The sequence below is a fragment of the Scleropages formosus genome, chromosome 12 (assembly GCF_900964775.1).
Source record: "Scleropages formosus chromosome 12, fSclFor1.1, whole genome shotgun sequence".
NCBI classification, from domain to species: Eukaryota; Metazoa; Chordata; class Actinopteri; order Osteoglossiformes; family Osteoglossidae; genus Scleropages; species Scleropages formosus.
Window position 1 is genome coordinate 7,371,274 of NC_041817.1, and position 72,089 is coordinate 7,443,362.

A 72,089-nucleotide genomic window follows, 5' to 3' on the forward strand; every position below is an offset into this window, starting at 1 on the left:
TCTCCTTTGTGAATTTCTCAGTTCTTCTCCTTCATATGTGACCGTCCTCTTTGAACAAATGTGTCTGCCTTTCGCTTGTATTCACTTCGCTCTGCTGCCTCACTGGCAGGACTAAAATACACAGCACACAAAATAAAATGATCAAATAGCAAATGTCACTTATAAAGGACAATAAAAATGACAACATGATAAAAAAAAAAGTACGGCGTTAATGAAATAACTCTACACGCGCACCTCTCCGTCTTTCTCCCCGCTTTCTCCTTCTGCACGGATCAGTCTATTAAAATCTATTCTGGACTCTTGCCACCGACACATCATTTATTTAAACTGAGACCAAGAGGAATTATTGTTGTGTAAATCTTAAAGCCTTTTAGAAGATCAAAGTTGCCAGACATAAATCACAGTTCCTTGCAAATCCCAAACACTCTCTCGCTCTCTTTTTCCTCCTCCTCTCTCACACACACACACACACAGAAGAAAGCACACACAATCTCTCCCGCGTGTAGAACCCAAGCAAGCCCAAGGATGGGAGCCCAGCTCCATTCGCCTTTTCTTCTCTCCGTACCTCACACCTCCTGCCCTTCGGCCTGCCCTCAGTCACCACAACAAAGTACCAAGTTCCCTCGCTCGCTCATTTTGTGTTTTTACCCTCCTCCGGCTCTTTTTATGGCTTTCATATTTTCCTGTCACATTTTTTTTCCACTCGTTCTGCCTCTTCTGGGCTCTTCGGTCCCTTTGTGTGTCTGGTTTTCCTTTGTCCCTGACTTCTTCAGCAAGTATGTGCCGTGCGCGTGCGCGCGCGCGTGATCCGAGGCAGCCTGCCGCTCACGTGAACGGGGAACCGTGCGAACGAGACCTCGGCGACCCGACTAGATCTGTTCTCGAACCGCTCCTTGAAGACGTGTGCATTTCACTTGGAGCTGGTAGGATTCATGCAAATGTGAGCTTTTTAAATTGCCCTCATTCCATTAGAAGCAATAAGTGTGACAGTAATGGAGAAGGCTATTATGATAAAGTCCTTGCCTTTTCTTTCTAAGTCATATTACTGTAAAGTGTGGCACGTTTAATTAAAAATAGAAAGGGAAGCCGAGGTTACTCTTTATTCCGATAGGGTGGGAAAATAATACACGCGGAAGATTATGCAGGATCAAACCTTTCGTTTTTTTCTTGGGAGAAATGGTCGAGGTGAAAAACGAGAGGGCGCGATAATGAAGGAACGGAGGAGAGGAAAGGAGGAGAGGAGCAATTACGCGTTAGTTAACGGGAAAACGGGAGTCACTTTGTGCCGCGCACAACGAGATCTGCTGACCGGCTCCATTCTGCAGAACGCTGGCTTTGAGTCAGGCCTCGGCGACCTCCGACCCTTCTAGGATACACCTTAGACTTAGTGTTTAGTCAGCGAGAATGCGTTTCCCCAGCACACCATTTATGTCAGCGCTCATGTTTTGTTGTGTTTTGACAGGTCACTGGGACGTGGGAGATCAGTCTTGGGGTGAGGCATTCTGCCAGGTTTTCTGACTTTAACAGATCCGCCAGGCAGGATGTAGGAATATGACAGAGACGGGTATCCTTTGTTGTATCTCCATTCCCGGGGAAGTGTTCGGGATCTGAGGCAGCTTCTCAGTGGCTTCCTCTGGCTCACTAAGTGACTGATGGTGACTGACGGAGTGGGAGACGGCCGATGAGCATGATGGAGAAAGAGAGGAGACTGCACCCATTAGTAAACAAATGAGTGTACAGCACTCACACACACACACACACTGTAAGACCTGCTGAGATTAGTAAATAAGCAAACTGACTGACATCTGAAAGCGGATTAACCCATACAGGGCGCTGGCTGACTCTCGTAACTAAGGCGCCCAACAAGGAAAGATCAGGGGGTCTCACTGTGTGTAGAAGAGAGGTCTGCAGGGCAGAGAGCTTTAGTCAGACCCCGATGCTTTCGTTCTCACTGAAAGACTGAGAGAAAGAAGTAGTGGAGAAAAGCCCTTCAGCTCTCCCATCATCACCAGTAATCCTGTACTCTGAATACAGAGCATTGTGTGGCCTCGCTTTTGTAAAGTCAGACTGTTTGTTTTGTAGTGAGTCACTATGGAAACATTAAAACATCGGTGTTTCTAAATAGAAATGCATCCACCTGTCTGTCTACCCCCGGGAAAACGTCATAACCTCAGTTCTGATCCACGTGTTCCGACAATCGGTCGGCTTCGTTAAAATTGTCGCATAAACCCACCTTGCACTTCCGCTGTAGCATAATGTGTGAAAAAGCTGTAAGTGATTTATTTATGAGGCCAGCAATTACTTGTACTTTTTGGTAAAAGAAGCCAAGCTGTTAATATGCATACAACTCATTATGGATGACAGAGGACCACTGAGACCTGTATTACAAACGCGCTTGTTTGCTTTGAAGGATATATGTATATTTTCTACTGCTATGTATGTGTATATGCTACTGGCTTCTGTAACTCACCAACAGCTACACTATGACACATAAGGACAGGAATATTTTCAAGAAGTTCCTCCTGCTGTGCTCTCCTATACTCACATACATCGTTATTCAATGTGCACTTTTATCATCATTATAACCTGTGATGTTGAGCAACACAAATCGATGGCTTGCAAGTAACACGTTCATATGTACCATCATTTAGAGCAGCAGAAACATACTGAGATCAATAGAATCCTTCTGGCATAATTATTGTCCGTCCGTCCGTCCATCCATCCATCCATTTTCTTTCCCGCTTGTCCTTCTAGGGTCGTGGAGGCAATGGGAAGAGCACAGCAGCCCAGACGCCCCAGTCCCTCGCAACTTCCTTCAGCTCAACCCGGGGGATCCCCAGCCGGTCCCAGGTCAACTGTGAGATATAATCCCTCCGGCGGGTCCTGGGCTGACCCTGGGGCCTCATCCCAGTTGGCCATGCCTGGTATACCTCCAAAGGGAGGCGCCCAGGGTGTATCCTTACCAGATGCCCGAACCACCTCAACTGGCTCCTTTCAATGTGGAAGAGTAGCGGCTCTACTCTGAGTTCCTCCCGGATGTCCGAACTCCTCACCCTGTCACGGAGAGTGAGTCTCACCACCCTGTAGAGAAAACTCATTTCAGCCCCTTGTATCCGCGATCTTATTCTTTCGGTCATTACCCAGAGTTCATGACCATAGGTGAGGGTAGGAACGGTTCCTCCTTACGGCTCAGCTTCCCCTTCACCACTACAGTCCGGTACAGCGACCGCATTACTGCTTCCGCTGCTCCCAGTCTGCAGCCGATAATCATTATAATCATTATATATATATTTCTATATATTTATTTGTTTACTGGTCATTTTTCCATGATCCACACATCCAGTCTGCTGTAATAGTAGACAATTACACAAGCAGTTGTTTTCTAAGGTACGGGAATCGTCTTCTTTTAGAAGCTCAACCCACAGCCTTCTTCCCACAAATCTAGTTTGCATGTCATGTTACACTGTTATTTTTAAGAGCAAGTTTGTTCGTGTTATGTGCTAAAAGGGCAATTTAGGGGACAGCCAATGACAAACCTGTATGTCTGGTTTTCGTCAGCTCTTCCTTCTTTCTGTTAGCCGAGCAGCTTCGCGTTCCGTATGGGTTGTTCTGCAAGTATCAGATTCGTGGATGGCTGCATTCAGCACGTGAATTCTATTAAACATGCACGCTTGGTGTTTTTTGAGTCACGGTTCTTGATGTGTAAAAGAAGGTTAAAATGGGAAGAAGCTTTTGGCTGTGTCAGTAGTGCCATAAACAGCTTTTTAAAAAGTTTAAAAGAATCAAAGAAAGTTTGGAATGACAGTCGTGCGTGTACCACACAGAGGGGTGTTATTGTGACATCCCCGTGCCCCGCAGGGGGAGCACGGCTTTTTGATGTGTGATCCACCAAGTCCTGCGTTGGCTGGCAGATACCATCAGCAAACAACACTGGAGAATGTGGAGGAGACTCAATAAAAGGGGGGTTAGTGATAAAAATGTGAAGGATTATCTTCTGTTCACGGGCCCTGTGATGTTGTATCAAAAAGGATTTGATGGAAATGATTTGACAGGAAGGAAGATGACAAAGGGGGGTCGGGAGGGGGGGTGTTCAAGCAGGAGGATTTTGTTTTGTGTCATTTAATTTCTCGTCTTTCTCTCGGTGAACTCCTCTCCTGAGTGTTTTCTTGTACACAGACTGCAACTCGCCCAGGATGGGTTCTGGGATAATGGCGGCCGTCGCCCATGGCGATCCACTGTGCGAGCCGGCCGGGGGGCGGGATGTCCTTCTGCTCGCCGGGGATCATTTGGCATGAGCCATCTACGGCATCGCAGGCGATAACACCAAGGTGAGAAGATGACGGTGGTGGACTCCGTAGGTCTCCCTGCATGGGGGCTGGAGAAACCAGCATCTGGAGAATAATGTATGAACTCTGACCTTGATGTGTCAGTCACCTGCTCCCTCGCTGTGATTTTAAATTGGGTCGCTCAACTTCACAAGCACAAGCACGTGGTGATTTGGTACGGTTCCCTGGGGGTCATTGCAGAAGCTTTTTTAAAAATATATTCTCGGCAGAGGTGAGCGGCGATGTGGGTTGGGATTTCCACTCCCAGACGACACTCGGATGGGTTCACAAAAGAGAAACCAGTTTGAGGCAGTTTGGACAAGTCTTCCCTCTCGATTCTCCTTGTCATATTGAATATTACGCATGTTCGAGAACGAACGTGGAAATGTGCGCGTGTCACTCTGAAGCCTGCTCGCCGCCTGCCAATCCCTGCCACGAAGTCACCTTCTCCTTATGCAATTGTCACTGTTTTCAACTGGCAAACTGTTACTTAGAGTGACACAGGCTCAAACAGCTCTTTACTGTGCCGTTGCAAACCGGCAGTGATTTACGTCTAATATCAGCAGGAGTAGTGATATTGACAATAGCAAGCTGCTACGGTTTGGCGAGACGGGTTCTTTCATGTCTTTGTTACCGAGTGTGTTTGCATGTGTTTCTCAGCCCCGCCCCCCGCTCTCCGTGCCAAGTTAATGAATGGCCTTTGTTCGCTCGGCCTAAAACTTTTCTCACATCAAGGGAGCCCATCCAGATAGCAGCATCCTGGCTGCGCGTTTTCACGCGATGTGCTCAACTCCGGCCTTCCGCCGCCTCCTCTCTTTGTGTGATGGGAAGTTCTCTTCTTCCTCACTGGGGCCACGTAGGATGTGAGGACAAGAAGAACCTCAAAGCCCAGCGAAGTTCCCTGAGGCTGTAAAGTGGACACGGCTGTTGAAGAGCAGGGGATCCCAGTGGTGCCCCCCCCCCAAGCCCTGAAATATTTCTCTAGGCCCATGAGCACATGCGTACGTGTCGCTGAAGCATGCATGACCACCTTGTTACCTTTCTGGAATCCCACGGCAGTTCAGCAACATCCACCAAAGCCAAACTCTCATTCCGCACTGTTGAACTTACCACCCGGTTGCCAAGTTAATATCCTCATTCCTTTGAGTCCTGTAAGAGTTTCCCGCAGTTGAACGGAAGGTGTGATTTAAAGCACCTCTGTCGACTACGGTCAGCACTCCCTGTACTGACAAAGGTGGGACTTTTAACACTTGAGGACAGCGAGCACCTGTGGGGTTTCTTTATTGTTTCCAGCTGGGAAGTGACACTTCGGGCTGAAAGAGGAGCCCACGTGCGCTCCCACGGCCCCCTTTGCTACGCCCCGGGGTTTCTGCGTTTTTCCATCGCGAGCCCATTTCCGTCTAATTCTTATCCACATCAAAGTAAATATACGGATATTTAAACTTCAGCTGTAAACTCTGAAGTCTGACAGTAAATTTGGTACAAAGGAAGAACCTGACCTCATGGGGACTGTGCATTTGCATGCAGTGATATGCAAATTAAAAAAATATATAAGTTGTATGGGGGGGTGCGGTGGCGCAGTGGGTTGGACCAGGTCCTGCTCTCCGGTGGGTCTGGGGTTCGAGTCCCGCTGGGGGTGCCTTGTGATGGACTGGCGTCCTGTCCTGGGTGTGTCCCCTACGCCCTGAGCTGCCAGGTTAGGCTCCAGCTCCCCGCGACCCCCGTATGGGACAAGCGGTTCACATAGTATGTGTGTGTGTGTGTGTGTGTGTGTGTGTGTATAAGTTATATGCAGTTATATGTTTTTATATAACATAAAAATAATTAAAAAATATATGTAAAATATAAAGAATATTTTAAAATGTATATGTGTATTTAAGCGATAAATATATATATTTATCACCCATATACATATATTAAGTTTTTAAATCACCTCTATGTGTAGGTGATGTGTTATGTGAGTGTCTGGCTTAGCTGCCGTTCTGTCACCTGGGGAGGGAACAGCGGGACTGGGCCGATTTCAATGCAGAAATAGCATTAGCCTGTGTTTGCCCCACCTGCCGACAGTCTTTTTCGCTGCCAAAGCGCTGAAAAGCTCTGTTACACCTTCTCCCGTCACTCAGCCATCGGAGAAGACAGAGCCCCAGAGATGCGGGGCGGGAGAAGTACAATTAATGTGCACTCCCCCCACCGGTCCTTACCCTCCGGGTAGGCTTCGCTCCCATTTTCTTCCTCTGCCGCCTAATTGAAATGATACCTTTCCCCTCGCCTGTCTGTCATCCCTGTCTCTTTGTGTGAACCCGAGGCTTAGTGAGGGAGTCGCGGCGTGTTGTGGCTGCGGCAGCCGCACAGATCCTCGAGTTTCGCTCTCGCCAGCCAGCCTCCTCGGGGCGGCCCGAGGCGACAGGGAGGTGTCAGCAGCGGCTCAGGGACAGCGTCACAGCCTGTCACTCAGCACGGCCCTGCCTGAGAAACCCCCTGACACATACACAGACACACACACACACACACACACACACACACACACACACACCTCGTGTTTTTAATGTCCGGCTGTTGTTCAGACAGAGACTCCGACTGATCGTCGTAAATAAGTAATAACGTTTTTTGTGTTGTTATGTATGTGCGGGAACTTTCAGCCTGAGGGTGTGTGTGTGTGTCTGTGTGTGTGTCTGAGATCGAGCCAGACTGCGCAATTTCCACGGCAGGGCAGTGGCTCTTACTTCAATTATCGCCTTCCGTCTTCCTCCTCACATGTCCTTCCTGGCAGCCGCCTGCCACGGTCGACAGGTCTTGCGAAGGAGGAGAGGAGAGGAGAAGGAGAGGAGAGGGGGAGAAGGAGGAGGAGGAGAGGAGAGGAGAGGAGGAGAAGGAGGAGGAGGAAAAGGAGGAGCAGGAGGAACAGGAGGAGAGGAGAGGAGAGGAGGAGAAGGAGGAGGAGGAGAGGACAGGAGAGGAGAGGAGAGGAGAAGGGAGATGAAAAGTTTAGAGGATGAAAATAAAGTAAAGAAGGGAACCTGACAGCACCTTGAAAGGAGGTATTGTGCGCCAGGGGAAGTGCGCCTGCGAAGGGACCCTTTGATCTCCAGAGCACGGAGACGGGAAGCGCTTGAGGACCTTGCGTTCCTGCCTGGCGGGTGAACGGAGGGTAGAGCAGAGCAAAGGAAAGGAGAGGACACCAAAGTTTGGGGGAAAACACTAGAGCCTCCAGTGTCATTTCAGAAGGGAGGTGCAACGTGTATTTATCTCTTCCCGAAGATCCTGGGGAGACGGAGGGATTTTTTTCACCTCCACTCGTTTTAACAGACGTACTGTCATAGATGGACAGACAGATAGATAGACAGAGTGTGACAGTGATTGCTCAGTCTACCCCCCATGTTCCTGTGGAAGGGAGTGTCGCCCTGCAGCACCACAATACAGCGGCAGCACTTTGATAAACAAATCAGGGAGCACAATGGGCCTGAATGGGAACTTCATGCTGGCTGGATCTGAGAAGAGTGTTTATGGAGGACCTTGTCTGATGTTGGTATGGGGCTGTTCCTGCACGCATGGAAGCAGCAAGGGGCAACCTGGCTTTGATGTGTGTGTGTGTGTGCGTGTGTGTGTGTGTGTGTGTGTGTGGTGTCTCTCCAGTGGGAGTCGAGAGAGCGAGACAGAGGGATGTGCTCTTCGCCATGCTCTTGCCACACTGCCAGGCGGCGTGGAATCGGACCGCGTTGTTGCAACACACCAAAACATCAACAAACATCTACTGCATGTCTGACTAGAGGCAAGGATCACCAGGGTCAGGATGAGAGTTTTGGCTGCCGCACTGTTTGCGCTCACACGTCTGCTGTTTGAGGCATGGCAAGTGCGAGCACCACACACACACACACACACACTGGAGCTACTGAGAAGTGACTCCTTTCAAACTCATTTTTCTTACCATTTTAACAATGAGGACATCATGACTAACATAATAAGCAACTTTGATGCCCAAGTGTTCTGATCTAAAAAAAGCAAGCTCATCACTTACATTTTACTCCATCTGCCTCCGAACATGAACAAATACACACATTTTCAGAACCGCTTGTCCCATACGGGGTCACGGAGAACCGGAGCTTACCCGGCAACACAGGGCGTAAGGCCGGAGGGGGAGGGGACACACCCAGGACGGGACGCCAGTCCGTCACAAGGCACCCCAAGCGGGACTCGAACCCCAGACCCACCAGAGAGCAGGACCGTGGTTCAACCCACTGCGCCACCACACCCCCATATTTGAAAATATTTAAACATTAAAACAAAAGACTATAGGTGTAATTTCTGCCACTATTACATATACAGTATTTAGCTGATGGTTTCCTCCAAAGCAGCTTACAGTGATGGACTCATTCATACAGCAGGGTAATTTTTACCGTGTCAGTTCAGGGTAAGTACCTTGATCAGGCCAAATACAGCAGGAGGTGGGATTCACACCCCGTTTCTTCGACGCCAAAGGAAGCTCCTGTACCCATTGTGACGCAGGTTGCCCCATATAGATAGATGATGTGAAACTTTTTCTTGCGTGGGAAAAAGGAGTATTTACAAGACATTTGGAACCATAAACAAGCCGTTTTGCACCGAAATGGTCTTCCCAGGTTCCTTAGCAGAAAACCTGCAGGTTGTGCACATATGGAAATAGTGACCCATGTCAGTTTGCATTTCTCACCCATGTATTTACATGTCATTTATTCTCCTCTTTCTTCAGTTTGACAGATATTCCCTTAGTTTTACCCAAACAAGAGAAACAGATTTTTCCCATCATTGCTGCTAATACCGGGGAGCTGTTGAGACTTGGAAATTTGTGTTTTCATTCTGCGAGAAAGAAGAGGGTCAAAAGAGTGGGAAGGAGCGTGTACATTTGAAACTTTTAAAGAAGTTTTAAGCATGAGCACGTGTGCGTTTGCGAGGAAGGTGGGGAAGGAGGGGAGAAGTTGGGTCCGCACTGACAGGGGGTCAAACAGGGCCTGTCAACAACGTGGCAACTTTAATTTGACACATTAATGCGACCTGCCAGTGCCAATAACTCACCACGAGGAGGCAGGGGCTTCAGCACATGTGCAAATTTTTAAAATCGCTAACTCCAGCCCCCTCATAAAAAATTAAATTCCCACTTTGCTTGGAACTGTGGAGTCTGTTAATAAACCATTGGATTAACTCCTCCTGCGCTTATTGTTGGAAGGGTGCATTTGATGAGCGGACCACCTAAAATTGTTCCTGCGGAAAGAAGCCAAGCTTTTCTTAATGTAGAAACATGTTGCATTAAACTGATTTTCAGCCATAGTCTTCCAGCTCTCTTTCCTCCTATTTACCTGTAATATATTTAATTCAACGGATTTTCAGACGATGCACATGCCGTATTTATGTTCTATGGTCAAAAGAGCATTATGCAAGCCTTTTTCAGTAGAATCCCATGCTTTGACCATATATTACCTGCTCTAGCGTTCCTGTCGCAGTTTCCGTGCTTAAGAGACTGGAAGCTTTAAATTGTCATTGTTTTAAAAACAGCCGAGGGTTTGGATGTGGCTTCGAATACATCTTTTCACTAAAGCTCGTATGTTCTCGCTACGTTCACATCTGTGAGATGTTCCACTTTCCTCCCACAACCCAAAGATACATGTGTCAGGTGAACTGGTGGTTCTAAATTGTCCATGGTGTCCATAGACACCTTGTTCTTTCCTTGAGAGTTTGGTAACAGGAGCCTGAAAATTTCATATCCAGCAACATCTTCAGCCTTGCCAGCAGACTTGAGTGCACACGTCCTTTCAAAACCTGTGCCCAACGCAAACAAGCCAGGGGGCTGTAAGCTTCTCTTATCAAACAATTAAGGTCAGAAGCACAGCAGTGATATAAGAGGGACAAGTTTTGCTGTTTCATTTTCAAAACCCTCCAGAAAATCTACTTTGAACTTTTCAACATAAACCCATCCCAACCCCATTGAAATAGCTTAGACTAACCCCAACCAAACCGGTCTCATCAAAAACCTAATTAACTGACAGTATGTGTTCCGTGGCTGAGAAATATCAGCGTAAACACTGCCAAATTTCTATCGCTAACAGTGTGGGTGGTGGTACCATCAGATGTTCCAGTACCTGCTCCAGCCCTTTATTACCGCCATTGGCAGTCATGCTTTCATACGTGGTTGATCGACTGGTTTTTCACAAGGTGTTTCATCATTAGACAAACAAAACATGCCCTTAAACACACAAAATGGATGTTGAGCAGACCGGCGCTCACTTGATAAGTGTGATGCAGCACATTTTTTCTCCTTCGAAATGGAAGAAAAGCCTTCCTTTGATTAAACCTCTTTTTCTCCCTCTGGGTATGAAACAACCTATGACCTCCTACAGCACAATGGATGAGCTGTAATAAAAATTGAATCAAATTATGGTTCCCAATATATATCAGCTTTTATTCTGTTTCCTTACATTGGCCACTAGCTGCATCAGCGTTCTTCGTTTGGCCGACGTCTCTGTTTTCTCTCCCCACTTGGAGGAATGTCAGCCGAGAAGCTAATGGACAAACTCGGGGGTTGTGTGAGGACGACCAAGTGCTAGCACTGCTGCTGCACCCTGGCCCTGTTTTCATTGCTGTCTCTAACCTGGAGCAACTCCAAGTCCCTCAAGCCCATCCTCATCTGCCAGCCACATTCATGCAGCTCGGCTGTGCTTGAAGAGATGGGATCCCCAACCTGCAGGTGTCCTTCATTCCAACACATCACAGGTTCGTCCCAGGGGTGGAAGGGCCTAACCCAGAAAGACGTGGTTATTTTGTTGGACTGAAGACATGAGTTCCAGCTAAAAGGTAAAAGCAATGTGCTTGCTTTTAATCTAAGGGACTTGTGTCCTACTTTCATGAGTTTTCTTACCACCTGTCCCTAAGCGCCCCTATGGCGTTGCCTCCCCTACAGACTGGTGACGCTGGGAGTCTGGAGCTCTTGACGGGAAGGCCCCTCTCAACACCTTTAACTCTAGAGAAGTCACAGAATAGCAAAGGTCACGCAAGGGACCGGAGCTGCTCTGTAGTCAGCGCAGTCTGGAAGAAATGTTAGGAAAGACAGACCCAAAGAGAAAAAGCTTTCCACTGCCCTAATAACCTTGTTGACATGCTGGGGGAAATGTGAAACATACCTCCGGTCTCGCCACAAGACAGGCCCCTGGCAGTGACAACTGTTCAGCATTTACAGCTTAAATGAGATTTAGATAAAAAACCATGAAAAATGACAGAAATCCACACACACATTTCCTGCTGGAAATATCCTGAAGTTTTTTTTTTTTTCTCTCTCCCCAGGCTGCTCTCTCACGCCAGAGCTGTGAGCACTAAAACAACAGTCTGGTTTCGGACTGCAGGCTCCCCTCCCCTGCTTGTGCTCTTATTTCTCTCCTTGATGTGCCAAGCATTCATGAGAGGCCCTTGTTAATGGGCAGGAGGCCCCAATGGGCCACGTCACTATAATTTGGGGAGTCCCCAGAAGGGGTTTTATTCTTGCAGGCTGAGGGATGTCATAACCTCTGTGTTCCATTACAGGGACCAGGCCGGCGTATAGCAAGAGAAAGAGATTTAAAAAAAGAAAAGTTAAAAATCCCATGGAGATGCTCCTTGTTTTTTTTTTTTTTCCTTTCCTTTTCTGTTCCCTCTTTTCTCAACTCTCCCTCTCTCTGTGCTCCTGGGAACTTATGGGCCATAAAGAACTCATGTGGAAGACAGGACAAGTTAATAATGTTAAGAAATGAGTAATGGTAATAGTCCTTGTGTTCACCGAAGCTGAAATAATTATCATTATCGTATTACTGGGGTGAATGAAATTTTTGCAAATTATGAATGCTTCTTTGTAATTGTTTTATTAGTCTTCATTAATTTGTCAGCTTTCTCTGGCCTTTGTCTGCAGCAAACTGGATTGAGAATATAAAAAAGTAGTTCTCCTTCTATGTTTAGCAGTAAAGAGCAGAATCACAATGATGGCACTATTACACACGGAATAGTGGGATCCTGCTGTGTCGTTCCCGTGACACCTGTGTGAACCAGCGCATGAACGCCCAGCAACAAGAGTGACGTTACGCAGAGTGCCAGTAAAAGAAGCAAGCGCCCAAAAATCTCCTTTGCGCGTTTTCCCTCCAACCACAAAAGGCGTGACAGATTGGTGGAGGAACACATGACAGGAGTTTAGATGGCGGACAAGGAAAAGATCAGCCATGTGACGCAATACCGAGGTCATAAGGTTTGCCCCTCTGCTCCCCCAACCGTAGAATGCTAATTTTAAACATATGATCCATTCATCGAAAACCACACTTTCACATACAAGTGCTCATGCTAAGTTTCTATCTTACTTCAATCATAACAGAAAAGAAAAATGATTATATATCAAAGAGGAGAAGCTCAAATTAGAAGTGAAGGCTTGACATGTGCTATAATACCCATAATGTGATTAGGTCAGAGTGGTGCTCTTTTCCTAATGCTTGTAGAACTTAAAGGAAAAGTAATATCTGCCAACTCCCAAACAATCAAACTCAAACCCCAGCGGACGGAGAGAAGAAGAAAAAATTTCCATCTCTTTTCTCCATCTTTTGCTTTAGCCTTAGATGTTTTCTGGTTTAACGAGAGTTGCGATAATACCGCAGTTGAATTATAGCTCCTGGCGTGGAATTGCAAACACATGCATGGGGAAAAAAATAAAGTTTCCTGGTCATTGCCCGTGTGGGCTAAGAGCAGGGAGAGAAGCTGCTGTGGGAGAAGGATTAGGCCGACACAATCGGCACTTGTGTTTCCACATCACCGTGAGGAAAGGCGGCCGTTCGGCGATGTGCCAGCAAAGACCGCCACGGAGCACCGGGATCGTACACACTAATCATAATGCAAGAACAGGTTTCACGATAATGCTAAAACACATCCTGGCATGTTCCGATGCTATCGTAAACAACTGAGTCAGAGGGTGTCTGACAACGGGGAAGATAACGTGTTCCATTATAAATGGCCGTGCGGAGAGAGAGCGCTTGTCTTCGTGAAGGCATTTCCCTAGCCGGCTCTAGCCCGGGCTCAGTGCTGAGTATAATCTCCTGTCTTCTTATGAGCTGCGGCTTTGTTGTCGAGAGGTGAGGCGAGGAAAATGGGAAGATATGAGGAAAAGTGAAACAAAGGAAAGGGACAGGATGAGAGAGAGGGACGGGTGAAAATCAATAAAACTAAGGAGGGAGCAGATAAGTACGCAGGAGAAGAAAGGAAGCAGAAAAGATGGAATGACTCACGTCCAAGACTTGTGCGAATGAGGGGGGTGGGGGGGGAGGCAATTGGAAAGGGGTAAAAAATGCCCTTGCAGCTTAGTCCAGCAGGAAATTCAATAAAAATTCTTCAAAAGGCTAGGGCTGACATTGAAAAATAGCGAAATTATAAAACGGAGCAGGCTAAAGAAAGAGAAGAGTTATTATATTTGGCACGAGAACGGGGAGCAAGAGCCCAGGGCCGCGTTTTCAAATGAGCCGTCACCGATTGAGAGAGCTGAGCCTCCTGTTGATTAAATATGGAGCCAGAGCCTGCCATGTGCAAGACACCCGGACGGGGGGAAGGGGAACTTCAACATCACTTCTGCCTGCTGTGGAGCAGTGTGAGGAACACAGCGAATCTGAGGACAGGCCCAGGGACGGAGGGAAAGTGCAGAGCCGGAAGTGGACAGAGTGCCAGAGATGAGAAGAGGCTGACGGAGGAAGGAAGAGCAGGCCTCGGTGTTTCGCTTTTCTCCCGACTGGGCTTGCGGAACAAGGAACGTGAAATGTCTGACGATTAGAGGCGGTACAGAAAGTAGGCCTCCTTTACACCTCCCCCACTTCTGTGTCTCTGCTCTTCTTCGTGTCTTTCACCTGGCCTCAAAGTCAGCACCCCTTGGCCGGCTGGTGGGCCAGCGTGTAAATTCAGAGCCCATGTGGGTTTCCTTCACAAAAATAGTCAACGACTTGGGTGCGACAAAGGCACGGGCGACTATCATGGCCTCCTGGCCAGACACCCTCCTGACTCAGCCTGTCAAAGAGTTGATAAGAGTTGAGTCAAAGGCTTTGGTAACTTTATCACTGTATTTCTGACACCACCTGCTGAATGCTTGGCACACGAAATAAAATTGTTATTGATAACCAGTTGTCTCTAACTGGACAATTAGGGCTCTTGTGAAACAGGTTCTGATCAGCGTTGCTGTTTTATTACTGTGTCGTGTTTTCAGTTGGGTGGCATGGTGGCATAGTGAGTAGCGCTGCTGACTCACAGTGCCCGTGTGGTGCGAGAGGATGTGGGTTTGATCCCTGCTCAGTCTGTGTGGAGTTTGCATGTTCTCCCTGTGCCTGTGTGGGTTTGCTCTGGGTGCTCTGGTTTCCTCCCACAGTCCGAAGACATGCTGTTCAGATTCACCCATAGTGTGTGTGTGTTCCACTGATATATGGATTAGTGATCCATTATAAGTAGTGTATCTAGCAGTGTAAGTCATCATTGTGAATAAGGTGTGTGGGTTCATAACACTACACAGAGTTCATTAGAAGTTGCTTTGGAGAAAAGCATCTGCTACGCAAATGTAAAAGAGAGGATGTGCAATGTTCTGAAAGGAAAATGATCACTCGGTATGGGAGCATGAAAAGACAGCACTTATTCTGCCATTTGATGCAGGGAGAGGGCTGAGGGCACTCATTGGACCCCATCACGCTCTTACTGTTTAGGTCCATGGCTTTGGGTGGCGGAATGAGCTCCCTCTCCCTCTCAGAACTGCTGAATCCTTCTTCACATTCAAGAAGGGTCTCAAAATACAAGTTTCTAAGCAACTTCTTTCCCGATCTCCTAACAGCTCCATAAACTTGCATTATTTCACCTGTCACAATCACCTTTGTATTGCCATTCAGTTCGACAGGCAGTTACTAATGTAATCTGTAGCTCTTCATCTGTTAGCGAAATCCAGTTTTGTTTACTCTGAGTTGCATGTTGCTTTGGAGAAAAGCACTGGCGAAATGAATAAATGCAAATGTGAAACAGACCCAAGAATAAAGCATAAGCAATCAAAAAAAAAAAGAGAAATGCAGTTTGAACCAGGCTATGTACAGGGGAACGTGCAAACCAGTTAATGAGTTTAATAATGTCAAGGGCTTAACAGCTCTCGAACACTCTGGCAGTGCTGTCACATCAATGATGACGCATGGCACTCTGCTCTGAGACACCAGAGAGACAACCCAGCGGAACGTAATGAAGGCTGTTTGAGAACCAGTTCTGTCCTGCTCTGCCTCCGTCCTGTCGTAGAGTTGCTAGTCAAGGTGTACTCTAGCGTAAAATGGGAGCTGACTGTTTTATTCCAGCGTTTGCAAAGGTGTCTCCTTTGCGACGGCAATCTGGGTGACCTCATGCCATTCTTGGAAGCACATGTTAACCATCCCTGAGCCCGGAGGGCACTGCGGTGCTCGCAAGCTAGGAGGGGCAGCCGAGCCAGGGCACCCGCGCTCTCCGCTGAGCCCACGAGAGAAGCCCAAGAGACTCTGTGACTCTGCCCCAAGACACGATCACACTGAGAGCGAATGCAAACACACGCAGATACACAGGCTGCCCTTGCCCCCATCCCCGGCCCCAGCGTGGGGCTTCGGGGCAGCGTGTGACCTGGTCGATGGCGGTGCTCCAAGGCCGCTCGCTGGCCAAAGCTGGAATCTGTGACCTGCTTTCTCTGTCATGTCAGAAGTCTTTGTCAGGGTGAGTCACATCCCACTGTGGGACAGAAGGACCTGACACAAAACAACTAGCATTGTGGTTTCACGTTAAATACACATCAGTGAAAGCAGCCTTTGATTCACCAGCAACTATACCAGTAGACTGCGTTTAGTAATAAACTGACACAGTGTATATTTCACTGTGCTGTTACCACATAAATTCTGTGTTCATCAGTTCTTGATTTTACTGTACTCTTTTACCGAGTGTAATGTACTCTTACCTATTTCCAGTTACATCAGTACATACATTAATATTAATGCACCTATTTAACTGACGCATTTCTCCCAACCGCCTTGCAGTTTTATGCTGCTTACGGTGATTTATTCATTTATACTGGGTCATTTTTACTGGCGCAAATCAGAGTATGTACCTTGTTCAAGGGTGCAAGGGTCAGAGGTAGGGTTCAAACCCGTGCCTTTTCGCTGCAAGACAGCAGCTCTAGCTATGCTACCCGTGTGAAAATGCGCTTTTCGCGTGCGCATACCGTGCGTTCCGTTATGTAGGCTCAAATTATGAGGTCTGATGTTTGCGTCAGATGCCCCCCATTTACCGTTTTGCTTGTATTTCAGTTAGCATTAAAGGCGGAACAGCGATGTTTTTGGCTGGGCCCTCTGTCGTGAATGTGGAGCAGCGAATGAGGAGAAGGAGGAGCGTGGCATTCTGGGAGATGAACGCCAGGTCCCGCCCCAGGCGGAGTCAGGTACATGTGTGGGCCTTGGCTGGGGGCCACCTCGTCAAAGTCAGCTTTGCAACTCTAAGTGACACGGCGTCGCTTTGAGCGGCACGGCTAATGTTACACTAGCAGTCAAAGAAAGAAAAGCTCACATTTAATGTTTGCCATTAGTTATTTTCTCTCTTACCCTCATTCCTCCTCCTCCTACTCCCTCCCTCTCCTGCAGTAATGTACTACTGTGTTTTGAAGAGAAAATGTGTCTCGGGGCAGATCCCCGTCAAGCTCGAACCCCACGTCGCTCATGCTATTAGCAACAGACATGCAGGAATACAGCAAGCAAACCTCATAATGCAGGATGTGCTCTGCGCGTGGCGTTATTTTTCATACTATTTCACTGCTTGGCTCATGCTTTTATTCCACGCCACTTCGATTTTTTTTCCCCCCCATTTACGCGGCTGGATAATTTACCGCAGCAGTTCAGGTTAAGTACCATTTGAAAAGGTGCAACAGCAAGCAGCCGTCAAGTTTGAAGCCCATCATTATCCACCGTGGCAGCCATTGCATGCCTTGGGGTTTGTGTGTTCGTCTGTGCGCGTTCGCCTGCGTATCTGGGTCCATACGTGCGCTATACGTCTTTATATTTCTCTGAATGTGTCTGTAAATGCGTTTGTGATCAAAACCAGTGAGCGAGTCCCCCCGCAGAACTGGGAACCTGTTGTATGAACATTTAAGTCTCCTTTTTAGCGGCGCACTTTTCTCCAGGCTCGGTTTCTCCGCAGAGTTTGTCAGATCTATTGCAGGCTCCTTCTGTCCTCAGCGAGGAGTTTAAAACACTAACTTCTCGAGCACAACTAAATGGGAAAGAAAACAAGTCAGAAACTTAGCACAAAACATATTTACTGTCAACGCCTTGGGTTCATACAAAAGCGTCTGCCGGCTGCTGTATTTACCGCTGAGGCTGAATTTAATCTCATCTCCTGCAGGAAATGAGACTTGGTGACAGGGATGTCAACAGCCATTTGTTTTGGACGTTGCCGGAGAACAGTACCTGTCTTTCTTTCTCCGTTTCCCGGCGGCCTCGGTTAGGCCTGTATGCTGAGCGTGAGCACGTGTGTGTGTGTGTGTGTGTGTGTGTGTGTGTTTGTGTGTGTGTGTGAGAGAGCCCTGGGCTGGCGTGTCTGTCATTCTCCAAGCTTTGCATTAACGTGTTGTTTCCCTCCCACCTCACCTCACCGCACCCCACCTTCAAGGCAACCTACCAGCTTCTACAAAGCATTCCTTCCCCTGATGGTATGCAGGGGATCTGAAAACGCGCTGTACGGAGGTGGGCCCAGGAGAACAAGCCGAGGTTTTCCAGGGAGTTTCAAGCATGTGCCGTATGTATGTGCTGCTGTTTTGCATGTTCCCATACTATATGTAGCACTTGGCCTATAAATGAATGTATGGGGGCAGCTGGTAGCGTTACTGCCTTTAGACCTGAAAGTTGTAGGTTTGATCCCCATCTCTGGCTGTAGTACACTTGAGCAAGGTACTTACGCTAAATTGCTCCAGTTAGAATTACCTAGCTGTATAAATGGGTAAATGATTGTAAGCATGTAATAATTGTGCTCTTAACATTGTAAGTTGCTTTTAGAGAAAAGTGTCAGCTGAATGAATAAATGTCATACCCTCAAGATATCATACACTTTATTATGGCAGTAACATTTCGTCACTGCCAAACACAAACAGTGAGCTGTTAAGCCATGCGGTATATGTTAGCTGTTGGATGTGTGTTGGATATTGAATATCTTCATACAACATTGGGCACCACTGTGGGACTAAAGAGAAGGGTGGAGATAGTCACGCACAGGCTGATTATGTGCCGGGCACACTTTTTTGCTTTAATCTGTGTGTAGATGAGGCTCCAACTGGCTGCGACATGTGAGGTCCTTCATGTAGCAGGACGTTGACCTGTTGGGTGGTGTGGGACTGGCCGCAGGAGGAGAGGCTGCTGCAGGATTCTCCTCAAAGGGCCCCTGCTGAGCCCGCATTCCAGCTACACACCCGAAGGGGGTCGCGGGTCTCATCACATGTGTGCAGAACAAAGTGAGCATTTTTAGATGAACCCAGGGACCTAGTCAACAGAAGATACAAAATGAAGGGTAAAGTGCTCCAAACCTGTAGGCCTATAGCTACTGCTATTTTTTACCGCGGGAGGGAGAGTAAGCCTTTGAAGTTGGAGGGGTTGTGGATTATCTTTAGGTGTGAACAGAGAAAGATTCCCTTTTATCATAAAACCGTGACTGAGGAAAGGGAGCTGGGTGCAAGCTGGCAGTGTGACCCAGTACACGTGGATGCCCCACTCAATCAGTTTGTCCCACTGAGGAGCAGACTGCTCTTGCTGGCCTTGAATTGAACCCATCAGCCCAGCACTGACCCCCCAGCCAGTCAACACACCTCAAAGGCTCCCATCTGACAGGCAGAGGGTCTCCTTGTCAGGGTTGCAGGCTGAAAACGGAACAGACGGACACACCGGACACGCCGAGGACGTGTAGGGTTGCTATGGTGAATAAGGAAAGACAAGGAACGCTTAATGCTAATGTGGAGCGCTGAAGTCATCTGAAAACCTACAGCATCTGCTCTCATGTTATGAATTGTGATGAGAGCTTGTGGCCGGGCAGGATAATGTATAACAAATGGAAGGCAAGTATCACTGGGATTTTATAAAACCGTCTCATGCAGAAACAATACACGGGTGAGTGATGTTAATTATCCTCGGAAACGGCCATTCCTTCACTTTCTCACTCGGCGTCCACGTGACATTTTTATTTAAAAGGACACGGCAGAGGCATTGACTCTCAGCTCTGTGTCAGATAAATCAGCCGAAGTACAAAGGAAACGCAGCATTACCATGTGTAAAAATCCACCCCATGAATCTTCATCTCATGGCGTGAAAAAAAAGAACCCCTGTAATAAATCTGCACTATGAAAAAAGGCGACCGAGACTGTTTTTTTTTGACAAATTAGTTAGAACACTTTTGATTGTCAAGCCATTAATTTATTACAGCGCAGACTTCCATGTGTTTGGATTGGACATTTAACACGGAGTCCCGTAGCTCTTAGAGGTGACTTTAAAATGAAATATGGAGCCAGTGTGTTTTCAATACATGTATTTATTTATTTGGCTCATGCCTTTCATGGAGCAATTCATTTTAATACTCTGTGGCCAAGTCAAAGAAGCCTATTCCTCTCCACATTAATAAAAATAATATTTTTCTGAGCCAGGTCTAATGGTCAAAACGGCACTTTTACAGCTGTCCCTGTTCCCAGCCGTGCAGTAACTCAACAAACCCCTCCTATACTGACAGGATTATTCAAAACTTCATTGCATAAGTATATTTATCTATTTTTTCCCCTCCCTGGAGCCTTTGAGGTGGTTTAAATGCCTCTATAAAAGGCACTTGTCTGGTTTCAAGTGTGTGGTGCTGAGACGGAACTGAAGCACTGCTGTCGTTGTGTTACTTTGCTCTATCCTCGGTTCACACTTGCTCCATGGAATCACTTGATTTCCCCCCCCCCCCCCCCCCGGGGAAGATGGGCAAACCTCTTACTTCAACATCCCGGTGACACTTCCCGCACAGCGTCATACGTGACGTGGCGCAGCGGTGCCTGGGAAAGAGAACGATGAGAAACGAGGCAGAAACGGCATTTGCGGCGCGGAGCGGGTCGCTCCGAGGCCTGGCGAAACGGGGCCGCAAAAGGTGCGCGCTTCGAAACCTCTCAAGACACCGAAGCCGGGGGCGGCCCTGCCCTGACCCCGAGACCCCTCTTCTGTCTGTCTGTCTGATGGACGGGGGGCACTGGTGGCAGGGCAGGGGGCTGGGGGGCTCTGTGTGTCTCTGTGTGTGTTAAATTCCTCCGGAGTTCACGGCGAGGCCAGGCCACACGGTCGAGTGCTGAGAAGGCCCATTAATTACCAGGCTGTGACACGGGGACGGCGCAGCGTGTAATTGATGCCTTCTGCGCTGCCGGTCACGCGGCGAGGGGGTCACCGCTCCACAAGGGATGGGGGCACGCAGCAGGCGGGGGACCCAGCCTGGGGCGCAGGGGCCTCTTCGGGGCTTGCCCCTCTTATTAGCAGGATTTGTGGGGCCTTGTGTTTTGTACCGTGTGTGTGGCCGGGTGTTTTACCCGGCCATTTTTTTCAGCGCTCACAAAGGGATCGACCCAATTAGGACCCGGGCTAAAGGATTAACCTGTTGGTGTCTTTGTTTTGCGGGCCGAATTCCTACTTCACAATTAACGCGGCGCTCTGTCCAGAAACTCCCCTTGGTGAATCTGTGTGTGTATGAGTGTTTACCCAGTGTGCGTGTGAGAGAGAGTGTGTGTTTTTGCCCCCTTGTGTGTATTTAGTCCCTGTGTGTGTGTTCTTGCCGGGGGGGAGAATGAGCGATGACCTGTCACAAGAAGGATGGACTCCTGGGTGTTGGGGGTCCTTTCAGAACTTGGGGCAGGCCTTTGATGTGCCTGCTGAATAATGAATAACGAATTAAGCGCTGGCCGGACTAAGGGGACTAGAGCGTGCTGGGCTGGGAGGGGGCTGCGTCCCGGCGTTCCGGGGGGCCGTCTTTCTGTGCTTTGCGGTGTGGGAGGCCGTCCTGCTTTCTCACCTTGCGTCTCATTGCATTTCAGAACCGAGGTGGAGATGTCTGAGACAGGGGGTGATTGAGAGGGGACGGGACAGGGGTCAGGGGTCGCGGAGAGGGCTGCGGCCACGCAAAAGGTCGAGCAGCACACGGGAATGGGCCTCTCGCGCAAAACTCATCGTGTATGAACCGCAAAGCAGTAGATTCAACACCATGTCTGAAACTGTACATTTAATGATATTGGCATTATTATGTTATCATTTAGCTCATGCTTAAAGTGAGTTTCAGCGTTAGATACTTGCAATTATATTCGTACAATTCCAGATATGTCTGTTTGGGTTACAAAAAGTTCACATTACATCGAGTTTCTTTTGATACCCCTGGTTCCACTTATGGGGCATTTCTTCACGTCTGCGAGGATTTTCGTACAGCTACAGCAGGAGATACAAATCTCACTCCTTTGCATTCCTATAGAATTAAACTATAAGCATCCAACCATACTCACAGTGTTATGTGCATTATGACACGCTGAATTCTTTCAAAGTAGTCGGCAGTCATTGTCTGTGCACGTGTTCCGAACGTGAAACTGCGATCATGTTTCTGTGCGCGTTCACTGCACGGAAAAACATTTGACCACAAATGAATTTACAGTGGTGGCGCAGTAGGTTGGACCGGGTCCTGCTCTCTGGTGGGTCTGGGTTTCGAGTCCCGGTTGGGGTGCTTTGTGATGGACTGGCGTCCCATCCTGGGTGCGTCCCCTCCCTCTCCAGCCTTACGCCCTGTGTTGCCGGGTTAGGCTCCGGCTCCCCGCGTGGGACAAGCGGTTTCAGACAATCTGTGTGTGTGAATTTACAGTAGAATCTCCCTGTAAGCTGGTTTTTAGAAAACTTGCAGCTTTGTCATTTGGCAAATATTGGTATATCTGTCAAATGCGTTAACTGTCAACTTACTAAAAAAAAAGAAAACATTGAGAAGAGAAAATATCTGTGTGCCTGTCTCTCCCTCATTCCCTCCATCACACAGACACAACGGATTAAAAGGGAAAGGTCACAATGGAAACCAGGTGTGTGCGCGAGTCCTCTTCACGCATGCCGCTGCCAGCCGAGAGCCCCTCTAGGGTGAAGGGAATGACCGCATTCCTGCCGAGCTCCTTTGGACCTCAGACTGAACCCTTGCTCCAGGGTGGCTCCTGGATACGCTTGCAGGCTACCTGTCCAAAAACAATTTTAAAAATTCCCTTAAAGTTTTACCTCAGCTTTTTGCTATTTGCGGAGGTAACTTTGTGGATTACGTGCTGATGGCCTGATTTCCCATAAGCTGGGCGATTAAACGCGATGCGTCGTCCTTTCTTGCGAACCCACGCGTCCGATCTGTGTCAAAGTGCATTGGTAGCCTTGACCCTCAAGCGGCCCTGAAGGAACGCATCAGTTGTCAGGTGCCGCTGTCGGTCGCCCCCAGCGTATTGACAGCTTGATGGATTGAGTGCTTGCTGCTCACGGCTCTTTGTGGCCGAAGTTAGCCGATAGCTCATTAGCGCTCTCCTCAATTTGTTCCGCTGACATGATGGCAATGCAACGAGGGGCTCCGTACCATTTATTTCCGCTCGACTTCTGCTTCAATATGCTTACGCGACACTATACTCTTAGGCCGTGATGGAATACTGCGTGGAATAATACGTCCTCTCTATTTCCTTAATTCCCCCATAAGTCTAGCAAATTGCTCAATGTGCCACTCTATTTTTCTATTGATTTGAATGATAAAACAGAGCATTGAGAACGTGGTCCTCGGGGCTGCCGGGGACAGGTCAGGTCGTTTGAGCTGGCTTCCAGACATATGCAAACGGATCCTTTTGACATTTAAATCGATGGCCCGGGGAGGACGCTTCCCAGCGGCCCCTGTGAACTTTGAACACCCGCCTTTGAAGAACAAAAATATGACCTCCTTCAGAATGTTTATAGGAAAATTATCACCGGCAGAAAAGTGTCCAAACAGCATGAAATATGGCTCACCAGATACTTCAAGCGAGTTTAAAGGAGACGCTGTGCAAACGAGTCCAAACACAAAGACAAACAGATATAAATCCAGGCTCAGTACAAGAGATGGGGGCTGATTTATCACCATATTGGTATTGAATTGAGCTAAAGCACGGGTGGGGGGGGGGACCCTAAAACAAAACATGCCTGAGAAATTGGCCCACATGTCCCTGTCTTCCACCCTGTTTAACCCCAGGACTGGTAACATTAATCCGCCCTGACAGCCACGACAAGCAAATGAGATCAAATCTCCTCTCGCAAACGTAGTGCAATGATGCGAGTGCTCTAGAGCACTTAATAACACTGTTGCTCACATCGACATTTTTGTTCGCGCGAGTGTGCGACAGCGCACGTTTAAATGCATGCCGGGCCGGGGTGTTTGACTGCGGCAGGGAGTGTGTTGCATGCATGGGGGTGAGTGTGTGAGAGAGAGAAAGAGCTTGATTTGTGGAGGAACAAACCACGGGATTGGACATGTCAGATAGGGCAGCGGGAGGGTTGTCTGAGTGATGTAATAATAGTTCCCAAACCATGAAAGAAGTCTATGCTTCTCCTGTCAGGGCCAAGCAGGAACTGGAGGAAGGGAAAGAAAGAGAGAGAGGGGAAAGTGAGCAATGTGTTGAGCGGGAGAGAGAGACAGAAAGCGCAAGGGGGGGAAAAAAAACGACGCCAAGCCTTCAGATTTGATGTGGGCGTTTTTCTGACAGCTATAATTCTCCAGCCTACAGAATTTCATCAACACAAGTTGTGTTAAAGCTGTGCCCCGGGGCTCCGGCCCTTTCAAGTCTCCCGCACTGACAGGTAGATTTATTAGTCCTGAAATTCGTACAGATCACACGTCACTCACGGCAGACTGTCAAAGTGTCAGAGCACAGCCTTCCTGTAGGGCCCTCTGGTTTTTCTAGGCATTTCTGCAGGGACAAAGATTTCTCAGTCACAGTCAGGGGGTGGGGGGGGGGGGGCATATTCAGACCCCAACCAATACTGGTTTCTCATCAGATGTGTTTCAGGCCCCATTTTTTCTGTTATTAAACGTTCTGATGGGCAATTCCAGCTGATGGCTGACACAGTGTCACTTGGCTCAGTTATAAAACAAGGACCATTGTTTTAGTCACTGTTGTATCACTGATGCATTTTGTTTTTCTTTCATCAAACAGCTTTGTAACACGACATTTCAGAAAATACACACACAATAAAATCTCTTTCAGGGATATGTGATCGGAGTCAATACAATAACTATGCATGTAATTTTAAAATGATGGGCAAATGCTGAGTGTGAGCAAACGAGATATTTTTTATGTTTGTTGCTACTTTAACGAAAGCAGTTGTTTAGCTTTACATGATTTAAATCTGACTAATTTTTTTTCTGGGGTGGTACGATGGTGAAGAAGGTAGTGCAAGTGTTGTACAGCTCCTGGGTTGTGCAATGGAACGTAGGTTCAATCCCCCCATCGCTCCATATGGAGTCCATGCGTGTTCTCGTCACGTTTGCTTGGATTTTCTCCGGGTGCTCTGGTTTCCTCTTACAGCCCAAACACATTTTTTTGAGGTGACTGTAAATGACCAAAGTGTGTGACATACCGTGTGAGTGAATGTATGTGTTTGATTGCCCTGTGCTGGACTGGCATCCCAGGGCAATAGAGGGCAATCCCAGCCTAACCTAGAACCCTGTGCTTTCTGTATAGGCTCTGAACTGCCAAGAACCTTCACTGGCCAAGTGATCATGGATAATGAATTACTTTATCTATCGGAATATGAATCGGAACCGTACAGCCATACATTACACAAGTTACACTTCGAGCTGTAAATAGTAGCTGGGATGTCATCGCAGTACAACAGTCAGCTTCTCAGAAGAGGTTAAACAACATAAAATGAAATATTTCTGAATCATGCCTGAGGATAGAATCTGGTAATGCTGACTAGATACTTAAATTTAAATGCTAAAACCATCCAAGCGATGCTGTAAACAAGTCAGCAGCAAATATATGTAGATGTTTTGCAGTGAGAAAGTAGCCAAAGAGCAAACAGGAAAGGTGCAGATGATCTAGATGATCACGGAGGAAAAAGCCCTGACTTACGGGATCACAAAATGAAACCCATGATGTTGTTTTATTTTGAACTTATTCTTTGGTTTGCTTATTCAGTGAGGGAAAAAAAGATTAGTTTAAGTATTAATGGATTAATGAGGTTTAAATCCCAAACGAGAAAAAGAAATCTTTGGACAGTGGTCTACAGTGTATCTAGCAGTGTAAGTCACCTTAGATGAAGATGTCAACAGCACACTACTTAGTAGTGGTTGGAGGTCGCTTTGGAGAAAAGCACTTGCTCTGTGAATAAATGTAAATGTAGTGTAAATGGGAAAACACAAAGGTGTTCCTGATCACTTAATAGAAGGGTTCACAGGGAGGGTTGAGCAATGAACCTCCGGCAGAGGAAGCTGAGCTGAGCCATGGCCTTCCCTCTGACAAGTACTGCCGAGCTCTTGGCCGTTGTCTGGGATTCGGTTCCAGCCTCTGGCGCTCAGTCTCGTATTTCACGTTAAAGTCAAGCGAGGGTGCTATGGACATATGTAATGCCTGGAACGAAAGAGCCCGCTGGAGGAAGAAAGAGGGCGAATTAAAGTGCGGTGCTGAGTGACGGAGAAAAATAGAGGGAAACAAGAAGTAAGTGTGAGTGACAAGGAGAAGAGAGGCAGTTTGTACAGGAACTTTGGATGACTTGCCCAAAGTAGAGAGGGAAAAAAAACACACAGACAGGACACATGGAGCAGAGACAGAGGAGAATCTATGAGCTGAAACACGAAGGGCAGAAAGCGAGCGAGGGGGAGTGAGAGAGAGAGAGAGAGAGAAAGAGAGAGAGAGAGAGAGAGAACGGCATGTTTCCTTGGCTGCGCCTCTGAAATTTCCTTCGGCCGCACATCTGGTTCTTATATTTCAGAGTTAATTAGTCATATTGGGGTTGTCTGAAGATAAATTTATCATCCAGAAAAAACACAAACAATGTGAAAAATGAAAGGAAGCGAGGTGACATATCTCTGACATTTCAATAAATCATTTCAACATGATTAAAAAGTTACGCGCAGTAATGGGATGGGGCAGTAGGAGGCCAGGGGTGGGAGGGATGTTTCACAGACGTGGCCTTGTCTCTGCTTTTTAATTACTGCCTCCACACTTCTTCCCCTCTCTCTCTCTCTCTCTCTCTCTCTCTCTCTCTCTCTCTCTCGCTCTCTCTCTCTCTCTCCTTCTGCTTCTCTGTTCCCTGTCTGTTCCCAAGGTCTGACTTTCACACCACATGTGATTTGTTACTTCTCCTTTTCACCCTTCCTTGTGTGATCCAAACTTCTGAAGGCTTCAGTCTTCGCTGCCCTGCCCACTGAGTGCTGTGTTGTCGGTTTTGGCCCTGGCATCTCTTCTCCTGTTGACGGAGCGGAGGCTGTGCAGTGTCAAGGGTGTCATTTCTGGAGCGCAGTCGCCTTCCATGGGCGTCACGTCCCATTAAACTCGCATTGTCCTCCACTGCTCCCACCAGGAGCTTTTATGCACATTATTTATTTTTTCACTCGTTTCATCGAATGCTAGCAGCGTTTTCCATCCGTGGGGTTGGCGTGAAAAGTTTTCCGACCAACCCCCACCCTTCCGCAGACCAGAGGAGAACCGATCAATCAAGGCATATTTCATGCAGTGCCATTTGGAATGAATTGCCATGGAGCGCTTAACAAGATCTAGAAGATATGATTCAATTACTTTTGCAGATAATATAAAAAAGCCAATTCAATTACCTCAATTTGAATGATTGAATTTGAATGCTGTGTTGGTAAATGCCATCCGAAGCGGAAGAAACTGGGGAGAGACATGAAAAAGAAGGTGGCGCAGGAGCAGGAGGGACACGGAGAACAAGATGGCTGGCGGCAGGGAAGGGGCGATCTGACAATGTGTCTTTAAGTTGTCAGACAAGTCAGATAATTGCACTTTGAGCTGAGAGGAGCTCTCCGGTCACTTTTGATTGTGGCAGTTTTATTAAGAGCTGTCCACCCGCTCTGGCCTTTAGCACGGCACCGTCCACAAAAAGAGGGAGTGTGACTGAAGGGTGGAGAGAGAGGGAGGAATGTCCCTGATTTAAACTTGGCTGCGTGTCCTCCCTAAATTAAATAAAGTGATGACTTGACTAGTTGCATGTGACCTCTCCTAAACTGCGCTCTCTCGGCGTTGCCTTGTGCGCGTGTGCCTGTGTCGATCCTGGAAGAAACAGTTGGAAGTTCATGTTGATATGCTGATATAGTGAAAGAATACAGTGCAAAAATGTCCATGCATGTTTTGGCAAGTGTGTGCGTGTGTGTGGTGTCTTTAGAGCAGTCCTACAACAAGCAGCACTAGAAGATAAAGGTGTCACATTTTGTGACGTAAGCAAAATCTATTGTCACAACGGAAACCATGTCAGAGAGGTATATTAAGCAAGGTGGGGGGCAAGTATAAGGAGATACCAACTGCAGCGGAGAATAGGGAGAGACTTTTTGGACTCTGGAGATGTAAGCAGGGTGGCAGATGGTGTAGTGGTTAGTGCTGTCACCTTGCGCACAGACCTGGATTTGATCCGTTCTCCTGCCATAGTATCTGCAAGCAACTTACTCACCCTAAATTGCGCCAGCTGAAATTTCCCAGTTGTATAAAATAGGTAAATCACTGCATGCAGCCTTCTGTTGTTTGTCACTGTCAAGAAAAGCACCGGCTAAATGAACAAATATAAATGGAGATCTACTGCGGAAAACTTGAAAGAACCTCCTGTCGTACTGACACAGATCGCAAATGGAACATACACAGAGCTATGTGTGCATGAATACTTTGTTACAGTAGTTGTTTCACAGTGCTTTGACAACAGGGCTTGACATAAAAAGGTGATGCTTTGGGCCCCTGGAGGTAATTTAAAAGGTAGTGAAAAAACATGTTATGTGGGATAAAAGCTACTGCTGTGCAACTTAGCAACAGCACCACCACACATTGTACTATAGTAATTATTACACAAAAGACAGCAAAATGTATTTCCTCAAATGTGGTGTCTTCTCTGCAGCAGAAGGGCGAAAGCGGTGCAATAAGCTGTAAACAATCTGAAGGCATCGCCTGTGTTTCCCCCACCTGAAATGTGGAACGGTTGCTTTTCGTGTTTTTTTGGCATGTCGTAGAATCAGGGAAGAGGGAGGAGAAACGGCTGGGATTTATGAGCTGACAGAGGGGGTCGAGGGAAGGGCACCATGAGCCGAGTCCAGAAAGCAGCTGGAAGCCAGTGCCGTCAGGGCCGGACAGATTGTTTTACCACAGCCTAATAAACCCACGACTTCATTTACAGCTTGATTTATGGACAGTGGCTAAATGGGGTGTTCACACTGGCAGGAAAGAATGTCCTTTGTGACTGAATGGAGGGAAACGGGCCAGTCAAAGTGAGGAAGGACCTTCGCCTGGAGGAGGTAGGAGCTCAAGGCCAAGTCACAAGGGGAGGGAGGCTCAGTGAGAGTTTCACAAAATGCAGTCTGTCCTCCAGTATTCAGTCACTACAGTTTCAGGACACATAGGGTTCAGATTACCAGTGTGGAGACACTGTGAAGAAACGGGTACATCACAACACCTGGGCTGTGCAATCAAACATGGGTTTCATTCACATTCACTCTGTGGAGAGCTGGTATGTTCTCCCCATATTCGTATTAATTTCAACTGTGTTCTCCAGTATCCTCCCACAGTCTAAAAATCTGATTACTGTAAACTGGTGACCCACCTTTGCCTGTAGTGTCTGTGAATTGTATGGCTATCCTGTGATGGAGTAACAAAACTTCAAACTACTACTAACCTTCAGTAAGAAGGTTTGGGGAAGAACAGTCAGTGGTGTGTCAGTAGGTAGAGAGTCAGGTAGTAGGTCTGGGGAACAGTCAATGGCGTGTCGGTAGGTAGAGAGATCGGGAAGTAGGTTTGGGGAACAGTCAGTGGTGTGTCGGTAGGTAGAGAGATCGGGAAGTAGGTTTGGGGAGCAGTCAGTGGTGTGTCGGTAGGTAGAGAGATCGGGAAGTAGGGTTGGGGAACAGTCAGTGGTGTGTCAGTAGGTAGAGAGATCGGGAAGTAGGTTTGGGGAACAGTCAGTGGTGTGTCGGTAGGTAGAGAGATCGGTAAGTAGGTCTGGGGAACAGTCAATGGCGTGTCGGTAGGTAGAGAGATCGGGAAGTAGGTTTGGGGAACAGTCAGTGGTGTGTCGGTAGGTAGAGAGATCAGTAAGTAGGTCTGGGGAACAGTCAGTGGCGTGTCGGTAGGTAGAGAGATCGGGAAGTAGGTTTGGGGAACAGTCAGTGGTGTGTCGGTAGGTAGAGAGATCAGTAAGTAGATCTGGGGAACAGTCAGTGGCGTGTCGGTAGGTAGAGAGATCAGTAAGTAGGTCTAGGGAACAGTCAGTGGTGTGTCGGTAGGTAGAGAGATCGGGAAGTAGGTTTGGGGAACAGTCAGTGGTGTGTCGGTAGGTAGAGAGATCGGGAAGTAGGTTTGGGGAACAGTCAGTGGTGTGTCGGTAGGTAGAGAGATCGGGAAGTAGGTTTGGGGAACAGTCAGTGGTGTGTCGGTAGGTAGAGAGATCGGGAAGTAGGTTTGGGGAGCAGTCAGTGGTGTGTCGGTAGGTAGAGAGATCGGGAAGTAGGGTTGGGGAACAGTCAGTGGTGTGTCAGTAGGTAGAGAAATAAGTAAGTAGGTTTGGGGAACAGTCAGTGGTGTGTCGGTAGGTAGAGAGATCGGTAAGTAGGTCTGGGGAACAGTCAATGGCGTGTCGGTAGGTAGAGAGATCGGGAAGTAGGTTTGGGGAACAGTCAGTGGCGTGTCGGTAGGTAGAGAGATCAGTAAGTAGGTCTGGGGAACAGTCAGTGGCGTGTCGGTAGGTAGAGAGATCGGGAAGTAGGTTTGGGGAACAGTCAGTGGTGTGTCGGTAGGTAGAGAGATCAGTAAGTAGATCTGGGGAACAGTCAGTGGCGTGTCGGTAGGTAGAGAGATCGGGAAGTAGGTCTAGGGAACAGTCAGTGGTGTGTCGGTAGGTAGAGAGATCGGGAAGTAGGTTTGGGGAACAGTCAGTGGTGTGTCGGTAGGTAGAGAGATCGGGAAGTAGGTTTGGGGAACAGTCAGTGGTGTGTCGGTAGGTAGAGAGATCGGGAAGTAGGTTTGGGGAGCAGTCAGTGGTGTGTCGGTAGGTAGAGAGATCAGTAAGTAGGTTTGGGGAACAGTCAGTGGTGTGTCGGTAGGTAGAGAGATCGGGAAGTAGGTTTGGGGAACAGTCAGTGGTGTGTCGGTAGGTAGAGAGATCGGGAAGTAGGTTTGGGGAACAGTCAGTGGTGTGTCGGTAGGTAGAGAGATCAGTAAGTAGGTCTGGGGAACAGTCAGTGGCGTGTCGGTAGGTAGAGAGATCGGGAAGTAGGTTTGGGGAACAGTCAGTGGTGTGTCGGTAGGTAGAGAGATCAGTAAGTAGATCTGGGGAACAGTCAGTGGCGTGTCGGTAGGTAGAGAGATCAGTAAGTAGGTCTAGGGAACAGTCAGTGGTGTGTCGGTAGGTAGAGAGATCGGGAAGTAGGTTTGGGGAACAGTCAGTGGTGTGTCGGTAGGTAGAGAGATCGGGAAGTAGGTTTGGGGAACAGTCAGTGGTGTGTCGGTAGGTAGAGAGATCGGGAAGTAGGTTTGGGGAACAGTCAGTGGTGTGTCGGTAGGTAGAGAGATCGGTAAGTAGGTCTGGGGAACAGTCAATGGCGTGTCGGTAGGTAGAGAGATCGGGAAGTAGGTTTGGGGAACAGTCAGTGGTGTGTCGGTAGGTAGAGAGATCAGTAAGTAGGTCTGGGGAACAGTCAGTGGCGTGTCGGTAGGTAGAGAGATCGGGAAGTAGGTTTGGGGAACAGTCAGTGGTGTGTCGGTAGGTAGAGAGATCAGTAAGTAGATCTGGGGAACAGTCAGTGGCGTGTCGGTAGGTAGAGAGATCGGGAAGTAGGTCTAGGGAACAGTCAGTGGTGTGTCGGTAGGTAGAGAGATCGGGAAGTAGGTTTGGGGAACAGTCAGTGGTGTGTCGGTAGGTAGAGAGATCGGGAAGTAGGTTTGGGGAACAGTCAGTGGTGTGTCGGTAGGTAGAGAGATCGGGAAGTAGGTTTGGGGAGCAGTCAGTGGTGTGTCGGTAGGTAGAGAGATCAGTAAGTAGGTTTGGGGAACAGTCAGTGGTGTGTCGGTAGGTAGAGAGATCGGGAAGTAGGTTTGGGGAACAGTCAGTGGTGTGTCGGTAGGTAGAGAGATCGGGAAGTAGGTTTGGGGAACAGTCAGTGGTGTGTCGGTAGGTAGAGAGATCGGGAAGTAGGTCTGGGGAACAGTCAGTGGTGTGTCGGTGTTTCACAGGGATCAGTGACTATTCACATGAGACTGTTACATGATTTTTTGATGATGTTTTAAAAATCTTTGTTTCGAAGAAATGGTCATTTTTGATGAATTCCTGTAATAATTTGTTGGGGGGGGGATTTGCTGGGTTTCAGGTGAATAACAAGCTGGTCTGTTTTGAGTAAACGGGTGCGCCTGTATACAGCCAGGAGAGATTTATTCATTTGTTTGGTCTTGCAGTTAGCTGTGTGTCAGAGTGTGTGCGCGGGCGGCCGCGTGAAAGGAATGTTGAAGCGCTATCACAGCTGTGCCAGTTGCCTGTCAGGTGCTGTGTAGACCCCCTGCCCTCCCCCCATCTCTTGACAGCAGGCCCTGACCCCATTACACCTGTAAGTGCTTAGGTATAATGCAACCTGTCAAGCAGGGCCACTCCACCCTGGTCCCCGGCAGCTGCGTGCTTTGAGGGAGCAGGCAGCGCCAGAAGGGGGCTGGGGTCGGGCCCATTGTGACGAGGCCAGCGAAGACGGTCTCCCGCTGGGGGTGTCCGGGGCGCAGGTTGATGGGGTTGTCCTGATTAAAGATCCCCTCAGGAATCCCTCAGTGGCAAGAAGAAACAAGAAAAGGATAAACAAGCGGAAAGGAGCAGAAGAAAGAAGCAAAAGGAAGACAATGGGGGCTTTCTCCACACTGTTGTGCTGTTTGTGGCTGAGAGAAAGGCGGGCTTTGACCCTGCTCCCTGCAAACACACAGGAGGAGTGTGTGGGCCTGTGAAAGATGTCTTCCCGCTCAGGGCAAGTGAGGGGGCTCAAATAATTGGCAAGCAGCATTTCAACCGATCTCCTCGTGACAACAATGCAACACCTGGTATCTGGATCAGCTTCCCGAAGCCCAGAGTATTCAAATGAACACCATGTTGTAGTTTGACAGAAGCAAGTCCTCTACCAGACCCCGTCATGTCAATGGGGGCATCACTGCATAAACCCGACTGCGCCCCCTGTCTGCCACTCTGCTGACTGCAAGCCGCCTACCACAGCACTTGCGTTCTTTAGTCGTTGACCTCTCTATCCGCTGGCAAACCAACCACCGATCTCCCTACCAGATAACAAAATCGTCACTGATCTCTCTACCTGCTGATAAAATCGTCACCGATCTCCCAGATTGTGGACAAAATCATCACTGATCTCCCAGGTTGATCTCCCAGGTTGTGGACAAAATCGTCACTGATCTCTCTACATGCTGAAAACACAATCACTGAGCTCCATCCTGACAACCCAGTCATTTATCTCCTTGTTTCCTGCCCAACTAGTGACTAGTCTCCCTGCCTGCTGACAAACTAGTCACTGATCTCCCTACAAGATGACAAAATCCTCACTGGTATCTCTACCTGCTGATAAAGTAGTCACTGATCCCCCGAACCTCTGACGCCACTGATCTTTCTGCTTGTTCACAAAACAGTCATTAGTCACCTCCTTAAAAACTTGCCTGATCGCCTTACCTACCAACAGAACAGACGCTCATCTTTTCACCCAGTGACAAACTTCATTGACACTCTTACATAGTGACATGGTAGTTCCCTCTTCCTGCAGAACCCGTATGGCGCTATATAATACTGAGGCTATGTCTCGGGTTTGACAGTCTGTTCTCTTACCTGCCCTCCCCTCTGAGCAGTCACGAATATAACATTAACTTCTTTCTTCAAAAAAATACTAAGATCTATAGAAACTGTGATTATGCCAACTACATTCAATTTTGAATACTCCTCACCTATTTTAAGTTGAAAATAATTGAAAAGTAGCATTGGTTAGAATTTTTCTTTAATTCAAACACGTGGCTGAAAGGATTTTCGGTCTTGTTATTAGTCATGGGGTTCTATTCTGCAGAAGTGACTCCAAGGAAGGTTGCGGGGGGGTGAAGAGATTTATCAATTGACTTTGAACATGTTTAAAAAATGTTAAACACTCCACATAAACTGTTTATGTCAAGATCAAATATGAACATGGAAAATCGTTAAATGACACGCTTGATTTAGGTAATTATATGCCGGGAAAAATAATTGTCCCGGGAAACATGAATCTCTGTCTTGTTCCCATAACTGCCCCTGCCGTGTAATTCTGTCTTAAATGCTGCAGTAGCTCTTTATTGATTTTTGTCTAGAAATACTAAGTGAAATGAGAACAAAGCAAAACATTGCTGCGGTTTCATTTCTGCTGCGGAATTACAAATTAGCATTCCCCCAAAACTTTGCCAGCGCTCTGCATGTAAAAAATGTCCACACTTTGTGCGTTTTATGTAGGAATGTATTCAGCATGCAGTCCAACAACATCGGACAGTTTTTTGCTATGCAACATTTTTCTGCCTTGCGGTACATTATGGTTCCCTTCAGGGTTAGGGTTAGGGTTTGGCTTTTTTCTGGTGCTGCCAATAACAGGACCTGTTTTGGCTCAAGCTGCTCTTCTGACGTGGGCTTGAGAAGTGGGGCTTTTCAATGTCAGCAGCTGGACAAACGTGGCTCCAGCGATGGCAAAAACAGTGGCTAAGAGTAGAGCACCTGCCAGTACCTTTTGGATCTCGGCTCCAGGAACCTTGACGGACGACCCCGTTCCTCTAAGGAGGCTTGATTTGCAGCAGCGCGGCAGCTCGCATGGGTCGACTCCATTAGTGTTGCGGTTCTGGGCATTTTAGAGGCCTAGTCTTGGACAATTTACAGCGCCTTCATCTGAACCAAATGTGTTTCTTGTACAGTGTAATGGAAGCAATCTATTCTCCCTGTCAGCATCAGAAAATGCTGTTGTTGTTTTTTTCCTTTGGCTGCAGGGGAAACATTTGACAGCGAGAGGGCAAAACTGTTTGAGTGTGTGATCTTGTTTTAGGCAGGGAGTGGGTGTCTCTCCCGGGCTGTTTGATAGACTAACTGTTTCCTTCTGAGTGTTCTTTTATGAGCATGTATAGTTTTAATACTGAGAGCGTTCTGTACGTATTACTCACCGTCATAGTTTGTTTATATCAATGTCTCCTGAGCCTGCGTATTGACCCAGTGCATGGAAAATTTTAAAAAAACAAAAATGTCTCATTTTCATCCTCTACTCAATCACGGCTGTTTGATTAATCCCATAATTACAGGGGAATCTAGGGGCGTAAAAGGAGCAACCAACGTCAACAACCAAGTAAGCAGTCGGAAGGCACCGCAAGCAGGGCTCGAACCCCAGACCCACCCCACAGTGGGCACCTGCCAAACCCAGCATGCCCCCACACCCTTCCCCTTACAGGAATGTTTAACATTATATTAATATTAAGAACCTAATAGGGACTAGGCTACACTTTGCCTTCAGAGTAGCTTCAGTCCTCCTTGGAATGCTGTCATACAGTCCCTCAGCTGTGTGCACTGGGATATTGCACTGCTCTTCAAGAAGAAAAGCCTCCAGTTGTTTGAGGTATGACAGAGGTGAGAATCTACTTTGCACTCTGCGCTCCAGGGCTTCCCATAAAGGTTCAATACCGCAACGCAGCAAAAATGTTCAAAGTTCTCAGTTATGTCAGTTTTTGCATTTATTATGATTAGTTAATGTTTTCTGATTACAAAAATACCACTGGTTCTTCTAGTGTCAGTTTTAGTCTAGTACTTTACAGCAATTGGAAGATTCTACAAGGCACCGTCAGAACATTCTAGAAAGTAACCTAACATTTCAGAAAGCATCAGACCCTGAAAGGTATTGGAACATTCAGTGACTGGTAGAGTATATTCTGCTAATTTCAAAAATGTGCAATATTTTTCTAAAACTGACATATAGTACAAACTAATGGCAAAATCATGCTCAATCTAACAAAACTGAATGGGAAGTGCAAAAAAAACGGACATCACAATAAAATTTTACTTACATTGTGAATGTGTATATCTTGTGACTGGGGAGGCCATGAAAGGTGTTTGATTTAATCCTGGTGTTCATGGGGGAATATGGGAACATCAAGAGAGAATGGAGTTCTCATTGGCGCATCATAGTCATAGGGTGCGTCTGCGCCCGTAAAATGTCTTCATATTCCTTGGGCATTATACAACCGTAAAGAGCATTCCTCAGACCTACTGACTCACAAAGGATGGTTACCTGCACCATTAAGGACCCACCATGTTTAACAGGTGGCAACAGGCATTGTAGGTTGAAAGCATCCTCTGGCTTGTTCCAGATGTGAAGCCATTTGGATGTAGAAAATGGGGTGACCAGGATTGGTGCTCCTTACACCAGAGTACGCCTCTGCCTACTTTTAGCTTCCTTTATTATATACACAATTGGAAGGTTCATAAAACAGGCATTCCACAATTCATTAAAAGGTTAGATTCTGTCAAAAGTCTGGGATAAAGCTATAATGTGTAAAAAATACTTTGACTTTTCATTTTAATATTTCATTAACATAGAAAATTAAAGGCACTAAATTTAAGAAGGTTAACATTTAAAATCATTATTTTACATTTTAAAATGACTGAAAATAAAGGTAGTACATTTCCAGGAAAATGACTTTAAGCTTTTTTGAGCTTTCGTTTTAGCAGAGAATGTTTATTTTAATGGTATAATGGTATAAAAGATGACAGTGCAATTCAAATTTTTATCACTTTGCTGTCACATTGAAAGACACAACGAACAAAAAACACAAAGTATTAGCACAGTCCCAGAAAAGAACAAACTATAATGTCTAACTGTACTATCAATTAATAATGGAATAGATTTGACACAAAACACCTGCGTAATTGCTTCCTGTTCCACAAAATTTCCACGCAAATTTTATAGGAAGAGCTAATAATTTAATTTCCGACTGCAGGTGATTAAATAACTGAAGTCAAAGTGCATTTCCTCCCGATTTTTTGTTTTTTGCTGAACTCACGATCCTAGAAGACAAATTGAAATCTCAGCTCCAAATCCAAGTCCACTCACTATCCAATAGGAATTTCAACTTCCGTGTTATGATCTTGTGGCATCAACCTGAATAAGATGAGCCGCTGCCCAGCAGCCGTTGAAACAGCCATTAGAATTGAATTACAATTTATGGAGATGACAAAAACATACTTTTTAGTGTTCACCAATTGTTATTGGTGGTCTATAGGTGCAGCGACCAAGTTATTTTGAGTTTCACGGCCAAACGTGCTAGAGAGGTGCGCAAATGCCTTGGACTCTCGCAATCTGAGATCCTATTCAAGCCTTTGCATTGGGTCTTGGGCATGTTCCTCGCATCAGGAGCTTGAGTCTGGGGACAGTCTGCTCACACAGGTTGATGACTTGAGCACCTCATCTACTTTGGCCTCCACACACTGTCCTCTACCCAGTTTTTGTTGGTTTCATCCATCGCGAGGCCTTATCATGTGGCAAGGCAGCATCGCAAAGGCACATTTTGGTCGTTTTTGGTGGATGAAAAGCACGGGAACCAAATCTTCACGGCAGCGGCACGATAGCAGAGCCAGGCTGCGCGCCGGGCCTGGCTCGGTCACGCCGGCAGAAAGAGGCTGCGCAAGCTGGACGCGAAGACACTGCAGACAATGCAGGCAACTGGGACTGGGGAAGGCGTGGGAAGAAAGTGAAATCAATTTGCGAGTAATATTTATTCCACCGGAGGCTGCCGGTTGGATCTGAACGCGATTCTTCGGCAAAGTCACCTCCCTGCGAGACGGAGTCTCTCGGGACAAGACTCCAAATTTGGCCCCTCGCTGCCGCCATTAATCCAATCCGCCTCCAGCTGTCAGCGGCCAGATCGGCGGGGAGACAACATGGCGACAGCATGGTGACAACATGGCCGCCCACAACCGCCGCCACCACTCCTCAACTTGCCAGCGCGGCAGACTCGACCTTCACAGGGACCGCTTGAGGAAAGAGCGAGCGAGCGAGCGAGCGAGAGGGGAGGCTGGTAGAGGGGGTGCTGTAAATCACAAACTAATGCATCTCCCGTGTGACAGTGGCGGGGCACGAGGAGCTGTTTTTATTTATTAATTGATCCCCCCTCCGTCGCATGCCCGTTCCAGGTCCCTCAGTCTCCTTGTCGCTGCGTTCGCTACGACTCTCGTTAGTCGCGGTGCAAGCGGGGAAGCGACTTGGTCTGACAATATAATTTACGTTGTCTGTGGGAAGCTATCGGCGCGAGGCGGCCTTATTTATGCCACATTAGGGTGTTTTGTCTGCGGCGCCGTCTCGCGCCCCGATCCGTCAGCCGCCTGTTTTCAGATAACGCCTCCTCAAGCGTGCCCTTGAGGGAGCGCCGGGGCGCGGGGGAGACGAGGCGGGGGCGGCTAGCCGAATGTATTGGGATCTTAGAAAGCAAAATTACAGCAATAAGTTAAGGGGAAACAATAATTACTGGATCATAGCCGTGTCAGCAAATCTCTCACAACAAAAAAGAGCCGTTGAAGCGCTCCACCCCCCCCCCCCCGCCCCACCGCCGACCAGCTCAGTGTCTTTCCTCAAGGGGATCCTGGATTCAAAGAGGGAAGCGATAAGAGGAGAAAAGGACGAGAAGCTGCGTTTTGTTCTAATCTTTTTTTCCCGACCCGTTCCACGACTGCCCGTTATTGCTTACGCCTTGAATGAAGTGAGCTGTCAATTCTAATGAACCACCCTGACTTACACGGCTGATGTAAGACTTTTATTCCGCGCGCGGGAGGCGAAAACACACTTTAAACACTTAAAAAAATTTTTTTTGAGGTGAGCACGAAATAAGCATGCCAGCTTTGGACTTCCTGATTACTACTGTAAAAAATATATTGTTTTAATATCACCGGGGGTAATGGGGTTCCTGCCTGGAACTCTCAAACAGTATGTCACAATGTACGCCTCCGATCCTGATTAGCAACGCAAGAACTTCTGATTTGGGCTTAAGAGCTCACAGCCGTCGTCCATCACCGGAGCAGAGTGTAAAAGGCCGTATCTGCGATTAGGAAAGTATTAAAAACGGGACGTGAGTGACCCGGTGATGGATACGGGATGGAGCACTGTACTCCATCACAGGGACACCACGGTTCCACCTTTTCTGGAGCGCACCGTGGCACTTTGTTTGTTTCTCCTCATCGGTCTGCTGCGTTCAAAAATCTGCAAATTCTTTTTTTCATCAGCCTCGAACCTCCTCCCAAATGTTCACCCCCCCGCTTCCTGGCCGCCCACCAGCCCACAGCTGTAGGAACCAATCTGTCCGCCTCCATCCAATCTTCCTTTACCCTTCATAAATCTCGGGGACAGGAACACTTTAATGTGTAATTAATTGATGCTGCTCCGGCGCTGTAATAAGACAATAAATTACGACACAGGCCAGTGTGCTGTGTCAGTGTGTGTTGCTAATGGCTCCTCAGGGCTGGGGACGCAGTGTAATAAATTAGGCAGGAATTAACTGCTACGTGCTCCGTGCCTCCACTGCCGGAGAGCGAGAACGGAGGTGGAGCCTCAAAGAACGTGTCTCTCTCTCACACACACACACACGCACACACTCGGAGAGACAGACACTCCTTCACATAGACAGATGAATGCATAAACATACCCACACAAACAGTTTAACATGCGAAGGAGCACTAGGTGGCGTAGCCAATCACACCACGACCTTAACACCTAAGGTTCAAATCCCACGCCCTGCTGGTACCCTAAACTGCTCCGGTAAAATTTACCCAGCTATACAGATAGCTAAATCGTTGGAAGCAGCTATGCTGCATTGTAGAGAAGTGTCAGCTAAAGGAATAAAAATATTTTCCTTTTATTATGGGGATTTCACTTTGACTATCTTTTCCTTGTGATTCTTTATTCTTACGCCCATGCCGACAAAACTCAAATACATAGAAAAACGTTAACATTTTCGCATAGTTTTTTTGAAAAAAACCCTTGATCACTTTCAGAAAAACGGTGTTTTGTTTTGTATGGGGATCCATACAGGCGTCTGTTTGTCAGGGCTTTGGATCCTCTGGGGAGGAACTCTGCTAGCTGTTCCTAGAGCAGCTTGAGGAGAAGCGGGCCTGTTAGTCAGCACATTCGTCACACATTGCTTATCCCGGGACAGTCTCTGTTAGAAAACCTGACCAGAGGTGGGAGGGGAACTGCTGACAGATGCTTTTTAGGTCACTGGGAGGCAGTCGACTGCTAGATCTCCCGGCCCGATAATGTAATGGAGGTACAACGAGGAATGGGGGGGTACAGAGTAGAAGGTAAAACACACCTGGCCCATTTATTCTGCTGAGAAGCACCTTGGGCCAAGCTGCCTGTACCCTTCGCTGCACCTGCCGCTACTCCTGCTGGGGTGGGGTGGGGTGGCACGGCGCAACGGAGAGCTCCTGCCTGTGGTTACATCCAAATCTCACTTGTCCCCCAGCACTGCGGCAATGCCAACAACCCCCCCCCCCCCCCCCCCCCCCGCCTCACACGCACAGACACACCCCTCCCAGCAATAAACTTCTCATTGCACCAGAACAGAGATCTCTAATGCAGGTTGAAGGAAACAAGGCCCGGACAAAAAAAAAAGTAAAGCAAATAACCAAACAAATGCAGAGGTATGAAATTAACGAGCAGTGGTTTAAACTGAAGCCGCAGTGATTATTAAAAAGGACAAAGCAGGAATTTTTAGCTGCTGGCTGTGGTACCCTTTCTCTCTCTGCCTCGTCCTCTCTCTCTTTTCCTGTTGTCTCTTCGAAAGGAGGGGTGTAAGAACCGGGGCGAAAGAGACGGTTCGCAAATTTGTCCGGCGGAGGCACAGCTGCAGCGGGGTCAGGGTTTTGTGAGACTGGCCTCAACGCTGGCCTTAACCCCAGCAGAGCAGTACCCTTGGGCCAGTGCGGCGAAGGACAGGACGGGGGGTTTATCTCTCCGCATGAGCGCGGGCAAGGTGAAACACACACATCTCCGAGCGCAGCAGCTGCGGCTGTTGCATGGACAGGTCCTTGAAAAATGGGAGGACGATCATATCAGCCCTGATAACAGCGCATAACAGTGACTGTTATAATATTGAAACACAAATTAAAAACAGGAACATAAATTAAGACGGAAAAGACTCCGAATAGTGCAGCTGCGTGTCAGGGTACAGCTGCGGAAGATAATTATGTCATAATTTCTGAACTGTCAAAGGAGGAGTGAATTACCTTCCTGGGGATCATAACACTGTGAGGGTCTGAGAAATATTCATATAGTGAAATGTATGAGGTGCAGTACTCGAGTGGAGTTCTGCGCCAACCTTCCCGCGTGTCGAGTGTGTGGAAGCGCTGAGCACGCCTGAAAGGAAGCCTGGGTTTAATAAAATAGGGCACAGTTGCATGCCAGCACATGTGGAATTTCTCTACATAGTTTTAATCCCATTTCGCTGGCTGTCTGACTACGAGGGCGAGCGACTGGGGAGGTGAACAGGAGAGGGAAGGCTGGATGGAGTGAGCAGAACGAGAGGGGAGAGAGGGATACAAACAAAAAAAGGGCGGAACTGCAAATGAGATTAAAAGTGAAGCGGAGGAGAAAAACGGCTGTGCAGTTGATGTCCCTATAATTAAAAATCCCGCCAATCTTTGCTCAATCGCTCTTCTCTTCCCCCTGCTAATGTTGCGCTAACGAGTCGGGTTTAATGGCAGTTATGTAGATAAAAAACTCCCCCTGATTGATCCGAATGGCCTGTTGAAATTCGTTTCACTCCAGCATATTGATTTAATTCCATTGCTTGAGAAGCGCTAATTAATAATGATAATAAAAGTGTCGCACTTCATTAACATCAACCAGATGTTTTTTTTCTTCCCCCCTCTGTCAGTTTATCTTCCTTCTTTTTCATTACCATCTCTCTCCCCTCTGTCCCTCTGGGTGCTTGTCTCATCTCCGTGATTCAGTGCGGAGACAAGGTTTAACGCACGCTCATTTGGGAAGTGCTCTGTGGAAGATGTGGGGACACAGAAATCACAGGATGACATAATGCGTCATTATCGTGATGATCTGTCACCTCTTTTTTCTAATGAGCTCCGCACTGGAAACTGAGATGGGAAACATGGACAAGCCCTGCGCTAATGTCAGGACAGAGGAAATGAAGTGATAGATTTGGTTCGTGTTCGTGCTAAATGGTTTGAAATATATACCTTTTCTTTGCCATTTCTGCCGTGAGCGTTCAAAACGATGACGTGAGCTGGGATGCAGCGGACAGGGAGGAGAAGGTTGCCCGGGTCGTCCCACGTTCGCTATAGTAACGTTTGGGATAAGCAATTGTCTGATTGCATTTTCCGCTCTCCTTTGTATGGGAAAACTGCAGATGGATACAAAAGAACACGCAGAAACAAACACTTTCTGTCAGCAAAACTCTAAAGGGAAAATTGTGCTGATTTTTATTTCCATCTTTCTCTCTAAATCAAAGTTAAGTCCAAGCAAGACGGAGTAATTAGCTGGAGAACTTTGCAAAGCTAGTTGTGTTTGATATCGTTGAGCTTGGTGTTTGCCCCCCCGCCCCCCTACTTTATGGTTTTTTTTTTTTTGCTTGGCTGGCACACTGCACCCCCCACCACACCCCCCAGACCAAACGCACCTTCCACACGGAAGCCCTAACGTGCTCGTGTCCCAGCGTTCTGTCAAACCCAGGATGGCAGAGGATGGTGGGAACCTCCGTCATCCCCCCTCGCTCCCTCCCCCATCGCTGATGGACCCTTCCCATCACCGCGCATGGGAATGAGGGCAGATGAAGCTGTTTGGCAGCTCCGAAGACAGGCACCGCCGCAGCAACCGAAGACGGAGCGCTTCATCCATCATCGCTGGGGACGAGCGGCACAACAAAAGACAGAGCACCGACAAGGGCTTTTCGGCGGCGGGGGCCTGGGAACTTCAGCAGTATTTCTCCCTGCCTGTCAGACGGTCTAATAAAGCGGGGCGAAATATGAACTATCTAGCACTGATGTAATGCGGCCCATAAATCTAACTTAATTACTGTGTGTGGGGACAGGCAATGAGAGCCACGGCTCAATTTATAGTGTCTTAACTTGGCACCTTAACAACTTTGTGCTTTTAATATCATTACGTTGTAATTCTTCTCTCCTGCCTTATTCATCCACACCCAGACCTGTGGCAGGGCTCTCCGGATGCTCCCTCGATGCGTTCCTGCTAAGACGGCCCGTCCCTCCGGCAGAGCCCTTGCAGGGCGCTCGCCGTGGCACTGCGCAGTGTCTGCCGAGTGATGATGACAAGGACATTTTGCTGTTTTCTGTGTGGCTCTTTGGGAGATCCCCGGGAGACATAACCACTGCATACCAGACCGAACCAGCAGACCAAAATAAAATAACTGCGCTTTTTAAAATATCTGCTTAAATGTTTCTAATTACTTGGTAGGAGTTTCTCATGGCATAAATTTCACACAAAGTTGACGTGTTGGTAGGGTTCGGTACCATAACTGCATTTGTTTCTACGAGAAAAAAAAAAGCATCTCCTCTGACGCTTATAGAAAATGAGTGCAGTGGCCTGAAACAGCATGTTTCCTTCTCTTGGAATAATAGTCTAATGTGCATTAACCTAACTTATCTCCCATGTATTATCTGACATGCATGATAATGACCGTAATTAATTGTAATGATAATCACAACGTATCCTGGAGTATTAATCTGTCTACCACGTGGAGCTGCGGGGGTACATAATTTCTGTTTTGACTTCATCCTCACCATAAGTGCTCAGTAAACTCTTTTGTTAGGATGTTATTTGTACTTGTTTAGCGATCTGCTGCAGTATATTGAGTTTATAGCTGTACATGTTTCCCATTTGTACTGCTGGATATTCACAGGAAAATTTAAATATCACAGTAAGTCAGGCTATTGATCAAATATTCATAACCGTATCCCCCCGTGTTACCTGCCTTCTTAGCATCTCAATCTGAAAAGGAGCAGGAGACGCCTTTTCACTGCTCTGCCAGGATGAGAGGAACAACATCCTATCCCACTACATGCTGTATCCCTCTATTACCGTTTTTTCCAAAACAGCTTGTCAACATGTCTTTTCAGCCTAACTGCAAAGCGGCATTGTTGTTTATTCCCATCCATGCGTGACTTAACAAAGTGAGTCAGGAAGAGGCAAAAAGTGGAGGAAAACTCCCTTCTGCAAGCTCCCGTGTCTGGGAGCCGTCACTCTGCAAGGGAGTTGCTCTCGCTCCTCGGTTCGCCGTGCGCGAGCCGCTCTCAACGGGACGTCTCGTTTGATCCATCCCCTGCCAACGAGCTCGTGGGTTACCGTGCGTTCAAAAACCAGCCGACGTGAAGCGATCCCAGCAGCCCCCTTCCTCCGACTTCAGAACTGGTTCGGTTCGCTCATCCACGCCAGAGGGAGTCACCAGGCGAAACCGTAGCTACCGTACTGTTGGTTTCCAACAATGAGCTGATCTCGAGTACTGGTAATTCCCAAAGTTGAGCAAGTTTGGGGCTGCATCGCATTTCCTGACGTGCTTTTCCAGACAGACGGATCTGGACCCGACCCTTTCGCCCCTCGCAATTTTACCCAAGCGCCCCTCGCTCTTCCTCAGCGGTGCTCGCGGCCACGGCTTGTCGAGCTCGCACCTAAAACGGCGAAGGGATGAAAGGAGGGACGGAAGAAAAGGAAACAAGAAAAGAGGCCGTGGTCCAGGCTGACTCGCATCTCCCGCTACCGTGTCACGCTAATAGCTTCCAGAGGCCGTCGGGCGCTGGGCACCGAGGCGAGCCACCGAGCTAATGCAATGCGCTAAATGCCTGCGCGGCCCCGCTGACAGTGACATATTAGTTTTGCGGCCTTCTGCAATCTGATATCTCAGAGTTTGCCACCGTGCTAAAGATTTGATTAATGCCGTTCCATTTCGGACCAGTAATTGGCCGCGACTGTACCGGAGAATAATCAGGCTCGGCGCGGAGCGGCGCGAGAGGCCCCGGGGATGCTAATGAGAGAGCAGGCTAATTAAGCTCCCGGCACCACACGACAGTTACTGATGACTGTTATGACAAATGGCCGCCACTAACCCGCCCCACCCTCCCGCCCCCATCCCATATACACACCCTCCCCGGGATCCGGGACAAAGTGCTGACTTGAACAGAGCTGCAGGGGAACGGAGCAAAGGAAGGGAGGGGCAGGAGGAGGACATAAAAATATATTATCCAGGCCAGGCCCAGTGCTCATTTTTCTTCTCTTCTCTCCTATCTCCATCTTTGACTTTGTCATTCCCCTTCTCCTTGCAGCCGCGGGTTTCTCGTCGGCAGAAGCCAGCATCGCGGTGGTTACCGACAGGGCGGCGACGGGAGAACGGAGCGCCCGGGTAGGGGACAGGACAGGCGCGAGGAGCTGCAGGGGCCGTACGGCACGGAGCACCGGGGCGAGGCCTGCTCATCCTCTCAGCGTGGCGGGAGGGGGGGAGGTCGGAGCACTCGCATTTTCACCGCGCCGTTTCTCATTCCATTGTTGTTTTGTTTGCCTCTCTTGTAAATACAGGCTCTATCTGCTTGTTTTTCTTACCAAATTTGGTTGTGTGGCCAAAGAAGTCCATGTGTTTTGTGTGACACAGATGCGCGGAAGGGGCAATTTGGCGCGGGGATGGAAAAAAAATCCATTCGTGGCTTCCATAAACTTATCCCCAAAATAGAGAATTCGCACATATATTATTTTGCATATGCTGAAGTAAATTAAATTTTCCTTCGGAGACCATTTACTGCAGTGTTCATCACAGACGAGGTGGCTAAAAAGAGTCTTTTGAGTTTAAGAAAGGAAGTGACACGCTCTTACTCACATGGCTCTGCTCTGTCGTGTGTCCAGCAAGGGGGGGATCTGAACTGTAATCTATGCTTCTTACCTTGTCTTCGTACGGAGATTAAACGGCTGGCGTCATGTCATTGCCTTGGTGTGTGCTTCCCCAGTGTGGCCCCGTCCATCCCTCTCCACATCATTAGTTGTGGCCTCCGTCCCCGTCCATCTGTCCTCCGTCCCGGTGTTGTGGGACGCTGAGCTTGAACCCACCGCGGCAACACGTGACGGGAAGTTGCCGGCGAAACCGTCCCGACTGAGCGTACCACGTTCTGCCGGTGAAGATACAGAAGAGAGACGGTGAGGACCATATGGCCAGGTGACTAGAAACCCAGCAGATCTAAATGTGTGATGAGATGCTCTAACTTGTCACCATTTTCATCACATTCATCTCACCTCTCTTTCCCAAAGCTGATTTAGATAGCTTAGCACCTTCTTGGTGACAAACTGGATCATCTTCAGCATTGCGAGGCGCTGCACGTGGCTGGCCTCGCCGGCATGGTCGTTTGACTTAGGGGGGTTGACGCGCTGGGGCAGAACCGAGAACGTCTTTAAAAGCTCTCTATGCAAGAAGGTACGGCTTTGGCTTTTCTCACGAGCCCGCGCAGCTGTTGAGCTCAGCTGGCCGCAAGCAGCACAGACCACAGTTAATGGTTTATCAGCAGTGTTTGTGCGTGTGCGTGACTGTTTGACAGTGCGCGCGTACATGACTAAGTGCATGCAAGCGCGTACAAGTGCGCCTGCGATCCTACGCGTTCGTGAAAAATTTTGGCCAGATCAGCGACTGACTCGTGGAACTAGGCGTGCAGAGAGGGGGGGCTTGGCGTTCCTGTCTCTCTCTCGCTCTCTCTCTCTCTCACCCCCCCCGGCGTGTGTGTCTCACCGAGAGTGGACTGCGAGACTGGTTCCATATGCGTGAGGGGGCGTAGAGATTGATGACAGCAACCAGAGGAAAACAGCATCTGCTGCCCCAGGCGCCCAGGGAGAACACGGGGGAAGAGAGGGGCTGAGGGCGGGTGTGGGGTGGGGTGGAGGGGGGGCGGGCGTGATTGAGGGACGAGGTTCAGCCAGGGCTCAACTCATTTGGGGCTCACCTCTGTATGACCCTTGACCCTCCCCTGACCGCAGTTGTTCGCATGGCCTAGAGGATAAGGTCAAGGAGTGATTTGCTGACTTTAAAAAAAAAAAATGAAAAGAAGGGAAACGAAAGAAGGCTCCTTCAGACATCTGGTGTTAAGATGGTGTTTTTTTAACACGTGGCTAAGAGTAAATAGTGGCTTTAGAGCCCCTCCACCCCGTCCCCGGCGCTGCCAGAGAAATTAAGCCTGGTTCGAAGGAGCTCGGGCCCTTCATTTATTTAAGGGTCATGTGCGGTGATTGAAATGAAAACTGGAGGGCTGGTTGTGTATAGATCTGTCAATACAAGCTCCAGGGTAAAGCTGAACATTTAAAAAGAAATCAAAATATATGCTTTACACACACACGCACACACATACAGAAACCATAGTGGATCCACACCAGGCTTTCTGGCACTTTCTCCCTCACTGTTTCGTCTGGACATCTTTTTGTGTGTCACAGGGTAAACACTCCTGATTTACAGCAGCCTTTGTTTGTCATTCCTGCCTAAGGCCTGGAAGCCGAAATCGAGATTTGGCTTTTTTTTTTTTTTAAAACGTCGGACAGGAAATTAAGTGTACTTTTCGCTTCATGCTCTGCACTGCGTCGTGTAACAGCTCGCTGTCCGATTCTACTGCCGTTGATTTTTATTGCCTTGTGTTACTGATTTGTGTGCTTGATCCGTCTGGTTTCGGGCCTTGGCGAGCGAGCGCGCGCCTGGGTTTGGTGGGTGAAGGAGCCTGTGCGGGAGTCTTGGCCGGGCCGCGCTGTGTGTCTGCACTGCTTAGCGCTGCTGTAATTACTCTTTATGATCTGCTCCTCGGTAAACGCTACATAAATCCCCTCCGCCTGGCTTTCTCTCCCGTTATCATGCAAACATCGTAATCCCTGCCGCAATTTCCTCTTTTTATTGGCAGTCACTTGTGATTTAATGGCCCCTTGATGATGGCATGGTAAAACGGTAAATGGAGTGTGCGCTTTGGGGGCGGGGCTGGGGGGGCTGCTGGGACTTGTCACCGTCACCTTGCTCGCTCGCTCGCTGACACGGCGCAGGCCTTCCTGTCCTCTCTCGCACGGGGGTTTACACCCCGACGGCCCACTGGAAACAGCGTCGCTCAAGATGCCGTCAGCGCAGCAAATTAACTCCCTTTTGCGTTTTTCCTCCTTTGCGAGGAGGTTGGCAGCTGCAGGCTCATTCTTCCAGTTTTCGTCCCCGCTCCGCATTTCGCACGTTTCTGCCGGATCGGTGGCTCCGCATTGCTCTACGCTGTGTTCGTGCATGCGTGTGTTACACCGCTCTGCTGTATAGATGGACAGCATGGATGAAGGTGTCTGCTCTATACTAAGCGGTAGCCGGAGTACGTCACTTCGGAGGAAAGCGATTGCTTCGTGTAACAAATGCGAATGCAGTGTAACGTACGGTTTAAGAACTCTGACATCGACAAGAATGACTCGGAAGCCCTTTCTCTCCTCGGGGTGATTTGTCAAGATCGACATGCGATCAGAGGGGCGCGCGTGTGATGTGACTCAGGAGCCCGGAAACATCTGGCGTCACGGTGGATATTTCCTCATGCTCAGCATGCGTCCAGCTGCCACTCATTCTTGACCAATCACCACTCTTCAAAGCACCCCCAGCTGGCTCCTCGGTGTCGGCACCAGGCCAGGGGTGCCCACCTGTCAGCCAGGCTGCGTGCAGGACCGAGAAGGAGCGCACACCGCCTCCTGTTGGAGAGAGAGCCGCGAGCAGGTGAGTCCAGAAGCAGTTCCGTGCGGCGTGTGTGGCTCCGATGGTCAAAGAGAGGCAGGCGCGGGACGGTGACGCCGACGCGATGGCAGCCGAGACGAACGAGGCAGCCATCTGTCAAAGGGCCCCAGCTGACGGCCAAGCTGCGTGAGGCGGGGCCGAGGTGAGGGGGGTCCGAGCGTGTCGGATGGGGCAGATTAATTGCCCCTCCTGCGGTATGTTAATCACCCTCTCTCTGCACTCGCTGCCTCCCTCAGCTGCTGCCCTTTATCCCACTGCCGTCATCATTCATCAGGACTGCACAGACTTGGGGTCAGGGACAGGACGGGCCACAGCCGGCTGTGGGAACCTGCCACTCACCTCTCAGCTACGCTTTCCACCCCCCCACCACCACCACCACCAGTCTACGCTCACCTGTTCCTCCCGCTGTTAGACCGCCCTCTGCCTCCAGCCATGTGACTCATGTAAACAATTTGGAGGCCCGAGTCGTTCGCTCCCTGATGACGGTAACTAAATGCTTGGTTTGGACCCAACCGATCGTTTGTTTCTTCAGATGTTTAGCCCCCAGACACTGCACGAAGCTGGGCAGCGTTCACACCGCTGCCGCGGTACTACTCTGGTGGCTGTGATTGCTCTCACATGGCTGTCCGGTCAGCATGTGTCCAGGGGGCAAGCCGCAGCACACATCTGTAATTTACTTCCCCGGTGTAATGTGCTTCGTGCGCGCTATAAACACACGCATGCCACCATATTGTGGCCCGGTGGATCATACATTACGTAGTTAACGGGCCATCTGTTTTCACGCCTGTAAACATTCATTAGTCAAAATGGTCCCATTCAACACGACTGCAAAATGTTCGCATCGCCACTCTGTCTCTCTCTCACACGCACAAGTACACGCGCGCAACTCTTGCGTTTCTCTCTCCCGCACATATAAACACATACTGTATATGTCTGTCTACCGAGGATTTCAGAAAGACTTTCATCTGAACCGAATAAACAATTCATAGCCAGAGCCCAACAAAACCCGAAACACTGAAAATACGTTGAAAACAAAAAATTTTGATTTCTTTTTTTTTTTTTTACGTCCAGCAACCCTAAAAGGACTTTTTTTTTTAGGACTTAAGATCTTTGAGGGGGCATTTATAAAGGTTAGTTAAATAATGCAAATACAGGCGCACACAAAACCAGAAACACTCAAATACACACCAGCTTAAACCACTTGTCCCAAGCAGGGTTGCGGCGAACCAAAGTCTAACCGGGCAACACACGGCGCAAGGCTGGAGGGGGAGAGGACACACCCAGCATGGGACACCAGTCCATCACAAGGCACCCCAAACAGGACTCGAACCCCAGACCCACCAGAGAGCAGGACCCGGTCAAACCCGTTGCACCACCGTGCTCCCCCCACACTCTCACTGTCTCAAAAAATCAACACAAATGTGTTTGAGTGTGTATATATGTGTACGTAGCGCTGTGAAAGAAGTACGTTCTAATTTTCTCACTTTTTAAAACTTTTTGAAGCTTCAGATTTGGTCAGATAAATGTGTCAGTTTTAAAAGTGTATGAATTGTGCATGGAGAGAGAAACACCGCTATTGTTTTTATATAGCTCCCTTGGTGCGGAAGGAAATGTGTCTGTTCTGGACCCAGGCTCAGTTTAGAGCAAACCACTGAATCTGTGTCTACATCCAAGTCTTACAGGGTGTATAGATGCATGAGCAGCACTTGTTTCATGAGTAAAAAAAACACACACACACACCTTCCACACCTACACAGAGGGCTGTGTTCCTTGGGTGCGACGCAATTTGTCATTAATAGACGAGCAGGGGACAGACATGACGGGAGGGGGCCTCTTTGCCAAGAGCCACTGAAACACGGCGATGGGACGGAGGACGTCACGAAGCAGCGACCCTCACGCCCGCGTAACACGGCTCCTGCTGAGCTACAAACTTAAGCGCTCAGAGAACAACACAACCGTTACACACGGTCGAACCGCCCCGAATGAGAGAGGAACTTCACGGGCAGATGTACGTACAGGCGTACCCTGCTAACCGCCCTTAATCCGTTCCTGAAGACGGGGCGGATAACGAAAAGGCAGATAGACAGCGGGAACCCATGTGGCATTATTCTTTACAGAGAAAATTCTAGTCTGCTCCCAGTCTATCCGAAACACCCCAACAAACTTTGAGAAAAGTCTCCAAAATCGTATAAAACACTTCAGGTAACATCACATTAAAATAATTATGATAATACAGTACAGCAATACACACACGCACATTGTCTGAACAGCTTGTCCCATACGGGGTCGCGGGGGGCCAGAGCCTAACCCGGCAACACAGGGCGGAAGGGACACACCCAGGATGGGATGCCAGTCCATCGCAGGGCACTCCAAGCAGGACTCGAACCCCAGACCCACCGGAGAGCAGGACCCGGTCCAACCCACTGCGCCACCATGCCCCCCCCTCATACAGCAGTACCCTATACAATATTTATTTAAGTTGCCTAGAAATATTGTAACAACCTGCCTAGACCGTGTTGTCAGCAGCATAACAGAAAGACGGTTCGAGAGACAGACGTGTGGGAACATGAATTTTATTGAGTCTTTACATCGTTTCTCAGCAGCACTTGTAGAGTGCGCGCGCACACACACACACACACACACCCAGCCAAAAGCTGTTGGGCAAGAGAATAACACAAGCCATTAACCCCCCACAATGGTTGCCCGACAGCTATGTACATCCACGCTGGAAGTGTGGCATTATGGGAGAGCTACAGCTCCCTTCGCCGCCACTACAACATGCTCTGTAGCATTTTTTGTCATTTCGAGTAAGAAAATATGAGAAAACATGTTTTGAGGGGCTTATTTTTATGTTTTTTTCAGAAACTTTTAAAAATGCATTATAGCAGTAAGGATCGGGGCAGATAGCGAAGAAGGGTATTCGTTTTCCGGAAGCGTTACAGCGAAAACGCTGAGACCGGGAGGACGGAAGGCGGAGCATGCTTGTATATGAAATACAGGTGAGCATAGAAATCATGGCCCTGGTAGTGGCCCCTGCTCGCTGCGCAGCCTGCAAAACCGCACTGTAAAGCTCTTCTCAACCTGTAAATGATACAAGCGCTTAAGGTGAGAGGCACTTCCCTGGAAATGGCTAAAAATACAGTGTTTCTCCTGGATGTGTGGCCTTAAAAGGCATGGAAAACTTCGCACAAACCCGAGGGAGTAACCGCGGTGCAAAGTGCTGTCACCCCGGTAAGCAACCATCTGCCACAGCCCTGGGGACGGACAGTGATTTTTAAAGTTTGCGACCTTTTTATCCCAGGAATTAGGGCCTTTCACATTACTTCTGACTTTTTCAGATTTCTCCTTCCATTCTTCTTCATAGTCAATATTTACCGTTTGCTCCACTCAATCTGGTCAATGCATAAAAAGTTTCTTGAAAATTATTCCGTAGTTAGGAGAAAAGGGTGGCAGCTGATAGATAGCATAGTGGTTCGCTCAGTCTGTGTAGGATTTTCATGTTCTTCCCAGGTTCATGTGGGTTTCCTCCAGGTGCTCTGGTTTCCTCCCACAGTCCCAAGACAAGTCTTCCAGGCAAACTGTTGACTGAGTTGAATTTAGTGTTTGTATATGCGTGAGTGCCCTGCGGTGGACTGGCGTCCTGCCCAGAATGCACCATGCCTCATGTCTCATGCTTGCTGTCATACGAGTAAAGTAATCAGTCAACTGAGTTGAATGACACTGAAGGACAAGTGTAACAAGGTCTTTCGGTCTGTACTCTACTGACAGGAGACAAAAGAGAAATCCTGACATACAGTCTCCTGTACATTTCATTCAACCACACTGAACATTTATGTACACTGACAAATTTGAACTTACATTTAACCTGAACCTTTTGCAGTCATTGGAAGTGTATAATAACAGAGTAAATGTAACTGGTTACTTGTACTTAAGTAAAATTGTACTTAAGTAAAATTCTGGATAAATTGTACTTTTCACAGAAATTTCTGGCATCAATAGACCAACTTTTCACTTCTACTCAAGTCCATTTGTAAGGAAAGTATTACTTTTACTCCATTACATTCATATAACCCTGTTTTCATTACTTTCAAGTTTTATGTTTGATTTTTTTTTTCTTTTTTTTAGCTTTCTCTCCTTTAAAATCATTCGTACACCACATCTTCCACAGATAAATAATAAATCCTACCTATTGTTAGCTGTGGATTTCACTGGCCATTGTTTATTCTTGACCCATGGGTTTATTGCTGTGGTTTTACCCCACCTCCATTCAAGTTTTACAACATGGCAAAACTCAGAAAAAAAGTATGTTTATATAAGTTTAAGAGTTTATTGTTATTTACACACACTGTCTGGAACCGAGCGGGGGGCGCAGTGGCGCAGTGGGTTGGACTGGGTCCTGCTTTCCAGTGGGTCTGGGGTTTGATTCCCACTTGGGGTGCCTTGCGATGGACTGGCGTCCTGTCCTGGGTGTGTCCCCTCCCCCTCCGGCCTTACGCCCTGAGTTACCGGGTAGGCTCTGGTTCCCCGTGACCCCATATGGGACAAGTGGTTCAGAAAGTGTGTGTGTGTCTGGAACCGCTTGTCCCAAGCAGGGTCACGGTGAACAGGAGCCTAACCTGGCAACACAGGGCACAAGGTTGGAGGGGACACACCCAGGACGGGACGCCAGTCCGCCACAAGGCACGCCAAGAAGGACTCGAACCCCAGATCCAGCAAAGAGCGGGGTCCAGCCAACCCTGCTGCTCCACCGCACCCCTTTTGTTATTTACAGATTGTTTGAATTATTCTTAAACAGAGTTATGGAGAAAGTCGCTCTTAATTTACTAGTCCTGTGCTAACAGAAAGGGCTGTTTTACTCACATGTTTAAAGCAAGTGTTTGAAAAGTACTGTGAAAAGTTCCTCAAGTTCAAACAGTGGAAATGGAACTGGAATATTATTTAAAACCTTACCCTATTTAAAACCTTTCATCGGAAATATCGATGTGAGGTGGCTGTGCAATTGGACGCTGCTTCGATCCCCATTCACTCTGTGTGGTGTTTGCGTGTTCTTCCTATTTCTATTTATTTATAAATAGGTGAGTGTGAGGAGTGTAGAGCAGCGTATCTAGCATTGTAAGCCACCTTGGATAAAGGTGTTAGCAGCATACCACGAAGTAACCATTGACCGTTGCTTTGGTTTCTGGAGCATCTGCTAAATAAATAAATGTAAACTACTGGAAAGTAAGGATTAAGCATCAGTTTGAACCTTTGCGAAGGTGCGTTGCGATTTACTGATATGATGATACGATGGCTGGTTTACTGTTGCTGGGTTAGGCTTCGTTTGGTGTTTTACTGGTGGGGTTAGGGTTTGATGGTTTTTGTGTTGTTGGGTTAAACTTGGTCTGTTTTTTTGGTGGGGTTAGGGTTGGTTTGGTTTTTGTTGGTAGGTTAGGCTTGGTTTGGTTTTTGTTGGTGGGTTAGGCTTGGTTTGGTTTTTGTTGGTAGGTTAGGCTTGGTTTGGTTTTTGTTGGTGGGTTAGGCTTGGTTTTATTTTTGTTGGTAGGTTAGGCTTGGTTTGGTTTTTGTTGGTGGGTTAGGCTTGGTTTGATTGGTTTTTGTTAGTGGGTTAAGCCTGGTTTGGTTTTTGTTAGTGCCATGGTTTCATCTGGGAAGGAGAAGGCAGACTCAATTGCGGAGTGCACAGGAATTTATTCAGGGGCTGGGCAGGAACCGTAGTCAGGGACAGGCTTGGGTCTTCGGACTGCAAAGCAAACGTCGTGCAACAGGAAATGCAGAATCATGGTCGGTGAACACAGGCAATAGGTCAAACACGAGTAAACTGATCGGGTCACAGAACGGGAAGGGGTTTCGGGAGACGGACTCGAGAGGTGGAACCAGGGGAATGAGGAGCAGAAGCGACAGGTAAGCTGACACAGGACGAGCGAGCAGTTGGCGAATAAGGTTCCGCGTCTTTTTACGTTCGCTTCTGCCTTATATCCTGCCGGGTCCCAGGTGTATCTGGTTATGCCGATTGTGTGGGCGTGGCAGTTAGCGGGTTCGATTTGAGTTGTTGGTTTGGTTTTGTTGGTGGGATTGGTTTGCTGGTTTGGTGGGTGGGTTGGAGAAGTCAGTTAATTTACTTGGTCTCAGGTCATGGAGGTGTATGTCGGCCGTGCTGGATGTTGTTCTCTGTGGCTTCATTCTGGTGGTTGGACTGGGTCCTTGTGTACAGCCGTTGAAAAATACGCATGGGGCATAACATCTTTTCCTGTGTATCTTCAACGAATGTATATGTTAATGAAAACTGCATGGAACATGGTAAATGCGTGTCTTATAAATGTGAAAGTAATGGCCAGCAGATTAATTTCATTACATTTTGGTGAATTATATATTTTCAGGGAGTAAAAAAGGTGCACGCAGGGTAATAGCATGCAGGTTATGATTAACGTTCACCTGTGATAATGTTAGTGTTGCAGCTGCTTGAGGACTGATTCCATGATATTAGTAATTTTTCAGTATTGTGAACACATTTTATAGTAAAGCTGGATCGTTTTCCCCACTTTAATCCTGTCTGACACCACCACCTCCCATTGAAACCGGCAGTCTAATTATGCGTGGGTTACTGGTTTTAAAGAGTGAACTGGCTACACATCCACCTACACTTCACATCATGTGTGCTGTCATGTTTTCGTGCCAAAAGATGTCAGTCTCACTGTACATCAGCTGCACATCCACAGTAAAAAGGCATTACGGTAAGGTGTTGCTCTTCTCCCATTGCATAGTTAGCTTGCTAACATTTCACTAGTCATGTCATGTGCCATCAACTCGGGTTCAAGTCTTGTCGACTTGATAGACCAATGAATTAAAAAGGGCTTGGTTTTGTGCTAGTCTGATGAGATCCTCGAGCGTCCGCCCTGTCATCATTTTAATCGCTGTCCATCAAGTTTTCTTGGCAAGATACAGAAGTAGATTGCCTGGCCTTTCTTCTGCGCAGCGTAGATTCAATGCTGTTGCCGTTGTCACACGGAGCGTGATCTTCCGCCTCCAACGCCGCCCATCCGCTGCTGCCCAGATGGGTGGAAACCATTTAGTCTGGCACCTCTGCTAGAACCTGTCCGTCTTGGGTGGCCCTTCTGGTAGTCAAGACTACCGACGGCATAGCTTCCAGCTTCACAGATGCACAAAAGCCCCAACAGCATTTCACTAACCACCAGGCAATCGCTGCTTGCTCTCTAACCAGGACATGAGTGCGATAGAACAGAGTGCAGTTTGTTCTTCCATAGGGGTCTATTCCGAAAACACACTGAGAGCGCTTTCACAAGGTTACACACAAAACAAATGACAGCCATTAGTACTGGAAAACCGTTTAAAAAGCGTTAGAGAACATTTGGCTAGCCGCAAAAACACTAGTTATATAAGTTCAATTCAAGCCAATGTTTACTGCTGTCTAATTCTGGTTTCCTAAATAAACCATTGCCGGCAATATAACTGTCAGATTAGCTGGAGCGACTGAGTAATGCAGGTTCGTCAGATGTAAGTAACTGTAGGGTTTTTACCTTTCCTAGGATGTGGAGGATCTGAACTGTTCGGCCTTTTTCTTTTCTAGGTTTTTTTGGACAGTGTTACTTTGTGTCTGGGCTTTCTTATTATGGCACAGTCAGGACTGCAGCAGTGAGGGATAATGTCTTGAAGCCTAGAGGTTGCTTGTTTGAATCCCAATCCTGCCACTGCTGCGTTGCCTTTGACATTTATCTCTTGTATAAATACCCTGCTGTTTAAGTTAGAAAGCAGTTGCAAATATCAAATTGTTATTATTGCTGTTGTTTTTTGTAATAGCTTTACTACTTTACCAGCAAGGACATGTAAATACAGTGGCAATATCATGTGGTTTATATTAGTGTTGTCACGCCCTCCTCCGCGTAACGAGGAACACCTGCGACTGATCGGGGAGCGACCGCATAAAAGGGCGGTCCAGAGAACGCTCAAACGCGGAACCTTGTTCAGCCTAGACCATCGCAAGTGTGCTTCCCGAGTTCTTACCTCTCCTGTTCCACCCGTCCTTAGCGCTGTTCTCCCGTCTCCTTTCCCTTCTCTTGCTTGATTTCATGGTTTCCACGATCTAATGCCTGACTCACAGATTACAGCTTTCAGTTTGTCCCTTTGGTTACGTTTGTGCCTAGGCTACCCTCGTTTTTGGATTTCCCTTTTGAACCCCGACGCTCCGCGCTTGGGTCCGACGGCTTCCTTCAGTTGTGACGCCATAACAAGTGTTTTTACTTGCTGAGTTAATCTGCATATGTTTATTATTTACTTATATTATGTGGGGGACATGGTCGTGTGGTGGGTTTGGCCTGTGCCCCCTGTGTGGCAGGTCTGGGGTTCGAATCCCACTTGGGGTGCCTTGCAACGGACTGGCATCCCATCCTGGGCGTCTGCCCTCCCCCTTCAGCTCTGTGTTGCCGGGTAGGCTCCGGCTCACCACGACTCCCACTTGAGACAAGCGGTTGCAGACATTGCATTGCATTGCATGCTTAGTTTATTTTCAAAATACAATGAGGTGGAGAGAGCTAATGACATGTGCAAACATACTCATGACTGATAAGAAATATGTTGCATACTCATATATCACTTTTCAATATTCCACCGATGGGACATCAGCTTGCTAGGGTGGTACAACTTGTGGGTCTTGGTGAACCTCAGCGCAAAGTCACCTGGATCCTCGTGATTCTGGTAGGGTCTCCCTTGGCAAACAACTCTGAGGAGCAGCACTAGCCAAAGAACAATCCGTAAAAACCCCCAAGGATACATATAGAAAGCTAAGTGTATCCTGTCTTGATTTGGATTACGAAGACCCAAGCCTTGAGCCAGGCCTGGGGGTGGGCAACTCACATAACCCCGATGCAGCCAGCCCAAAATAGCAAACCAGAGTCCTTCTATGGGTTCACCACCTGCAAGGTGAAGGCTGTGGATTGGGTCTATACCAGCCAAGTGGTAGGAATGAGTGCCATGAACCGAGGAAATGGAAACTGGCTCTGGGAACGTGGGATACCACCTCTTCAACAGGTCTGAAAAGTTCAAAACACAGATCACTGGTAGGGTATCGGAACAGCATAGTGGTTTGAACTGTTACCTCTGGACCCAAAGGTTGCTCATTTGGCTCTCACCTCTGGTTATAGTACCCTTGGGCAATGTACTTACCCTGACTTGCTTTAGTAAAATTACTCAGCTGTGTAAATGGATGAATAATCGTGAAATAGTTTGACATTGTAAGTTGCTTTGGAGAAGAGCAGTGATGAATGAATAATGTAAACAAAAGTACTGGCTGCATATAGCTGGTCTCACCTGGAACTTTGGTTCTTGCATTGGAACCAAACTTCTTGACTGGGGATGGTCTCTTTCCTACTCTGGAGTTCCTCGTTGTGAAAGGCCCCAGCTGGATGTTGGGATTCTCACAAGCCCCCAAGTCAGAGCCATGCAGTTGGAGTCCTTTTTGGTGGATAAAAACTGCAAATCACTGCAAATCACTGCAAATTGCAGAGGAAAACAGTCTGTTTTTTTTTTATATCTCTCAACTCACTTGGGAACACCTGTGGATCCACCAGGAGGGGCCAGAAACCATTGCAGGGGAAGGAAACCTGAGCCAGCCTACTCAGCCTACCACCACCGCAACCCTCTATTGGAAAAGTGGCCAGAGGAAACAGAAAACTGAGAAAAAAACAAGCTTTTTTAATGTTTTTATCGTTTTTACACATATTTGTCTGGGGTATGCAGTTTGAAACTCTGATGTTCCAATATTTGATTTTCCCATGGCATTTAGTCATCCCACATACCAAAGGCCTACGGAGACAAACAGAGGACAGAACTTTCCGGAGCAGTTCTATTTACGTGGACAGTAAAAGCGGACATGGGTTCGAGCACAAAAATGCAAAGATAATAGCATGAAATATTAATTTTGGAAACTTGAGTGGGGTGTGCCTTGCGTTGCAGTTCTTGGCCCGCTCACATTAAAAATGAGCTCTGTTTCAGGCTGAGCTGCAGGCTGCTGATGGAGGATGCTGATGCGTTCCAGTGGCCTTGTTTTACCCTCCTTGTTGTGCTTTTATGCCAGCCTGTGAGGTGTGCAGCTCTTATTAGTGTTGCTCTTTGCTGAGCCAGTGGGTAGCCGATAGGAGAATAGGAATGAGCCGCTGTTTTATAGACTTGAGGAGGGAAAGTGAGAGAGATAGAGGGTGGGGTGGGGGGGGGCGCTGCTCTGCCACGCTCGCCAGGGTTTGTCATCCAGAATGTAATAAGCTGTAGGTAGCGTGCCTTGTGGCGGGTGATTTATGGGGCCTGTCGTCCAGCGCCAGCACTTTGTCTGTTCTAGCATGGAGGATGAATGGGTTACTGTCAGCTCAGCCTCCCTCCCCTCACCACTGCCCCCCCCTGCCTTTCTCTCAAATTACCTTTCTGTCTCTCTCAGCCCCCTTATCCTTGTCCTCCCATTCTTTTCTCCCTTACTATACGTCTTCTTCATCCTCCCTCCTCTCCCACAGCTCCTCTCTCTGGTTCTCGTCACACCTTCGTTTCCAGTTGTCTTTTTCTCTGCCCTTTGCTGCTCGTCGGGAGTTGAAGTAACGGGCTGCTGCCTCATCGCCGCTCCTGCTTAGCTGCAGGGAAACCTCGCCGGCCTCGCCCTCTTCCGCAAGCGGCCAGTGGGGGTGTTATTTTTGTATGATGCCTTTTAATCTTTAACATTTCTGGCACAAAACTGCAGCAGACTGGAGTGCGTCTCCTTTCAGCAGCAGGACCTTTAGGACAGAAAGGCGCAGGCAGCGAAAGGGAGGAGGGATGCCGGGCTCTGTGTGTGTGTGTGTGTGTGTGTGTGTGTGTGTGTGTGTGCGGTTATGAACGGAGCACGGGTGTGTGTCAGTGTGTGGAGGTGGCCTGGGGGTGTCTGCGTAGTTGTGTGAGATGAAAGAGATGCTCTGGGGGTTAAGTGGATGAGACAGAGGACGTAATAAAGGGAGCCCACTGAGGCTACACAATGAGGGTCATCGGTGTGGAAGCACCTGGAGTATTAATGAAGAGGAGAAGCAACGGGGGGCAGGAAGAGAGGAAGGAGAGGAGACGGGCCAGTAAGGCCTTGAAAACAGTTGAAAGCGACAGGAAGAAAACAGAGACAAACTGCACCGGCTCTCCAGACACACACTTATAGAGACAAACTCAGATCCAAAAGAATTTGCGCACACACATACACACTCTCTCTCTCTCTCTCTCTCTCTCCCTCTCAAGCCGAGGTCACATCCCTGCAGTGTCCCGGTTGCTTTGCAGTAAACAGCTTTTGTACCGACAGAAATCCAGTCCAGTTGGTTTCGCAGCGCTTAACCGGGAAAGGGTGTCGGGCAGGGAAGGAAACACTAAAGGTTTCATTTTCCGGGCCCAGGAAAAGGTTCCTCCGGCGCAGGTGCTTGTTGAAACCTGTCACGTGCCTCATCGTGATTTTGTCCTCCGTCCGGAAGCGTTATCCCGCACCTCGCCAAACAGGCAAGGTGAGCTTTTCTCACCGGGCACATGTGCTCCAAATTACAGGAGGGCTTTTTCCTCCCCTGCCCCTCTCTCCTCTCCCCAGCACTAATGGAAGATATAGTACGACATTGTAATGATCTTTCCATGGCTGCGCAGCGCAGGGCGTATTGATTGGCTCGTGATTTATTACAGGTTAGGCTTGATTATTGGGTCATTAATCAGTCTTGGAATGCCCTATCAATAAAGCTGCCAGCCGGGGTTTGTTCGTAAAAGGGCAGGGGAAAATGGTGTCCGGGGGGGCCGGGGTGTGGCCGTGTGGTGGGGCGGCGGGGGGCAGGCTGCCTTCTGTCCTTCTGCCAATTAAATAAAGGCATACCATCAGCATATTTGTGACAGCCGCCCAGCCAGCGCCTGATGACACCGTCAAAACAGCTGACACTTGAACCGCTCCGGGCGGGGTGGGGTGGTGGGGGGGAGGGTGTTCGCTCCAGGTTTGCATGCCTGTCATTGGTCATGTTATTAATCTCTCCTTACTGACATTGGAGGCTGCAGTAAGCTTGGCACGTGCATCCCAATACGGGAGCACGCGTTTCGCTGGTGGCACCGGAGGTGTCTGAGGAGCCGTGGTGCAGCACACGATCATTACCGTGTTTCACTATATTATTAATGCTTAGCTCTGCTGGAGATCGATATGGTACGTGCGAGCGGGAGGCTGACAGCGTCATCACGGAGCTGTTAATTGACTCGGCGCAAGGCTGATGGGCCGGGCGAGCCTGGGGTGCGGAGTTAGCGAGATGGACGCCCCCCCCGCCCACCCATCTCCCATCACCCCACTCCCCATGTGCAGATAACCATCTAATTCATGGCCTAATCTTCTTCCTTAAATTAGCAGCCAGATAAAAAGTTATTGCTGCTGTCGGGGGCGGACCAGCGTTACAGACTGTCGCGGGAGGGGTTGTCAGGCCAGACCCTCACGGGGGTCTTGGAAAACCCTTTTAGAGCCTTTAACAGATTAACAATGCTGATGTTATTGTCAAAGGGTCTTGCAGCGGGGCAGGGCACTGGCAGTCGGGCTCTTATTGTACTCTTGAAAGGAACATGCTCTGCTGACTTCCCTGAAACACATGCAAGCGTAGCACATTCTGTACCAGACCTCCCCCAGCTCCCCAACAGAGCCAAACGTCCATCGCCCCTCTCTCTACCTTCCTTCTCCTCTCGCTTCTTTTCCCCTTTTTCTTCCCAAACCAGCAGCCAGGTGTCCCGTTCACACGGACCACGCTTTGCCGGACCTTAAATATTGTTAGCGGATCGGGGAACCTTGTTGACGACGGCATATTCAAGAAGAAGCGAGTGCAGCTGTAAGGAAAGATGTCATCTTGCATTAAGCCAGCATGCAGAAATCATTCGACAAGGCCATCGGAACGCCACTGCAAAACAACTGATATAGAGTATCATTACACCTCTATAATGTGCTTTTGCACATATTGATTGACCTGCTTGTCAGATCTTCTCGACGGCTTTATTTATAAAGCCGGCAGCGATGGAATACTAGTGCCGACATCAGTTAAGTTCCTCCCGTCAAGGTCGTCCGGCAGGACACTGAGCTCCTGTGCCGTGTGGACCGTGAGCAGCTGTCCATAGCGACACAGTCATGGCGGCGTCCAGAGCTCTGTAAAGAGCCACGCGAACCTGTGGGGAAGCGAAGCCTTCAATTTCAGGGATGATCATAAGCGGCAACAATGGGGAAAGAGCCATCATTAGTCACGATGGCGGCGGTAAGCAGAACGGTACCCTTTTGTCATCCTTCTCGGCTTTTTGCGAGTCACCTTCCTGCTTGACTCTGACTAATGAAGAGGACGCGCTCTCGCGAGCCAAATAAAGACGCTGCTTTGGCCTGTGATTAAACTGCTGTCACTTGTGCTGCAGTGTCTCTTTCATTATTGTTGCCACCCTCAGTCCTCTTTGTCTCCCTTTCTATCCATGTTGTCTCACACACACACACACACACACACACACAGTCACCCTCAGAGGAAAAAAAAAGCACTGCTGCTGTGGGGTGTTTGCATTGTCTTCCAGGATTTTACTGTTGTGTTTGTGTTTGAGCCCGTCCTGAAGGAGCCCTCGGCGGGAGCCGCGGTGCGTAATGGTCCTCTTGCGGTCCTGCTGCCTTTCCCTGTAAACTGCATCTCCCACGGAGAGCGCTGTCCTGGCTTGTCAATTATGGATGAGCATCTGGCTGTGATCAATGACCTGGGAGACATCAGCGGAGCTGAGCGCTCTTATTGATACGGCGCCGCAGCCACAGCCGCGCACACACTCGCTTACATGCAAGCAGCATTAGGCCTGCGCGCACACGTACACACATTCAAAGGGAAATACTGTATGAAAACCTGTCCGCAGAGGCATGCGCCACGAAATGCATAAACACGCGTAGGCCATTCTTTACGTGCATGAAGTCTGCTCTCCTCGACAGTTCCGATCGTTCATTTTCAGAAGATTGCATCTAATGGCAATAGACTGTTATAGTTATTACGATACCGGAGGAAATGGCCCAAGACTCAATCTCCCACAAGACCACAGTATAGAACGGCCAATTACCCAAGTAGCTGAGTCATCTAACCAGTGAGGCTTGCATTGCTCAAGGAGAGCGAAGCAAACTATTCTTGGATTATCATGTCACGGTTTGTTGATCTCTCGGCTGTTTTTGCAACTCAGATCTTTTAAGTCCACATGCGGGGCTCACATATAATCTGATCCCAGAGAGATGGAGGTGAAGGCTACACAAATTCACATCCTTGCACATGTCCTCCTTACTCATTTAATTCCTCTTATTCTAATTATTGTTATTCTTCTCTGATTTTCCACCCCTGCTTTGACTCATTTTCTTCAAACCTTGCTTAATCCCCCCTTTGTTTTCTTATCCTCTTCGTCCCGTGAAAATATGAGCAACGATGGCTGCGTCTCAAAGCCGTTCGGATGAGGACGATGTAAAACACGCGGACGAATCTGCTTTGATGTGCCATCCTGCGTGTGTCAATCCGCACCCTATGAAAGGATCCTTTCCCATCGCAGCGGGAGGCTGAGTAACCCATTGCTTGGCTACCGCACCCAAACACCGTTGGGTACCTCCGCTCTTACACACCGCCTGGGCGCCAGCGCTCTTGCTATGACAACACGCCGCAGACACGAAATCCCCGCCATTCAACAGGAGAACAACTTCACACCCATCCCTTCAACGCCCATAAAAATTAAACAATACGTCTCCCCACCCGAGCGCATGTCTGTCATCGCGGTGACAGCTATATACCAACAGGAGTCACAGGAATGATCTTCATATATGTTCGCTGTTTAAACTTTAATTGCAGAGATTTGTAATTGTCATAACAGAGGAAGGGGCTGCAGTTATTGCCAAGATAATTGTTGTCACTTTGCTCCTGAGACGTGTCAGCGGGCAGATTTGATGCAGCTAAGCGGAGGAATCGGTCTGTCGTCGCCTCGGCTCGTTCGGGAACCCGTCTCTGTCATAAAGAGTCCCTCTCATCTGCTGGGGCACTTCACACCGCGGCACGGCCGTGTGTCTCCAGAGACACTTGGCGCGTCTCGGAACCGGTTCTTTCTTCCTTCCCGCCCCACCTCTGTCACGCGCAGTGATACGTCCGTGCAGCGACGCCTCGAACCGCGGCGAGTTAGTCGGCGATCATGGAGGACAAAGACCCGCTCGCACGTACGGTGACGGTGTGCTGGAGAGGCTGTAAGAGCGCCGACCCGCGGCCCCTCCCGGCCGCGAAGAGGGAGTCCGGCAACGCGTTTCCCCTCCTGCCCTCCCGTGCGCGTCGAAACGGTCTCAACGCCGCTGTGGGAGATTACATTTCAAAAGTACAGCAGACAAGCTTGACAGGACAATCAATCATGTGGGGAGGAGAGCAAAAAAAAAACGTGTTTGGGGGCAGGGAAAAAAAAAACCACATATACGGTTATGATTGTGGGTGTGTCTATGTGTGACAGAAGCGGAGCCATAAATCAGCAGGAGCTGTCAGGGAGGGTAACGTGCGGAAAGGGGAGGGCAGGCCCGCTCGGCCCGGCATGGCCTGGGTGCGCCCACCCCACGGCCCTGAGGCCGAACCCCAAAGGGAGCAGGTAAAACTCGGCGGGTGGGGCCCTCGTGCCGGGCTCCTCACGCCGCGTGCCGAACCCGTCTCCTTACGTCGGCATGGTAGGATTCGCTCACGGTGCAACCTCATTACTTACACCTCTAGGAGAGGGTTTGAAGCGGCCTGGTGATGTAAAAGGGAAAGCCAGTGTGTGTGTGTGTGTGTGTGTGTGTGCGTGTCTAAAGACGAGATCACTGAGATATGAACATACACGTAAACGTGTATGACGCTTTGTTAAACACAGCTCCTGTCAGCACCGGTTAAGCCACTCATATCACCAAAGGTACCGAATGCCTTAAAAAGGACTTTAGGGAAACTGTCCCTCGAGAGATAACTAGAATTACAGCTTCTGTTCTGTTTTTATAAAGAAAAATGATCTCATGATCATATTTTCGCTGTAACTAACTTTGTTTTCCTTTCTGAGGTTTAATGCTAGCACTCCGAAAACACTGAGCTTTATATATACCTTCCAGTAAGCGAAACCACGTAAAAGGGGGGGAAAAAAAAAAAAAAAACACGCAGTTTGGTCATATCATATTTTGCTCTGTGCTATAATTTGTATGACTGAAAACGAATGTTAAAAGTACACAATAACTTTGGTGATAGCAATGATGTGATTAATGGTCGGAAGTGTAACTGAAAGCCTGTATTAGAACCGCGACCACCCAGCCGACTGACTTTTTAACCCACTTGTTAAGTGTTTTAAATTTCAACGGACGCGGGTGGAAGGTCAGACCGCGGCGCTGTTTCCGAAAGTTTTCGAGCGACGAAGAAAAACGTGTAATTTACGGCGAGAAACCCTAGCATGCATCAGAGGACATATTTACAAGGCTCGTTTCGTAAGCGGCCCCTCGGTCGCTCCGCTGTACGTTCAATCTGTGCATGGTAAGGAGGTGTGTTTATTTTTTGTGGCTCCGGTAACACATCTGTAATCATATGCTCAGAAACACACACGCAAACAGTCACGCACACCCGTGCCAGCACACAAAAACATAAATACACGCCGCATCTCCACCCGTTCCAGAACGTTCTCCTGTCACTTCCAGTCATCGGCTGCGGATCTGTAAAACCATGCAGGCTTTTGTGGGTCTTCTGCCCTCGTTCTTCTCAATTTCATCCAGTCATGGTATCTCAGTGCGCCGCCAGCTCAAACCGAAACACATCCCACTGAGGGAACTGGGAGGCCGCGTCGGTCGGCATCCTTCCCTGGTCTGCGGCAGGACCAGGATCGCCAGCGCTACACCTTGTACACAGAGTAATTTCTTTAGCTCTACCATGGAACCTCAGGAGTAAAAGGGCAGGAAACCTATAAAACAAGCTAGAATAATGATGTAGAAGAGAAGAACAAACCCATTGCCAGCTGTTAGTATAGTGGTTACAGTTGTAACCTTTAGATCCAGAGGTAGCTCCAGCATCTTTGAACAAGGGACCATACAAGCTTACCATAATATACCACGGGTGCGGTGTGTGTATCGGTCAGATGTTCAAGAACTTAATGCGCTCACCTAATCCACTCTCTTTTTACCTTTCCTTACAACTGTAAAAGACCAGGGGACTGACTGTTTGAGAAGACGGCATAATGAAGCGCAGACCACCTCCCTCTACTTCTCCAGGCTACGAAGTCTGAGCTCCCTGTTAGTGTCAACTGAGAAATAAGAAAGGCAGAAAACCGGCCTCTCCATTCTATCACGCACATGAAAGGCCTTTCAGCCTCTGTGTGTGTGTGTGTGTGTGTGTGTGTGTGTGTGAGAGAGAGAGAGAGAGAGAGAGAGAGAGACAAAAGAAGAGATTTTGATACTTGTTCCAGCATTACCATCATTTGGTTATTATCTATCTATCTATCTATCTATCTATCTATCTATCCATCCATCCATCTTGGTCATAAAACTGTTCTCACAAGTGGACAGACTGGTGCTGCCAGTAGAACCAAACTCAAAGTGAGCACTGAACACTGAGAGAGGGCGACACGGGAGGCTGTTCCCATTGCATTACCCTCCTCCCGCCGCTCTCCCGTTCGGCTGTGACACTGATTAATGATCCTCGGCCGTCAGCTCCACCACACGCATCGCAGAGGAACGCTCGCTCACGGACTGCTCCCACGCACAGCCTGCCTTCACCCTCCTCTTCCTTTCCACGTCTCCGGAGAGAGGAGAGCTGCTGGAGGAGGACTGGAAGCAGCAGAGAAAGGGGGCCAAGGCCACGGTGTCCACCAAGAGCGCAAGTGAGCAAGTGAAGAGAGAGGAAGAGACGGAAAACACGGGAGAAACAAAGTGTGTGGGAAGGCGAAGATCTGCCGTGGTGAGGGGTTAAAACGGAGAACAGGAAGCGGAGCTCATGACAGGCACAGGGCGAGGAGAGACGTGTTTCCACTTGCTGTCCAAGCAGCTGAGAAACTCCAGAGGCAGCAGCTGAGGGCCGTCCCGTCCCATCCTGTCCAGCCTTACTGCTCTCCCCTCTCTCCTGACGCCGATGGATAAAAAGACTCCTCTGGGTTTGCTCTAGATTGCTGCGTGCTTTCTATTCCGGCACTTTCCAACAACGGCGCGGCTGCCAAGGAGGAGCATCATCCAGAAAGAGCTTTCAGTTCCAGTCTCAGGCCTGACAGGTGGCGATGACGTAAGGTCTGGATGGATGGCTGGATGGATGGATGGATGGATGGATGGATGGATGGATGGATGGAATGTGTTAACACAGCTTTTGGTGCACATCAAAGAGGAGGCAGGATGAGGGAAAGAGAGACACCGCCGCTCAGACACTCCCAGCTCCAAGCAATCAGCCATGAAGTAACTCCCTGTGTCAGGAGCATCACAAAGTTATGGCAGGAGTGGGAAGTGGAGGGATTTAAGCAAACCATTTCAATCAGGCTCTGCTCGGCCGCACGCTGGCCTTGATTTATTTGCCGCAGGAGTATTCGAGCGCCGGGTGGGGAGGCGATGGGTCACCGAAAGGCTGAGAAAGGCATTGCGTGAGCTCAGAGAGACACGTGGGTAGGAGAGCTGTGATCGAGGAGAGAGGAAGCAGAGGGAAAGTAGGCAGGGCTGAGTAACTTCTTTAATGTGCTAATGTGTCCGTCACTCTTCCTGCACCTCTTCGCCACACAGGAAGGGTGGAGGGGAAGAGTGAGCATGACTGACTGCTGGGATAGAGAACGACAGAGCAGGGAGGAAGGCGTGAGTGAGTGAGTGAGTGAGTGAGCGAGTGAGTGAGCGAGCGAGTGTCGTGTATATGATTTTTCAACCATCGCCTTGGCAATACAAGTGTGTCAGTATTTGTAATGTCAATAGATCACACTAAAATTGCAAAGTTAGAGAGGCAGACCAAACATTATTGCTACTAGTTGAGGCATTATTATATTACACACACATTTTCTGAAACCGCTTATCCCATGTGGGGTCACGGGGAGCCGGAGACTAACCCAGTGACACAGGGCGTAAGGCTGGAGGGGGAGGGGACACACCCAGGATGGGACGCCAGTCCATCACAAGGCACCTCAAGCAGGAACTGAACCCCAGACCCACCAGAGAGCAGAACCTGGTCAAACCCACTGCACCACCGCACCCCCCCATTATTATTATTATTATTATTAGTTTGTTGTGTTTTCATTTCAACATCTTATGTTTGCGATGAGGGAGCGATCGAGAGAGAGAGAGAGAGAGTTGATGTATTTCTGTCGAGTAACTGGAGCCACTGTCTCGTTTCGATTTCCACAGGCCTGAATTTGGACAATTCAATAATATGGCCACCCTTGCATCTGCACTACATTGTTTACTCTTTCCTGGGAGCTCTGAGTATTAAAGAACCTTGACTGTGTGTCTATTTGCATGTTTGTGTCAGCGTGTGCTTCCCGCCCTGCCTCGCCCCGCCCGGCCTACATCAAGGGTGTACACCGGGATCGCAGTCACTCCCACAGACACATTGCCGCTGCTCGGCTCCCTGACCTGACTGGAGGAATCAAGCTCTTTGCTGTCAGCTCTTCAGTGCCATTGCGTGGGACACACACCGCCGTGCGCAGCCCTCAGTGGACTTGGGGGGGGGGAGGGGGGTCCTGATGTAGACACCTACACACACAATGAGACACACAGCTGCATGCACTCCCTCACTCACACACTCACACTGCTTTGTATAATCAAGCACTGTTTCTGCAACATGAGAGAATCTGGGCTTCTTCACACACGCTATGAACTATGAAACAACAGGATTCTTCCAGGCAATGTAGCCACACGTCACTAATCCCCTTTCAGCAGTAGGTGGGGTAGTGGTTAAAGCGTTCTGTCCTGCACTTGAAAGACCCAAGTTTGAATCCCACCTCCTGCCATAGTACCCTTGAGCAAGGTACTTCCTCTGAATTACACACACACACACACATTTTCAGAACCGCTTGTCCCATACAGGGTCGCGGGGAACCAGAACTTACCCGGCAACACAGGGCGTAAGGCCAGAGGGGGAGGGGACACACCCAGAACGGGACGCCAGTCCGTCTCAAGGCACCCCAAGCGGGACTCAAACCCCAGACCCACCGGAGAGCAGGACTGTGGTCCAACCCACTGCACCATCGCACCCCCTTCCTCTGAATTACTCAAGTAAAAATTACCCAGCTATCTATATATATATATATATATATATATATATATATATATATATATATATATATATATATATATATATATATATATATATATATATATATATATATATATATATATAGGTCTACATAGATATGTAAGGGAGTGCGGTGGTGCAGTGGGTTGAACCACAGTCCTGCTCTCTGGTGGGTCTGGGGTTCGAGTCCCTCTTGGGGTGCCTTGCAACGGACTGGCGTCCCCTCCTGGGTGTGTCCCCTCCTCCTCCGGCCTTACGCCCTGTGTTACCGGGTAGGCTCTGGTTCCCCGTGACCCCGTATGGGACAAGCGGTTCTGAAAATGTGTGTGTGTGTGTATAGATATGTACATATATGGGTAAAAATTTGTAAGTAACTGAACACTATTAACTGGTATGGATTGCATTAGCTAAATGAATAAATGTAAATATTCACAACTCCAGCTCTCAAAACCCACTTACAGGCCAGTTTCTCTTCTGCATTTTCTAGAAAAAAACTCTGGAGCATGGAACCTACAATCAGTCACTCAGAACTGCTGAATCCCTCTCAGCTTTCAAGAAGGGTCTCAAAACACATCGCCTTCACACTGACTTCTCTCCTGATCTCCTGTGTACTCCATAAATCCTCATTACATTATCTGTCACAATCACTTCTGTGCTTTTTTTTTTTATCAATTCTGTATGCTGCTGCTCATGTAATGTTATTGTGATCTATTTTTAAAAGAAAACTGGACCCTCCCCCAATTCTATATACAACTACCTTTCGAATGCATGCAGGTTTAAACAGTGGTATTAGACCAACGGGGGGGGGGCGCGGTGGAGCAGTGGGTTGAACCGGGTCCTGCTCTCTGGTGGGTCTGGAGCTCAAGTCCCACTTCAGGTGCCTTGCAGCGGACTGGAGTCCCATCCTAGGTGTGTCCCCTCCCCCTCCAGCCTTACGCCCTGTGTTGCCAGGTTAGGATCTGGCTCCCCGCAACCGTGTATGGGGACAGATTAGACCAACTAACTGTACTTTCCCAATTTCACCTGGTTTGTGATTGTAATGCACTTTTGTTTCCTCTGAGGAATTAGCTGCTTTGGAGGAAAGCATCTGCCATATGACTAAGTGCAAATGTAATGAAATGTAAGGGCTGATGTGCTTTCCAAAAGCAAGTGCTGTGCTACTGACAATAGACCCATTCCCTGGTCCGCCATCAGGAAATGTTGATCCCAACTCCTCTCCAGTTCTCAGGCTATTTTGGGTGTAATGTTCTTATGAGATGCTTGTTTCAAAAACTACACACCGTACGTTACACCTATATCACATTGATGCATCGAGTGAAGACCAGCTGGGCATCGGTGAGTTGCTTTCAGTCATCGGATGTTTGATGTCCTTTATCTGCTTAGTCTCCTCACTCTTTAACTGTGTATCATCACAAAACTGTGCAAAACAGATATTCTCAAAGGCCAGGCAGTAGCGCTAAAGTGCTCCTACTTCTTAAGAATACCGTGAAGAATAAAAAAATGCCATACCAGACTCCAGCGAATCACCTTTCAAAGCTCCCGCCCCTCCAGAAACAAAGCCCAGCTATTGGAGGACAGAACTGTCAATCATTCACCTGCGCTATAGGCCCCATTTGTTGGTTAGCTTCCAGGAGACATTTACTTCTGCTGCTCTCTGCCTCCGGTGTTGGACATCCGTCTCCACATGCCCCTGCCTGGCGCTTTAACATATCACTCTACGCTGTTCTGTCGGGGAAGTGTTGGTGGGATATGAAAAATAATGTGATAACACGCTCCGTTCTAGTCGCAAAATGATTGCACCGCTCTGCTAGTGTGCTCCCGGCCATATACACCTCCTCTGAAGCACCTGGTAATAAAAAGTCAGTAGTATGTGTTAAATTAACTATAAATCCACTTGAACTGAGGCACCGCTCTGGTTCCACGGTCTGGCATGAGAGAAGAAGTCAGAATGACGCAGAGCGTTCAGGTGATAGTGGGCGAGCGAGTGAACGAGTAGGTGCGTGAGTGACACGCAGTCTCAGCAGCCACCGCGGGGACGAAGGGAGACGGAGAGCGCTAGAGAGAAGGGTGCGGAGCCGAGGGACGGGGGCCTGCAGCGATCAATCCATTTCGGTATAACCTTGCCGTCACGCACAGCAACACCTGCCATTTTTCCCACCTGCGACACGGTGAAAAAGGGTGGCAGGACCACAGAAAAGGACCTCACAAACACACACGAGCATGTCGACAGAATAAAAAACAGTCTGTAGCCTCAAGGCTCCCTCATGGAATTGTGTCTGCTGTGGCCACCATGACACCTGTGACAATCGTAGGTTTACACTCTCGTATTTACATGTGTTGGATACATGGATGCACGAACGAATTCACAAAGAAGATTCCCCGTGATGATGATGTCGCAAGCCGGACCGCCCGCCTGCGGCATCCGACAATGAATGGAAGGAGTCTCCCAGCATGCACCGCAGCAAGTTTACTACAGGGTGCCATTGACACACTGCGCTCTCCTTCGCCCCGCTGCTCTTCCTTCGTCTCGGCTGGAGCGCTCTGCCTGGGTCAGGGACGAGGTGGTTGCCTGGAAGACATGAGGGTGGTCTTAAACAGCTCCCTGTGGAACCCAACTGGTGAACGGGAGGCAGAGATGGGGGCTCGTTACAACAAAATGTCCGAGAGCCTACGTGATCGCCGGCGCAGTATTTCATCATCGCCCTGGCATTTCTGCTAATCCTGTTGGGGACAATTTGGCCCCAGCTCTCTCTCTCTCACTCAATGTCTCTCCCTCCCTCTCCCTTCGCTGACTGATTTGCGTTGCCATGTTCACCGGCCGGCTGGGAGAATTAGCAAAATGACTGTTTGCGTCGTAATATCGGCATTCTGGACAAGTGGAGCCGCGTGTAAGAGTCCGGGCACTCGGAGCACAGCCATCCCTCAATCTGGCACCCGGCCCAGCTGCTGAAGGACTTCCGAACCCAGGAGTGACATTTCGAACTTTTGCATTGTGTCTAAATCCCAACTTCAAGCTTTAAATGTATATTACTGAGCATCAGCTGAACAGTGAATCAGTTCTGAATGAGCTTTTGTTTAATGAGAAACTATAAAGTAATATTAAAAGTACAAAAACAGGCTCGGTAGTAGATGCTACAGCAGGCAGCGCTTTGGGTTCAGACAGGGCAAAGAAGGCAGTGTTCATTACAAACATTTATTGGAGCACTGGCATATATGGAAATAATACTCTCAGTCAGAGAACCACTTTTCCTCAAGGACTTTCACCCCAACTCAGCCTGCCCCACCTGCTTAGCACCACCCCCACGCTTTCTCCCTTTTCTACTGGCAAACATAATCACCCCCTGTAAGTCCCCCCAGCGGTTGAACACTTTATTCACATTTTACCCACAATCCAACCGTTTACAATAGACCCATTTTCCCGCCTAAACTCTCCGTAACACGGGTCGTTACAATACGTTCCAAAAATTAAATACCTAATCCAATGTGTTTGAGAACTCTGAA